Source organism: Pygocentrus nattereri, chromosome 17 (assembly GCF_015220715.1).
Source record: "Pygocentrus nattereri isolate fPygNat1 chromosome 17, fPygNat1.pri, whole genome shotgun sequence".
In the NCBI taxonomy this organism is placed as follows: Eukaryota; Metazoa; Chordata; class Actinopteri; order Characiformes; family Serrasalmidae; genus Pygocentrus; species Pygocentrus nattereri.
In genome coordinates this window covers 2,548,895-2,600,543 of record NC_051227.1, presented here as the reverse complement: position 1 = coordinate 2,600,543, position 51,649 = coordinate 2,548,895, and the positions used below count along the sequence as shown (strand labels likewise).

At 38.2% G+C, this 51,649-nt stretch overlaps 2 protein-coding genes and 1 long non-coding RNA gene across 5 annotated transcripts; 2 read left to right on the top strand and 1 right to left on the bottom strand.

Annotated features, from left to right (window-relative positions):
* Positions 1 to 3,492: 3,492 nt before the first annotated feature.
* Positions 3,493 to 9,224, top strand: il10ra (interleukin 10 receptor, alpha). Its single transcript, XM_017708893.2, has 7 exons — positions 3,493 to 3,851; positions 4,561 to 4,678; positions 4,793 to 4,968; positions 5,133 to 5,278; positions 5,383 to 5,530; positions 5,672 to 5,784; positions 6,207 to 9,224. The coding sequence occupies exons 1-7, from the start codon at positions 3,788 to 3,790 to the stop codon at positions 7,119 to 7,121; spliced, it is 1,680 nt and encodes a 559-aa protein (XP_017564382.1). The 5' UTR covers positions 3,493 to 3,787; the 3' UTR covers positions 7,122 to 9,224.
* Positions 9,225 to 14,132: 4,908 nt separating this feature from the next.
* Positions 14,133 to 18,977, bottom strand: LOC108433967. Its single transcript, XR_005131695.1, has 4 exons — positions 18,689 to 18,977; positions 18,206 to 18,328; positions 18,091 to 18,118; positions 14,133 to 14,489 (listed from the first exon to the last, which is right to left on the bottom strand). It is a non-coding gene; the product is annotated as an uncharacterized LOC108433967 (long non-coding RNA).
* A 3,521-nt stretch (positions 18,978 to 22,498) lies between these two features.
* Positions 22,499 to 50,722, top strand: tmprss4a (transmembrane serine protease 4a). 3 transcript variants are annotated; one of them, XM_017708889.2, is made up of 14 exons: positions 22,499 to 22,651; positions 30,911 to 31,142; positions 38,222 to 38,276; positions 38,437 to 38,577; positions 41,340 to 41,492; positions 42,201 to 42,330; positions 42,983 to 43,096; positions 43,360 to 43,403; positions 45,512 to 45,674; positions 45,974 to 46,137; positions 47,676 to 47,771; positions 47,989 to 48,131; positions 48,399 to 48,548; positions 49,512 to 50,722. In XM_017708889.2, the coding sequence occupies exons 2-14, from the start codon at positions 31,137 to 31,139 to the stop codon at positions 49,521 to 49,523; spliced, it is 1,371 nt and encodes a 456-aa protein (XP_017564378.1). In that variant the 5' UTR covers positions 22,499 to 22,651; positions 30,911 to 31,136; the 3' UTR covers positions 49,524 to 50,722. The 3 variants fall into 3 exon arrangements, with proteins under 3 accessions (XP_017564378.1, XP_017564379.1, XP_017564377.1); XM_017708890.2 differs by having other exon boundaries at positions 22,503 to 22,651; positions 30,656 to 31,142; positions 49,515 to 50,722; XM_017708888.2 differs by having other exon boundaries at positions 22,505 to 22,651; positions 30,656 to 31,142.
* The last annotated feature ends 927 nt before the right edge of the window (positions 50,723 to 51,649 follow it).

Genomic DNA, 51,649 nt, shown 5'->3' with positions numbered 1-51,649 from the left:
GTCAGAAGCAGGAAAATGCTGCCCCTTTGTGGCTAAGGACTTGTTCAAACTTTGAGGCTCTCTGGGCGGGCGGCTTGTGTCACCGTAGTTGTAGAGTGACTTTTCCCACAGTTAAAGACTAGTTTTGCTGCTGCAAAGCTAACCAGTTGCTATCACAAATATTAGCAAATGGGACAAAACAATATTGACCTAATGGTTCAGTGAAACAGCAGAAATGAGTAAATGTTATCCACCTGTTAAGCAAAAACAGAGCAAACTCCTCATCCCTTTTCGTGCCATTCAACTCTCAATGAAACAGATTTTTCCCATTACACTTGCAATAAAGCAGCTGGTGCCTCGACTTCTTGTTCATATTTTCTGGTTCCCTCTTAAATGGCAGACCAGTTACATTCTGGAGTCAAAAGCCTTTCAGAGGTCTCTCCACTGTTGAAATGCCCTTTCCTGATCCAAGACCTTCTTTTTCAGGCTTTGTTCTTCAGCCCTTCTTCTCTTTGGCTGTTTCTTGACCATCTCATCTTCTTGACAATGCATGGAGTTCAGCACATGGCCTGTCCTGTACATAAGCATGAGCACCCCTTATTGCCAGTGCTTAAAGCAAAGACAATTTGTGTGTCTGAAATTGTGCAAATTAGTCCAAAAGAATGCAGTGCTTAGGTCTACTATATTAATACAAAATATAGGGCTCTTCATGACTGTATTCATACATATACAGCTTTATTCTTGCTACAAGACAGTTAAAAAATATGCAATCATTTTTTTCCATATTAAGCCACAAGAGGCCATGTAACAGGTTTTATTACAGGGAAGGGGGTTCATGGTGATTTCATGAACTTTTTAACTTATTAAGCCTAATATTGAACCTATATCAAAGTCTTGTTTAATGCCCACATCATCACTCTATAAGTGCTTTTTGGTCACCAATTTACCAATGTGAGTTTTATTTAAAACCAAGCTAACAGTGTCCCTCTTCTCACGTCAGTGCTGAATCTCAAATGACTCTCTGCTCCCTACATAGAGCTCAACGTAGGAATTTAAATATTGGCTCCTGCACCCCAACAGCGAATAATACAGCTAAAAAATATTAATTCAAGCTCCAAACAGCCTCGATCCACAGTACTTATCTCTTATTATGAATCACAAGTAATCTAAGTAAGTGTGTTGTGTGCTGGAGTTTAGGGAACCAGTCTTGCGACCGGAAGGTTGCTGGTTAGATCCCCTTAGCGGACAGTACATGACAGCACCTCAGTATTTGAGCAAGGCACCTAACCCCCAACTGCTCCCTGGGCACTACAGATAGGGCTACTCCATGCAAGTGTGCTCACTATGTGTGTCTTCATTAGTGTGTATGATGTGTTTTACTGCATAGATTGCAGAGGTGAAATTTCCCCACTGTGAGACTAATAATGGTCACTTAATCTGAAAAGTTGCTGGCTCAATTTTAGTTCCTAGAATTCATAAACTTACAACGGGGACCTTTGGAACAAGCTTGTAGTTAGTGTGACTCAGACACAGCCTCAGTTTTTTATCCCTTTAATGTCCCCAGGCTTATTACAAGCTAAGGTTTTTTGTTCAGTAACTACAGGGACTTCAATGCAAACTGGTTGAGCCATTCTTAGGTTATTAAGTGTGTATTTAAACTTTGGGCCTGGGCCTATTTAACTTTAAAATGTGCATTTATCTTTGTAATGTGGGATTACATTGCAACCTTTCCCCCTCTCATTTTAATTATGGATGGACTGTTCTTGCTAACTCAGTCTGATCACATCTTACATTGACATTCTCAGTCATCTGAGAAACAGCTACTCTTCTGCTTTTCCTTACATACCGCAATAATTCACGTGCATTACTGTCACTGAATGTGCGCTTTTAACCACAAGTCCAATTTCCCTTTATCATCTTGATCCAAAATCTAGGTCAACCAGACCTGGTAAGGTTTTTATACATGCCACAGAGCTTTAAAAATTAATAAATCAAATTAATAAAGCTAAATTGGCTAAATTGTATTATTCAGCACACTTGTCTAAAAGCATCTGCACTCATTATGTCTCCCCACTCATTTATTTTCTTATATTTGCTACAAGTTTGTACGCCAAATAGATTTTGTTGCTAAGTACTTCAGGAGGAGGCAGTAAGGATGTAATGGTACACTTTTTACATTTAACTGTTTCCAGATTTGATTCTCAAAACTAGACAATTTGCAATTCTTATGATACTTTGAACAAAATTTGAAAGAAAAAAACCTCTGACTGTATCCATGTTACACAGATAATGAATATGCAGCTGTTGGTTGTTTATTGGTAGCGTTCGTTTGCAAACCCAATGTCATAATGCATAGAATGACCATTCTCCACCATGCACTGTCACATTTTTACATCATGATATCACAATTTTTTAGTATTTACCTCACTGAATAGCTAGAGTTTGTTCTATTCATCTTTACTAAGAACAACAATAATTCTAAATGCATTGTGCTCAAAGTTTTGAATAAAATTGACTTTATGATTCTGGCACACACAGGTCCTTAATCATCAAAGTTGCATATGGTCAAATCTGATCATAAAAGCATCTCTGGTTTCCTTAGGGACTGTTCTGCTTCACAAAATAGTCTTTTTCACCACTATTTTAACATTATCAATATTACATATAAAAACCATAAAAACTTTTTTTTTTACACAATTAACCATTTTATATCAGACTAATACAAATGACTTTGTTTACTTCTGTATAATTGAATAATGCAGAAACTTTTAATTAAATTCTTTGCATTTAAGAGTAGGGGTTTTAAATTAGCATGTATCGATATGGCCTTAGAAGTTGACCGTTAACCCATTATGGATCAAAAAAGAACAAACATTTGGAGAAGTGAAGTGAAAATGCACACACAAACATATATGTGCACAGTGCTGCATTTATATTACACAGGAAATCCTTAAACAAAACACTAAGACACAAACAGATACACATTTAATGAGCAAGCCTTTGACTTTGACTTTTTTACCACCTTTTAACATTTTTTAGCATATTGCAACTTATAGAAATCAGAAAGTAGGAATTGTGGAGAGCTTCTGTGTTTGCCAGACACTGCTTCGTTAGAAGATCATTGATTTCACAGTGAATCATTGAATGTTTAGGTGATGGCTTTTTATGTAAAATACCCTTAATTAATCAAATAAATAAAACAATGACTGTATTCAATAATACAACCACAATGACGTATGTTCATCACATATACAACTAAAGCAAAATATTGCAGTCAAGGATCATGAATAACTTTAAAGTAATTACATATATAAAATCTAATTATTGAGAAAATGCAAACGATATATGTTTGCACCTACAGTAATGCAGTGTGTTCAAGTAGGGGCTTGTACTTGTGTTCACACTTATGCAAAAAAAAAAAAAAAGGTTTGCGGAAGAGTGAAGCAAAACAGGAACAGACAGCGTATGAGTGTAGGCGAGCAAAAGAGAGAGAGATAGAGAGAGATAGGGTGAGTAAGTGTGTGGAGGGGGAGTTCACAGTGTGAATAAACAGTCATTTGTCATCACACACTCATATGCGCATCAGCCTGAGAACAAGCAGAGACTCTGCTTGTGGCAGATTGAGAGACAAGTAGAATCTTTCAAAGAATTAATTTGACTCCTGTGAACTTGATTTACCGAGTACAGTAAATGTTTGGGATTATCTTATAAATAATTCAGCCAATTTCTTTTGTGGACTGGGATCCTGGAATCTTGGACAAGACAGTGGTCGTGTTGTTGGATATGATGCTCTTACATTAATGCAACCATGGACAGTAACCGCTGGGTTTCAGCTCTCATCGTCTTACTCAACTTGATGCATTACATATCAGGTACGACCGCTTTTTAGAATTAATTTCTCAGAGAATCAATGATACATTTTTATGGTCAGTCATAAACATTGTGTTCAACAGAATGTCTATATAACTGCATATGTATATGAATTCCACAGAAGCAGGTTTTATTATTGTCGCATGAAATTATTATCTGCTATTTAGTTGTTCCTAAATATAAATCTTGAGTCTAAGCCATGTAGACGACGTGTTAATCTGGAATTACAGTGACGTAACAATGGCAGTTCCCTCTTTTAAAGGATTCTAACGTCATTTTCCACTATGTTCACATGATATAGAATGCATGGAAACAACCAAAAAGCTGTCCTAGTTTAAAAAATATTATTTTCACGCATTTCATAGTGAGACAAAAAGAAATTGTACACAGCAGTCTTACATGGGGCAACTGTTCAAGGTTTACTTTCCCAAAAACCTCATTGGCAAGATTATGTTAACTCTTGTTATCAAGAAAATCATTCAGTGATACTAGCTCAACAATCTTACACTTTGTGATTGCTCTAACTCAACTATGTATAGTCATTCTCACTTGTTAATTATGACTAAGCTTGAGGTGATTTCGTGTTTGAAGCTCACTTCAGAAACTTCACTTGTTGATTTGTTCACAGTTTTGGGAACTGAAAGTCCTGGAAAGTTTTGAAAAAAATCCTCTGTTTTTTCTGTACATGTAAACAATTTCTCTATTTGTCAGGTGTGATGATGAAACCAGAAAATGTCACAGTACACATATGGGAGGGCAATGTGACTGTGACCTGGGATCCCCCTGAGAAAAATCCAGTTGGTTGCTTCTATCAAGTTAAGATACTTGAGTAAGAAGACAATTCATTTTGCTCTTCACTCAAACCATTTTAATCACCCATTTTTAATCATTCTATTAAATCATATTAAATGCATATTTATAAAAAGCTTATTTTTTCCCATAGACTCGCAGAAACCTATGAATACTGGAAAAATGTGACAAATTGCAGTCTACTTAAAGCTACTGTATGCAATATTGGACAACTACCAAGTGACTCAATGTTTCGTGTTCGAGTTGGAGTTCTATTGCCTCAAGGCAACATTTCCTGGAGTGCCAGAAAGTACATTAATGTTAAAAACAGTAAGTGTTTATATCTTTAAAGTAATAATTCACCACACTGATTATTATTTTTTTCTTTATAAAAAGTGTGTAGACTCAGCTTGCATTCATTTCTTAGTTTATAGTTGTAATTCTTTATCATCTACTACTACTTACTGACTTAAAACCTCTGTTCTTTGTCTTAGGTCAACTACTCCCACCATCTTTTAATCTGTTGTCCACCCCATTCTCTGTGCAAGTCAAGGTTCACAGGAAAGCTGAGCTGGAAAACATATTTCTTTTTGGTTTGAAATACACTGCCTATCTGTGGCCAGCTGGGCAAGAAAACCAGGTGCACTATAAAAATTAAGCCAATGCACTTGACCCTCAATCATTATAAGTCTCACAGAATTCTAACTGGGAAATATTAACTGTTGTATTTGTTGTGTTATTTAGACACAGACTGATGATGACTCTGATGATGATGGTGAGATGAAGTTCAACCTCTTGCAACCATGGCAGGTGTACTGTGTGCGTGTGGGTGTGAAAGCTGAAAGTGGTCCCAGTAGCATGTCTTCAGAACAATGCACACAGCTTCCACATGGTAACTTTAATGCCATTTGTTTTCCGTTTACATGTTCTGAGAAAAGGCTGAAATGTATTTGTCATATCTGCTATTTATATTTTGAACATGAAATATAAACACAGTCACAGATTTCTTAATTTTATTGTTTCTTCCTATTAGATATGACGTTGATTATCTGCTTTGTCTTCTCTGGACTTCTGGGCTTTGTGGCTGTCCTAATGCTCTTTGTCTATTGTTTCCTGAGACGTCCTAGAAAAATGCCTGGTGCTTTGGTGAGTCACATTTGTCTTTATTTGGTTTCGTCAAAACTAAAAGCTGAAGAGCAAGCTAGTTTCATTGCAAAAAAAAGGAACAGAGACTCATCTAAGACGAAGTGAACTTCATCTGTAAGCAGTAAACTTCGCTTTTCTTAGAAGTGTAACCTACATGGCCACCCAGGAAAGCAGGGGATTTTGTATACTCAAATTTGATAAGATATGCCCCTGTTAGTTACTGCTGTCAGCTGACAACTTCTTGGTGGTGAATATTTATATGCATGGGCTATATGTAAAATAGAGAAGATCTTTAGATCTTCTGCCACTGCCTTGTACAACATACTTGTCAATGCCCCCCCCCCCCCCCCAATACAAAATGTCATTGAGTTTATGAAAGGTGCTAAGTAAACAAAACATATTGCATGTATATCCCCTTGCAGAAACCTGCTGTGAACAGATGGCAGCCCATGACTGTAGGACCTATAGAAGTGGAAACAGTCACAGACAAAGGATGGCTACTCATCACCGAGAAGAAAGGAAAGATGCAAATATCAGAGAAGATTGAATTTACTGAAGAGGAGAAAGATCGGAGAGAAAGCCTAGACAGCGGAGTGAGCATGGAACAACTGCACCCGTCTGTTAGTAACACAAGGACAGAAAGACAGACAGAAGACATACAAGAGGACAGTGGTTGTGGAAGCCTGAAAGGAGCTGAGGGCAGTGGAAGTGTTAGGAAAGCCTCAGAAGAGCTCCTTTCTCTAGATGAGATAAGTCATGATGGCAGAAGTGAGGGAAGGGAGGACAGTGGTTTGGGACTGAGCCACCGGGAGGTGTCTAGTTCTCTAGAGGGGGAAGACAGTGGACTGTTGTCTGAGGTAATAGTTGGGGATGGATATCGAAGTCAGAGTCCCTCTAGTGTGGACATGAAAAATGAGACTCCTGAGCCTTGTGACATGGACACAAACGTGACTGCCCCATCAGGTGGATACAGGTCTGGTCAAGTGACGTGTATGTGTTCAGACCATGAGTACTGTGTTTGGTGTAAATTTAAGAAACCTTTGACTGAGGACTGTCAGTCAGTGACTCCAATGCAAACAGACTTTAGTCAAACTATTTGTCACACTGACGATGCGAACTCTGCTATGACTAGTTACCGGAAAAAGGATCTTATTCAGACAGTAAATCTTTTAGGAATGGAGGATACACAGTCAGTGTACCCGCAGTCAGATATGAGCACAGAGACTTCTCCGCTTCTGTTGTCCTGTCCTCTGCTTCTGCAAAGTGACGAGAATCAAGACTGCATAACAGACCCACATTCTTTCTCACTGGATGATGTGAAACTAACTTTTTTCTAAGCTGCTTGTAGGTGACCCATGTAAATAACATATACTAATGGATTCCATGAGCAAAGCTGGAAACTTGGAAATGTTCAGAAAAAACTCTCAAAAATGATAGTTTGAATAAGCATGATTGTAAGAATCAGATACTCTGACTTTTTTAACCTTTCACACAACCTTATTCATGGCACTGGTACAAATTTGAGACACTGAGGAATCTCATAATCATGGGGTGCTGCATTGCTAAACTCTACTAATATGCCCCTCATAAACGTGAGAGCAAACATTGATCAAACAGAAGCAGAAAAAATAACTACTGGACAAGAGACCCCAGAATAGATCTTTGCCACAACGTCCTGATGTGACATTTCAATACACATATGCGTAGAGAACACAATTGTAAAATTATCACACTGAATGTATTATGTTCTTGTTTGTAGTTATACTCCTTTGGCGTGGGCACTAGCTAGCAAACTGAACTTTGTAGGTTTACAGTACTGCCAAAAGTTACACCTCCTTAAATACTTGATTTAAATACTTGATTTAATTTGTATGCTAATTTTTCATTTTTGGTCATGTTAATCAGGTGTGATAGAGCAAGGAGAACACTAAACTCTGTGGTTTCATTGCTCTTCAGCATTTGAGATAGGCCCCCTTTGAGCCAGATCATGCTAGAGGATGCCATTTTAGGTTTCCATTTTTGAGAAATGGTTATGCAGAGGACGGAGTTATTGAAAGCTTGCATGGACGTCAGTACTCTAAAGGCCATGTCAAACTCTATCTAGAGGCATGCTCTAAACTACTTGACTAAGTCTGGTGAAACTTTGCACATGCATGTTGTATATAAATGAACATGATGTATATTACCTTCTATTTATTTATGGACATTTTGAAGATGCATTTTGTCTGAATGTAAATATACACACAAATAAAATTAGTTTTTTAGGTTATTGACTTTTCACTTTAGATACGTTTATTCATTTTTTTTTCCTGCAATCCAGGGAGAAGATGGAAGCTTAGAAAATGGATGGATGGATGAATGGATTTTATTATTGGTCTTTTGTAATGGATATCTTAGTTTACTAGAATCAAATAATGCTCCTCCTTTTAAAAGCAAGCTTAGATTCTACTGCTGACCAGTGGAGGCTTTTTTATTATTATAACAATTCTATCAAGTGTAATAACGAAGAAACAGGCAGTGAAAGCTTTAAGTAAGCAGACTAAACTAGTATTAAAAAAAGATGTGACCAGAGATGTGATCACAGCAATTAAGTCCCAGATACGTTTAGATTTCTATAACCAGTACAATTTTAATATGACACCGAGTAGAATCTGATACAATGTAAAATTGTTTCAGTAACACATTAATTTCTACTTTCAAGCAAATGAACAAATACCAAGATTATAGAGAAATGTAGAGGGGCGGGGGGATTCCTATGGTCCTGTGTTTTTCCTCATTACAGACACCATGTTTGGAGAAAGATGACTGATTTAAGAACTTATGTGCAACTCTATACTATTCTGGGACACAAGGTCATGGAAATAGGCAAACAGACTTCCCCTGTGATGTCATATTTACTGATGGAACTCAGACATTGTTCCTACTTTCAGGAATTCATCTTTGTTATACCTATACCTTGTTATACCTGTTATAGTCCTAGTCACCATCAGAGCTTTTACTCTGTAACAACAAATTTTATAGTGTGAAAGTATACTTTGTTTAATTGACATATCATTTGCATAAAAGTATAACTATAACTACTTTGACATGTTGCAGATATTTATGATTATTTTCCCCTTTTTGAAAACCAACTTGTTGTCATCTGTGGTTTGGGTCCATTATTTACAGTTAGGTTTTCTCATTTTCCATATGGAAAATGATTTTTGATATGTCTTAAGCAAGCTGTTAGAAAATGGGGAATGAAAAAAAAAATACCACTAACAGTTTTGTTACTAGTTTTGGTGGCGGGGGAGATGTAATCAACACTATCATATGGAAATCATGGGTAAATCAGGTGGCGCCAAAGGAGTTCACCACTTCCTATTGTAGAAACCACTTTCTATGGAGCAAGCCACATTCTGTAGATCGTAGATGCAATAAAATGATAGGCTGACTGACGACTAATGGCTCTTGAGGTTTCCTTCATTCTTTGAAAAATGTGAGTGGAAATGCATGAATGAATTACACCCATGCAAAAAAACTTTTCTACATTTGTCAGCAATACAACCCCAATTCCAATGAAGTTGGGACGTTAAAAAACAGAATACGATGATTTGCAAATCCTTTTCAACCTCTATTCAATTGAATACACTACAAAGACAAGATATTTAATGTTCAAACGGATAAACTTTATTGTTTTTTGCAATTATTCACTCATTTTGAATTTGATGCCTGCAACACGTTCCAAAGAAGTTGGGACAGTTTACCACTGTGTTACATCACCTGTCCTTTTAACAACACTCAATAAGCGTTTGGGAATTGAGGACACTAATTGTTGAAGCTTTGTAGGTGGAATTATTTCCCATTCTTGCTTGATGTACAACTTCAGTTGCTCAACAGTCCGGGGTCTCTGTTGTAGTATTTTGTGCTTCATAATGCGCCACACATTTTCAATGGGAGACAGGTCTGGACTGCAGGCAGGTCAGTCTAGTACCCGCACTCTTTTACTACGCAGCCACGCTGTTGTAACACATGCAGAATGTGGACTTGTCAGACCACAGGACACTTTTCTACTTTGCATCAGTCCATCTCAGATGAGCTCGGGCCCAGAGAACCCGGCAGTGTTTTTGGGTGTTGTTGATATGTGACTTTCGCTTTGCATGGCAGAGTTTTAACTTGCACTTGTAGATTTCTCCAGATTCTCTGAATCTTTTGATGATATTATGGACTGTAGATGATGAAATCACTAAATTCCTTGCAATTGCACATTGAGAAACGTTGTTCTTAAACTGTTGGACTATTTGCTCACGCAGTTGTTCACAAAGTGGTGAACCTCGCCCCGTCCTTGCTTGTGAGCGACTGAGCCTTTCAGGGATGCTCCCTTTACACCCAATCATGACACTGACCTGTGTCCAATTAACCTGTCCACCTGTGGAATGTTCCAAACAGGTGTTTTTTGAGCATTCCTCAACTTTCCCAGTCTTTTGTTGGCCCTGTCCCAACTTCTTTGGAACGTGTTGCAGGCATCAAATTCAAAATGAGTGAATATTTGCAAAAAACAATAACGTTTATCCGATTGAACATTAAATATCTTGTCTTTGTAGTGTATTCAATTGAATATAGGTTGAAAACGATTTGCAAATCATCGTATTCTGTTTTTATTTATGTTTTACACAACGTCCCAACTTCATTGGAATTGGGGTTGTACTTAAAAACAAAATGTAAACAAATAATCACACTGAACAAAGATTCGGTACAGTCTTTAATTCTAAAAAGAGCGTCTGTACAACACTGTACAAACCTTACAGGGATCTCTGTTATCTCTGACCTTCATGTAAAGATAAGTATGATGCAGAAAGGATTTTGCTTACTAAGTCAAACACAAACAAAATCCAGTGCATCCCACTGTATGACACACACATTGCCTGACATATACTACATGATTGTTATCGCAACAAAATATCCCCACTTTCTGTTCTTTTCTTAGCATAATTCTGCGAACCATTTTCGGGAAGGTCCGTAAGTCAGTTTAGTGTCCTTTCTTTGAACCTGCCCCTACATTTCTCAGCTAAAGGATTTTTTGGTATGTGGAATTTATGTCACAGTTGCAAGAGAACTTTCCTTATGGTGACACAGTATGGCTCAAAGGTGGTAAGAAACTTAAGCATAAAGGATGCCTAATCTTGAACACTACCAAAATGAAAAAGAATCTGTCTATGTAAGTGGTATGCTAGTGCATATAGGCATTTTGGTCTGTGCTACGTATGCTCGTCATTGAATCTGTCTAAAATCAATGTATTAATTAGTACCGAATTGGAATTTTATAAACATTCACAAATATTCAGGTAACATTTTAAATGAAAACAAATAATAGAACTTAGGGTTGGAGTGGAACTCAATTTCAGACTTTGAGTTGTATGATAGAGAGAGCAACAGTTTAGAAAAAAAACCCATTGTTGCCCAATGCATACCAATTTGTTGTGCATGTTTTTTCTGTTGTACAGAGGATTGATGTAGGCCTAGTCTTGTTATATCTTTGGGAACATGCCCGATTCATATTTCCTGTGCTGAATCTGATGGTTAATCGTTACATACCACTTAAAGAAAGGGCCTGTAATTTAACACCCACAATTATTACAAATATAGCCTTAGTAGTGAAATTTACCATTTATATAACCTGCCCCACAGTAACCAGGCCACGACAGTTAATTTGCTATGGCAAAGTAACACGTCCCTTTACGTATTGTGTGTTTTACTTGAGACTGACTATAGTCAGTAAGCCTACCCAGCCTTAATCAATTGTACCAATACCAAAGTTCAATTTGGCACCATTTCCTTGTATCAGACAAAAATGTCTACTAATATTTACAATTTCAATTAGTGATAAAAAACGTTTAACTGAGGTGAAGACTATTGTGAAAATATTGTGCAGAACATTGGTCTGCACTATTCTCACTTATTTCCAACCAAGACAATTTGCTATATGTAGGTCGAGGAATTCCTATGAGATTTGCACTACTAAATAATCAATAGTACAAACAATAACAACAATCAAAAAGCAATGAGTAGATGAGTACTGTATGAGTGTGGAACAGAAACAGAAATGAATCTAAATGATCTTCTAAAGAGAAAAATCCCACAGTTAGTCATTCTCAGAAGAGGCTATATGTGCATTTGAAATGTCAATAACAAATAAACACAACACTCAAAATAAACCATATCTAAATACACATTTGTCCCCAAGTGTGAGAATTCACAAAACCTGCTTGAAATTCATCAACTTTCCTAAATCCATCAAATTGAAATTATACAGTTGCAGCCAGTATCAGTCCATTGAGAGGCATGGGTCATTTATTTTAGATGGTGTTTAAAAGAATGTTACCCACAGTTTAAAAGAAAAGGCATCTGTGGAGTTTCTGTGGCTTAGAAAAAGTATATCTTCAGTGTGCACTAACATTTATAAGCTTAGTCATGCAAGGTTGGGGTTGGTTTCCAAACACCACCCACATGTTTTCACACATTACTTTTGTCATTAGCCACACAGTTTGAGTCACACAGCTATTGAAATGTAACTCAGTGTAAATGTTTTAAAAATTTGGGCTACATGTATCGATCATTCCACCAAAACGTTCAAAAGTTACAGTTGAAAAATCAATTTTGAACCTTATGTTTATTTTATTAAAACAAATGATTGAACCTTCCATTTTGTCACTACGAAGTCTATTCATAACACTACCAGAACTTTACCAAATCTTTCAGTAGTGACAATTATAGCTAATTTTGAATGTAACTCAAAAACACTAGCCAGAATCTAACTAGCAAACCCAGCCTTACATAAACAGATTTACACAAATAAGATCAGAATATTTTTCATTAAAACAGACAAGGAAATATGTGTGCTTTGATGCTGTTACAGTACCCTGTTATTGCTCATTTTGCACATATTCAGCTTATTATTCAATCAATTAGTCTGTTTAAAGGGTAAAGTGGTGCTACAGAGCAAAATCCCTAAGCATATACAGGCTCAAAAATAGGAGGATGACTGTACTTGAAACCACCTGCCGTCTTTCCTTCCCATTTCCTTTTCCCATTGCTTAGGGCTGAAAGGGGTTGCTAGGCCAACTTTAAGAACACCAAATCACATGTATTTAAACTTTATTTTGTTATTTATTGAGGGTGAAGTCCATGCTAAGGAAATACATACATCTCACTGTTGTCAGGACAAATCCTTGTATCTCCATTTTTGTCATTTTTTCAGTTTTTGACATAATTTGTAAATGCCTTTTACCCTTTACACTGACTTACATTAAAAGTTTTTCTTTTTCCGGTAAAGTTGTCATTTTGGAGATACAAGGATTTGTTCCGACAACAGTGATATATATGTGGAAACAATAGTATATATAATGTACATGGCCATCTAACAGCAGACAAAATGCAGATAGGTGGGGTTAACAGGAACTAAAGTTTGCTATTTTACAGCCATGAAAGTAGCAATTGAGTTATAATGTTAACAAGTCCAGTACCTCCAAATTACAGCGCAAGTAAAATCTCAAAAATAGCAAGACTTCCTTCTTTTCAGTTAGCATGTATTTTGCAATTAACTAATTATAAACAGAATTAGAGCACATAAATATCTGACAGATATTAATCAAAAAATAGAAATAATTATCTGTGCAATTTCTCTAAAAACAATAAAGCAACAATTCACACATTTTAATGTAACTTGTATGTTTTAATGTTGAAAAGAAGTCGTGGGGTGACACCTTTGACGCATTAACGTGTGACGTTTCCATCCTCTGTGGTTTTGAGCTGACTTTTTTGTTATCCTCCTCATGCTGCCTGTCTAGCACTGGTATGAAACTAGAGAGAGAGAAAAAAATAGAGGGGCCTTAGTGGCTCAGACTCCCCGAAGTAGGCTCTAGATTAGGCTTGATTTACCTCTGCTGCTATTTGCAGCTTAATGCTACTAAAAGGAAACCACAGGCCTAACACAGAGCACAACAACTCATAAACCAACGGTCCTGGTGTCCCACATCCTGTAACAGCAGCAAATCACCTTTATAGTCTACTCTGGAGATGCAAACTATGAGCATGTATAGAATCTTTAACCCCCTTAAAATCCCAGCCATATTATGTACTAAGGTTTATTATTCAGTAACTTCAGGGACTTCCGTGCAAAATAGTTGAGCTTCTCTTAGGTTACTGAAGCGTGTATGAAAAGTTTATGCCACCCTGGTGGGCAATGGCCATTTAAGGGGCTAACCTTATGGCGACTGGATATTTTTCTTACAAGGACCACCTAAAGAACACAAGCGCACACACACACTCAAATACTAAAATGTAATAAATGCAACAAGAAGTGACAAGAGTTCAGCTCTTATTTTATGGCAAAAGAATGTGAAAAACATCTAAAGATTTCAAATGAATCAGAATACCATCACATTTAGCTGTAATTTGACCTTTTGGGTTTTGGTTTGAGAGTTATAAATATTACATTGCACTTCCACCTAAGTTATGAATCATAAACCATCCCCATCTATTAGGTGTGATGTAATAGAGAACTAAAAGAAGAATTAATCATTTTACAAATATATAAATACAACTTTTCACATATCAGAGAAAATGAGTGAAGTCCATATTCTGATGTCTTGACTGTGTGCCGTCATTTCTTGTCTATAATCCCACTGATGGAGAAAGGAGGCGATGTTTTCTTAGTACCTAATTTCCTGTAAAGGGACAGAGAATAAAAAGATGTACAAATGTATGAATAATATGTACATTAGGGAAAAAATATGTACAACAGGAATTCACTGTGCAATTTTATCCAGTTTTAAAGACAATCACAACCACTTTGCCAATACGTGTGAAGATACAGAGATACTGTCTTTGTAAAATAGTGGTATATAATGCAAAGTTCAGCAATGTTTTAATGATTTTAGCTTTATTCTAAGTAGGTTCCTCAGTATGGTATCATAATGGGTATTGACAAGTAATAAAAACATGTACTCATACTTGGTAGTGATGTAATAGTGATGTATCTCTAATTTCAACCACACCACAGTCTCCGAACCATACATCATACCAGGATGCACTACTGTCTTGTAAACCTTCCCTTTCACTCTTGCTGCTATCCTTCTGTCACACATCAGCCCTGACATCTGTCTCCACCCACTCAATCCTGCCTGCACCCTCTTCCTCACCTCTTTTTTGCCCTGTCCATTGCTCTGGATGGTTGACCCAAGATATTTGAAGTCATCCACCTTTACGACCTCTACTCCTTGCATCTTCACCTTTCCACCTGCCTACCTCTCATTCACACACATGTATTCCGTCTTATCTCAACTGACCTTCATTCCTCTCCTCTCCAGTGCAAACCTCCACCTCTCCAGATTCTCTTCCACCTGCTCTCTACTCTCACCACAGATTACAATGTCATCTGCAAACATCATGGTCCATGGAGCCTCCTGCCTGACCTCATCTGTCAACCTGTCCATCACCATTGCAAACAAGAAGGGGCTCAAAGCTGATCCCTGATGTAACCCTACCTTCACCTTGAAACCATTTGTCACTCCAACTGCAGACCTCACCACTGTCTCACTATCCTCATACAGTAACATACTTTTCAGCTACCTAACATACTTTTCAGCTACACCTGACTTCCTCATACAGTACCACAGTTCCTCTCTTGGCACCCTATCATATGCCTTCTCTAGATCCACAAAGACACAATGTAGCTCCTTCTGACCTTCTCTGTACTTCTCTACCAACACTCTCAAAGCAAAAATTGCATCTGTGTTTCTCTTTCTGGGCATGAAACCAAAGCCTTGCTTAGCCTTGCTTCAACAACTCTCCCATACCTTCATGGTGTGGCTCATCAACTTTATACCTCTGTAGCTCTGCACATCACCCTTGTTCTTAAAAATGGGGACCAGTACGCTGCTTCTTCACTCATCAGGCATCCTCTCACTCTCCAGGATTTTGTTAAACAACCTGGTTAAAAAGTCCACTGCCTTCTCTCCTAAACATCTCCATACCTCCACAGGTATGTCATCTGGACCAACTGCCTTTCCATTCTTCATCCTTTTTAAAGCTGCCCTCACTTCCACCTTACTAATTCTCTGCACTTCCTGATCCACTACCCCCCCCCCATTGTCCTTCTCTCTCTCTCTCGTTTTCCTCATTCATTAGTTCTTCAAAGTATTCCTTCCATCTATTCAACACTCTCTGTTCACTCACTAGTACATTTCCCTTTCTATCCTTTATCAGCCTAACCTGCTGTACATCCTTTCCAGCTCTATGTCTCTGTTTAGCCAAACGATACAAGTCCTTTACTGCTTCTTTACTGTCCAGCCTCTCATACAGCTCATCATATGCCTGAGCCTTTGCCACCATTCTTTTCGCTATGCGAATAGCCTCACGGTACTCCTGCCTACTTCCTTCATCTCTCTGGTTATCCCACTTTTTCTTAGCTGCCTTCTTCTTCTGAATACTCTCCTGGACTTCCTCATTCCACCACCAACTTTCCTTGTCTTCTTTCCTCTGACCAGACGAAACACCCAACACATTCTTGCCAGTTTCTCTCACCACCTTAGCTGTATTTTCCCAGTCCTCGGGTAGCTCCTCACTGCCCCCAAGGGCCTGTGCCAATTTTTCCCTGAACTGCCTGCAACCATCCTCCTCCTTCAGCTTCCACCATCTAATCTTTGGCTCTGTCTTCACTCTCTTCCTCTTCTTTGTTTCTAATCTCATTCTACAGACAACCACCCTATGCTGCCTTGCTACACTTTCCCCTGGCACCACTTTACAATCTCTGGTGGTTGGTTGGTGTAGTGGTTAACAACTTTGCCTTCTGCACTGTAGACTGTGGTTCAATCCCCGACCAGGGCAAGCACCCTACATTATGCCAATAAGGGTCCTTGGGCAAGACTCCTAACACCACCTTGGCCTACCTGTGTAAAATGATCAAATTGTAAGTCGCTCTGGATAAGAGCGTCAGCCAAATGCCATAAATGTAAATCTCCTTTAGGTGGCATCTCCTGCTAAGGATATAATCCACCTGTATGCACCTCCCTCCACTCTTGTATGTCACCCTGTGTTCTTCCCTCTTCTGAAAATACATGTTCACCACAGCCATTTCCATTCTCTTTGCAAAATCTACAACCCTCTGACCTTCCGCATTTCTGTGTTTAACACCATACATACCCAGCACCTCTTCATCCCCTCTGTTCCCTTCACCAACATGTCCATTGAAGTCTGCACCAATCACCAATCTCTCCTCTCTAGGGACACCATCTACCACTTCATCCATCTTACTCCAAAATTCCTCTTTCTCCTCTAACTGACAACCAACCTGTGGTGCATATGAACTGACCACATTCAAAATCACATCATCAACCTCCAACTTCAGGCTCATGATCCTGTCTGACACTCTCTTTACATCCAGAACACTTTTCCCAAGCTGTTCCTATAGGATTATCCCTACTCCATTTCTCTTCCTCTCTACACCATGATAGAACAGTTTGAATCCACCTCCAATGTTCCTGGCCTTGCTTCCTTTCCTTCTGGTCTCCTGGACACACAGAATATCTACCTTCCTTCTCTCCATCATGTCTGCAAGCTCTCTGCCTTTACCAGTCATTGTCCCTATGTTCAGAGTCCCTACTCTAACCTCCGCACTCCTGCCTTTCCTTCTCTCTCGCTGCCTTCTAACCCGCCTTCCTCCTCTCCTCTTTGATGGTCTTCGACCTACAGTAGTCCAATTTCCACCGGCACCCTGCTGGTCAACAGCACTGGAGGTGGTCGTTGTTAACCCGGGCCTCAAGCGATCCGGTATGGCAATCATATTTGTGATCCGCATGATAGTTTTGGCATAAATTTTACGCCGGATGCCCTTCCTGATGCAACCCTCACCCTTTATCCGGGCTTGGGACCGGCACCAGAAGTACAAAAAGTACACCCCTAATGGCTGGTTTGTTTACATTCTACATCAAACTTGTTATTTCAAAAAAGTGAGAAGGATTATGCTTTCCAAGATATGGGCTTTATAAAATTCCAGTAACATTGTTTGATCCACTTGTACCAGCACAAGCTAACATACCACAACCATATCTGCCCTGTGGTTATCCTGTGAAGATCCACTGATAAACAGAGTAAAGATCGCTAACAAATTATGCAGAGAAAAAGTGGACTACAATTTGCAATTATAGAAAGTAGATAGCTGTACTTTGTAGTGACCAGTGAGAGTAGGGAGGTAGTGTAGGTAGATCATATACATGTATGACCCATATGACCTGTGTGTGCATGTGTGTGTTTTTCAGTTTTACTCACTTCAGGATTTTATCTTTTGCTGAAGGCCCTTTAAAAGGAGGGACAAAAGGAGACTTATTTCTCACACCTCACTAAGATCACTGAATAATGGTTTGACAGTAAGAAAAACACGTACGCTTCTTCTTGCAGCGCCTCTTGAGATTCTTCCAGCAAATCTGTAACACACAGACCAGCACAAACACCCCAAGGATGCAGAATGCTATTGCTATTCCAACAGCCACTGACTGTGATCTGGCATCTGAAAGACACAACTACCTAATCATGCTGAGGTCAATCTGAACTACAGTACAATCATAGCAATACCAGAGCAATGACTATATGACTTCATAACATCAAAAGCAATTATATGGTCTAAGAGGACATACTGTTTCACTTTGGGTATTATAAGACACATGCAAATGGTTTACTTTGTAAATGCAACCTCCTCAAGTCCCTGTCTCTGGTTTGCAATATCATGGCTTGAAAGTAACAAATACTTTCCCCCTAAAAAATGAACTCAGACTGAAAATGTTGTAGTCTTAACACCATTCCATATAGATAGCTTAGCATTAGCTTTTGTCTATGAGTTAATTCATATGTCCTGCTTTTTTGTTCTTACCCATCTGACGTTTTCCTGCTGAGCGAATAGTTATTCCCTTTCACCCAGTTTACAGGAGGAACAGATTAAAATCCGTTTTCTAAAAATAAAGAAAAAAGATCACTTCTACGATATTCTTTCTAGATATCCTTCGCTTCTCTCTGTGGCCAGTGACTCTGACTGGAGATAACTTTTTATTTTCCAAACTGGTTTGTCCTCATTTTTAACATTTTCCACTTTGGCAGGTACACCCTGCATTCTTTCCTTTATTATCAGTACCTTATTCCTTAATATAGAAACCATTCAACTGATAACTTACAGAAACTCTAGCTCCTTTGCAGGTTTTAGAGATTATGGCTCCTTTTATTATGCTTCATTAGCATTCATTTGGCATCTGATCCTATCGCTTGGAATTCGCACAGCAATTATGTCCTGTTGTTGTACACACCTGCACTTCATTGCTTCACCTTAGATAATGGAAAAATGGCTTGACATAACAGCTACATGTAAACCTGTTGAGCTTGTTCTCTTGTCATGAAACAAAGCAGGTTTTCCTTTGATGCAAAACTAGAACAATTCTGCCCTCTACTGTTTGCTATGCACATTACAAGTGGCACAATAACTGTTGATTCCTTGCATAATTTTCCTCTCCCAGGTAAAATGTGATATATGAAAAATGTACAGGAAATTCTCACATGACAGTTAGCAATTATAAAAGGAGACATAACATAAAAACGTAAACACAATATTAATGACAGAGGCCTAGGCCAATTGCTGTGCATAGCACAACTGTGGCATGCAAGTTCAGAGCACTAAAACAGCAGCAGTTCTCTCGCACTTCCTGTGTTTCCACACCCTGAAACTCTCATGGTTCTAAGTGAAAGCACCTTTTGTGCGGAAAGTGTCCCAGTTGAACAGCTACTATAATGTACTCTTAGGATTAGGGCTTTACCAACAACACACACATGGTTCAAAATAAGATGTTTTGATTTGATGAAGTTTCCAGAATGGCCAGAAATACTGAAATCAAAACATTCACTTTTTTACACGTGAGGGTATTTCATAGGCTGTTTAATATAAAGATTTTTTCTTTTTTTGGAGAGGTGGATGATTGTAGATATTAACATGGTTGTTGCTCCCAATAGGAGAATGCTGCTCCCAAAATCTCTTTCAAGTGGTGTAGATCACACAAGATTATCAGAAATTTCTGCAATCTTCCTAGTGTGACCATGTTAGCCAATCAAAACCAATGCTTCTAGTAAGAAATAAGGCCAACATTCCCACATTTCCCACCTTTTGTCCATTCTAAACAGCTACTACACCCTTTGATTATTGCAAAAAATATCAAACATACAAGACAACATGGAAACACAGTAGGTGAGCACATATCTGGAGACAGATCCAAGTTAAAACTGAGGAAAAAGAAATGACAAGTGATGAAATGCCACCAAGATAAACATCTGCTCTGAAGAGGAAGAAATGATTAACATTTTAGGTGTTTTCCCGTTCCTCTTTTTCTTCCTTTCCAGGTAGAGTATGCATGTTTGAAGAGAACAGCCTTTTCTTTTTTCTTCCACTCCTTCTCACATATGCACAAAGAGGAACAGGAGGCGTAGTAGGAAAAGAAAGCTCATCATATTGCTACAGGGAAAGAAGGAAGAATAGGTCATGACTGGTCTTCACTTTGATGAAGCAATTTGATACGTATTTAGCTAATATTTCCAGGTAAGCTGGAATTGTGACATTAATCTCTTTAATGACTGACTCAAGACACAGGATGTATGCGGTGAGGTAATATATGACACAGTCCCAGTTAAAATGGTTGACTCTTCAAAAAAAGAGGGGGAGATTCAAAGAACAGGCCACAATCTCCCAGAAGATAAAATTAAAAGCAACATACAACAATGTTTTTGTCACTTCTTTGACGAGGTTATTGCTGTAAACACAAAAAGGCCTGTTATTTTACAGTGGAACACATACTAACATGCCACAATCATATCATTCAATCATATCAGACAGGATATTTTGGAGAAACACTGTCCATATGGTCTCCAGGATTCAAAATCAACCTGAGGGCAGTTAATAATAACAATGATTTTTTAACCTATGATTGGTTAGCTTGTATCACTTGGATAGGCTCCAGCACCCCTGTGACCCAGAAGAATAAGTGGCTTAGATAAAGTGTGTGGGTGTGTGTGTGGTTAGGTTGTGATTGGTAGTCACCACTATGTTCCAGATTGCTATCAGATGAATTTGGCAAACCTAGTTAAAATCCACAGAGATGGACCCATTACCCAGTAAACAGCCTATACATACACAGTTAACGGCCTATAAGAGAACACATCATACATGTAGATCAGAATAAAAATGTACACACATACTCAAGTACTGGAGGTAAACTGTTTGAGGTACCAGTATTTCAAAGTGAGATAACTATTTGGGTATTCATTACATTACATCAAGGGTACACCAAAAAATACAGAGGCTAACAAATTAGTGAAGCTGTACTATAGTTTTGATCAAATTTGTGATTAGGTATTTTATGTTTTACTTTACTACACTGGATGTGTTGCTAATGATGTAGTTAAGAAGGCAGAAATAGCGTGGCTGTCATGAAAAATGAGTCCTCATCAGCATCCAATGTGGCACTTAGCTAATAAGCTATCTAAAGAGTCAGTCTCTATTATTCAACCTACCAGTGTTCCTTGGCAGTTTTTGAATGATAAAAGAAGCCTATAGCCCCTACATTCTTTTCTGTCAAAGTTCTGATATTATTCCTAAAATAGTCAATATTCCTAAATCAGAAGTCATCACATACATTTGACTTGGAGCCAAATTTTCAAAGAGTAAATAGTCTTCAAGCTAGACCCTTGAACCAACACCTACCAACAGACACTGCTGATGTTCAACACAACTGCCTACTAATGTGGTTTTGTTACAATTCAGAATAATACATGGTCATCAGCTTATCACAGATTTATCCTTTATCTAGTTACTTTATGTAATTTGGTAATTTGAATGCAGTCATAAGAAGACATTAATATTTACTCAATATAAATACACAGCACTGTCTGTACTCTGACATCCCTGTAGAATTAGTGTGTAACTTTTCATACACTATAAATATATAAAGCACTGTCTGCACTGTAAAAGAGTGGAACTGCATTCTCTAGAGTGATGAAGCACCTTTGGTGTTGGAGTTTTATATGTGAAAACTTTATATGACACTGACCCACCCGCCACCAGATACTGTCCATTTGCATATTTTCATAAATGCCAGTGGAAAAGTCAATCATTTTTATATGTGTTGTTCATCTAGACACAACAAATGATCCTAGTTACATGACCTTGATAGCTGCTCCTCAACTTTATAGCTTGTCACTGGTACTGATTAATCTTGTAATTGATGTGATATTGAAAAAGACTCAAAGTACAAGTTATAGACCATGCTACGTCAGCACTGGGGCGTTGTTTTTGGTATTCCTATTGCGCTTGTCCCTCTCTCTCTCATATATATATATATATATATATATACACACACACACACACACACACACACACACACACACACACACACACACACACACACACACACACGGAACTCCAAGCTTGTAATGTAATACCGTTTTCTGACCGCTATTTCCTCTTCAGCTTTTCCTTGTATCCAATTTCACTGTCAAAGGGACAATATGACTACTGAGATAAAAAACGAATCCACAACGCTAGGTTTTGTATCAGAAACAGAGGCTAGCAAATGCGGAACAAATATGAAGCAAATGTGTGTGTGCTGGGGGGAGGGTACTTATTTAAATAGCAAGGCTAGGTTAAAGCCAAGGCAAACAGATTAGAACAGAGAACTCGCTTCCACAAAGACTACAGAGCAAAGGTAAAGGAGTAGGAGGGTGGAAAAGGGAAAGAGCTATAACTACTTACTCTTCACTGAGACAAGACACCTGTGAAACAGGGCATCAAGCCTTTAAACAAGTAAGTAAAACATCTAATGAATTTGCATTAACTCACAAAAAATGCATAGTGATCTACTGGTCAATAGCAAGACATGTAAAAAAATAAAGTTTTTACATAACAAAGTCTTATGTAAGACACAAACTCTTTAAGAGTCATGGTTAGGGCTGATTGGTGTGGGGAAAATTCATCAAAATCATTGTGATATTTTATAGTAGTTTTTTCTAATAGTTGTTATTCACAAAGCACTTAATTGTTGTTGCATTTTGCCTGCAGTTCTGCACCAAAAAACAGAGCCAGCTAATTCTAGTGCAAAAAAGTAAAAATATATAAATGGGTATAAATAATACTAATACCAATAATAATATTGACACTACATAAATGTACATACACTGTTTGATTCATATAATAACAAAAACTATTTATTTACTGGAATTTAATCCTTTTTGTAATTTGGTTATTTGTCTTTGTTTTTTTCATAGATTATTAATTAAATTTACATAGATTAATACAGGCCTGTTTTAATTTTATACTTGTGTTGTATTGTTGTACTTGGTACCATGGATATGGTTTCATTTTAAAGTAACTGGGCTTTGTATACTCATTCTCTAAATTCTGGATTAACACTCACAGATTTTTTTAGTCACATCCTTTACTGTTTTTTTCTCACATCCTTTGTGAATTTGTTCACTATTCGCAAAGATTCTTATTTTCATCCGAGCCAGCAAGTTTGTACTCTTAACCGTGCACGTTTTTTTTTTCAAATCTTCAAATCTAAGGACACAAACTAATGTTCTTTTGCATTCTACATGCAAAAAAATAATAATCTGGTAAATTCCTTATTAAAACTTATTAAGCAGATACAACAATCTCTTGTGTGACCATGTTCTTTCCCTACTGAGTCAGCACAGGCAAAGAACCAAACAGTATCAGTGGGATTCATTAAGTCTCTGACTTGATGGGATGCAAGTACAGCCTTCTTTTGCTAATTAACCTCTCCTATAAGTGAATAGCTAAATACAAAATTACAAATGTACCTGTGGTAATGTTGGAGTGTTGAGAATGTAGGACTGCACTAGTTTACTGTAGCATGACAGAGTAGAGACTGGTTTCCCCTTGAAAAGATCAGACTGAGCTCCAATTTTGACTTGCACACACGCGATGTTTTTATTACATACTAAAACACACAAAGTGAAAGAAACCACCAGACAGAAAAAGGTAAAATAAATGGATCGTAGCACAACTGAAAGGACTGGGATTAATGGATTACTTCCAAGCATCTAAGCAGGCCCCCTTGGATGTTTCTGGCTAAGCCTCAGCCAGCTTGTGCCAGAGGCCACAAGGCCACATGGACACATCCTCCCGCTCCTGAATGAATACACCCCCCAACCCCCCCCCCCCCCCCCACACCCCCCCCCCCCACTGCTTTTTAACTCTCTAGCCCCACCCCATCGGGTTAACCCATACCACGGGCTAGTGAGGGGTTACACAAAACAAACGATGACAAAACAGCTTTAGGACAACACAGTACAAATAACACATAAGAAGCTTCTTTTTACCAGTATCTTATTCATCAATATTAATCTACCCCCAAACCCTTTTTCTGACCCCATCACAGTACCATTCACTATTGTGGAAATAATAAAAAAAGAATACCAACAGCTACAGAGATTTCTGTTACTGTGAATAGTTAAATATGTAGAAGATGAACTGATCTCTGATCTGAAGATTAGAGTATTATTTTTGTTTTTTAATTACATATTTGGGCATCCCGAGAGATCTGAGCTTTTAGCTAACTTTTAACAAGGTCTCATACCTTAATTAGCTTGCAAATTCAAAGCTTTGCCATGGGCTCCTCTATGCAGCTGCCCCATACTCTGAAAATTTTACGAAATGACAGTTAACTGGAACAGTGGAGATCAAGTTGAGGTCTAGAAGACCAAGAAACTTTCAGAGGGAACTGCTTGTAGGATTGCTGGAGTGGTAGTGCTCTGTTCTACTGTGCAGCGACACATGCACTAATATGACCTTCATGGTAGAGTCATCTTCATCCTAAAATTTGGTGTCAGTAAGTTTGCAAAGGCACATCTAAACAATGCCTGACTTGCATTTGCATATAAGTTAAAGTAGAACAGTTTTACTGCAATAGGCAAAGGTATTTTGGGCAAAATGGTGTAAAATAAAATTCTGAAAAAGAAAAGATAACTGCTTCTACCACAGAATAACAATCATAAACACACACAAAAATCCATGATGGACTGCCTCATGAGGCCCAACCTGAAGGTTTAGCCATGGTCCTCATGGTTTCCTGACCTAAAGATCATTGAAAATCGGAGGAAAGTACTCAAAGGTGCAGTGCATGCAAAACGGATTAGCCACCTACATAAAAAGTGAAATGCTTAAAATATTAAAGAAATGTGTAATCTTTATGCCTTTTGGAAATCAGGTCATCTTTTACTCAAGTAGCTATTTATAGCAACAGAAATATTGACCAGGGGTGCCCAAATTTTGCATGCAACTTACACCAGATTTTTATGCACTGAAAGGTACAGCAAGCAGTCAGCATTATCTCCGCAACTCAATGTGTTTCTTGTGACAGTAGCCAGTATTGCCTCACACACTTAAAAGAGTATAACTGGAGTGGGAACAATAGGTGACAATTGCAGTGGGCGTGAGGAGTGGAGGGTCATTGTGTTGTTCACCGCCTTAAAGGGCAAAAAAAAAAAAAAAAACAAAGCAGTGAAACTCCTTAGAACAGTCTGGAAACATCTGCTATAGTGAGACTGCACTACACAGTAGTCGATATGGGAACCAGGAGAACTGTTGTTTGCCATGTGCTTCACTCAAGATTTGCGATTTTCCCAACAAATCCGGCTAATTTGAAAGTGCATCGTGGGTGGATATTATTCAGTTGTGGGTGCGGTTCTAAACAGATGTGTTTTTAAGCATCAGTTACTGATGTACTGCAGTGGGAGGCTCGGTACACTTGCGTTAGGTTAGATTAGTAGGTTGTTGCGTCACAGTGATGCATAGTTGCGTTTCTGAGGAGGTGAACATCAGGCTATGGCATACAGCAATGAGTTGATGGAAGATGTGTTAGATGTACAGAGATGACAGCAGTTAAAGCCCCCAAACTGTATGACAATGAAAAGAAAATAAATAATTAATAATTTACATATTCATGATTTCTGCTTTTACATCAACGTCTGATTTATTATTACATATTCCAAGAGGATGCCTTTTCTCTGTGTGTCATCCAGCGAACTACCACACAACAGCAATGTGATAACAGCACAGTAGCAGCATGCTGAAAGAACCTAATTTCTTTAGCCCTAACTTGCAACCTCTCATATTTTACTGTAATCAGTAGCAAAATCAAAACTGCTCCTTGATTATACTTCCTCATTGCATGTCTATCTACAGTTATCTTTAGTCTGCCTGGAAAGTAACTGAACTTTGAACATAAATGACAGCTTTTTATTGACTCACTGTACATGATAACACTCAGTCAAGACATAAATTTCGGACAACATCTAAACCAAAATGTAGAGCTCTTGCTACTAGCATTGCAAAATCAGAACAGAGCTTGAGCATCAGCTGATATTTTCCACTAATATGCAATCAGCAGTTCTGTTTTGACATAACAGTGGTGTAATTACATGACGTCAATGTATGGTTATATGCTATAAGAACTATTTTGGTAGGTTACTTTGAGTCTTCTGTGAAAATATATGGTTGATCCAGCACCTTATCTGAAGCGCATGCATGTCTGTGCCTGTTTTCGGCCTATTCCCCAGCCTGTGTGTTTCATATGACTGCTTTCATTTAGCCTGCAAAATGGAAACTTTGGTTAAAAAGCAACAAAATGTAACATTACAAAATTGCAGCCACCCTCTTAAGTACTTTAACATCCAAGTAGATTTTGTCCCATCCATTTTAACCGTTTTTAAAAGATATTACCATAAATTACCAAGGGCACATTTTGCATGAGACAAAATATCACCTACTCAGTAAAACGTACATTAAAAAATGACAAGATATTACACAAGTAACCCATGAAAAACCCATTAAAAGCCAATAATTGGTATGTTGGGAAACTGACAGAGAACTAGATGGATTAACTTTTTCAAGAACTTAGGGTGTGGGTAGAAACAGGTTACAAAATTCGGTTTCAACCACCACCGCAGTGGTCAGGTAAGAAAGAGAGAGAGAGAAGTTCCTTAAGAAGCTGTTTGTTAGTTCTCTCTGCTATACAGCATAATGCTGGCTTCACATGCCTCATGTCTCTTCCCCTTTTAAGTTTACTTCATATTAAGTTTAGCTTGTCTGCATTGAACAGAAAATAAACATGCAACATGTAGTGTAATGTAGTGTAAATTAATGTAATGTAATGTATGTAGTGTAAATTAAAAGGCAACACCCCCACCAAACATCCACACACACATATCAGATATTCACCCAGGTGTATTGTAGAGCTGTGAGAAACACTGCAATGCCCTAATGGCACTACACAGAGGAACTAACAATGTATGTTATATGTATGTATGCAAGCTATAGCACTATGTACTTCCACTTTAGTTGTGTGGAAAACATATATATGTCATACCATCCTGGATGGTATGACATACCTGTATATTATGTTCAGTGTTTTGTCTGATTCTCTGTGCTGTGATTCCCATTTTTGTAAAGCTGCTTTGTGACAACATCAGTTGTAAAAAGCGCTATATAAATAAATTTGATTTGATTTGATTTGATTGCATTTAGTAATCGAACACTGGTGCTGTTGTGCTGAAATGCAAATTTAGGGTTTGCCACGTTAGGCCACGTTAAGTTTTGCTTTGCTCTTCCTCTTTTGTTATTGCTCAACTCTCAACGAATCTAAGAGAATAAAAAGGGAGGATTTCAAAGTCCTCATCATTCAATGAGCAAAGCAAGGCAAGAGAAAGAGTAGTAAGAAAATGCTCACTGAAATTTTATGAGGAATAAAACAAGAGCAATCAAGGCTTAAAAGGGGAACTCATACTTTTTAGGTCCACCTGATTATAACCTTAAATTATGATCATGAAATCAAACATAATTGCAACTTCCCTGAAGAATTCAGTGTCCATATTGTGCAAGATATGCACTGATATGGAAACTGTGTACCTGTTTTATATATATATATATATATATATATATATATATATATATATATATATATATATATATATATATATATATGGAACAGCATGATAGAGAAATTTAATGCTTATTTATAGAGTTACGAATACAGTAAAATGAATAAAAGATTTCAGACATTTCAGCATCCCTGTTGTCGAAAGGTTCTGCTCCTACCACGGACAATGAATACATCATCAAATATCAGTTTAAAATATAACTAAAATCTACTAATATCAATACGACTTCACAATCAATGTGCATCCATGATTGTGTGTATTAGGTCTTTTCCCTTGTGCTCACTTTCAGGTAGTTATGGAAGCCAATTATGCCATTAAAGGCATAATTAAAATGTAGCTCTTTGTTAACCAGACATAGTCTCATCTCTAGGGTTTTCATGCCCCAGAGGAGTGGCATGAGAAAGAAACAGGCCATTATCTCAGGGGGATCCATTAAACCTGTTCCTTACTCCCATGAATGAACATGCACAGTGTCATGCTTGTCATTGTTTAGGTAATTCGGAAAGCCACAGCACTACAATGACATGGTAATGTTGCTGATATGTGATGGTCAGTGCTTTGCCCTCACTTTCAGTGTCTCTCAGCCATGGTCATTCAGTCGTGATCCTACAGAAGTCCCAATGGAGTCAAGGGTCGCGTCATTTTTAGGTATGATTCCCTCAACTGATGACCGGCGCAGCCAACATTTGATTCCTACTTGGCAGGACGTCGAGGTCCTAGAACCAGTTAATGCAGCGCAGAAGAAAGTCGCGGATTTTACAGATGCACTGTCTTCAGAGAAGACGGTCACAGCGTCTTCTGTGAAACCGGTCTTACAGTTACTAAGTGAGGATCTTCTGCTCCCAACCAAGGAAGACACGGAGTTGACGCGCAACCTGAAAATAAAAATGACCGGAGTCTTGGAAGACATATACAATGCACCTGCAGCACAGCGACTGCTGGCGAAGGCCTCGTTCGTTGACCCAAGATACAAGGACATCAACCCTGTAGTTGATGTCAAAGACATGATGTCTCCGGTCATTGTTGTGGAGATGCTGGCAGTACCCGAAGAGCGCCACGATGACGGAGATGGTGCCATGCGTGCATCGACGGCTGGAGAAGGAGAAGGAGCAAGTGCACCAGCTCCAGCTCCTGAAAAAATGAATCTCGCAGACCTGCTTGGAAAAAGGAAAGACCTTCACTCCAGTCCCCAGGAGAATCCGTGCGGACACTGAACTCGCAAGGTATTTGCAGGAGGAAGTCCTTGATTCGCACTCGGACCCACTGGTGGCGGGAAAATCAAGCTCGATTCCCTCTTCTGTTGAAGGTTGCCAGAAAATATATGACCGTATGCACAACGAGCACTCCCTCGGAGCGTGTATTCAGTGCGGCAGGCAACATTGTCACTCCATTTAGATCCTCCCTTAAACCGGACAAAGTGAACATGTTGGTTTGTCTGGCAAGAAACATGAAGATGGAAAAATAAGCTAGAATATTTACTTTACCGGCTCAGTGGCTGTACAACTAGCACTTATTCTACTGACTACTTAATATGTTCCATAGCCTCATTATTAACAATATTATGGCCATAATTTTGCCTTCAGCATTTACTTTACGAAGAATACATTTTTTGTTCATTTACAAAGTGCATGTTTTTTTTTGTTTGTTTGTTTTTTGAGGGGGGGGGGGGGGGGGGGGGGGGGGGGGGCTATTGCGGAACCACTGCACACCGGTGATATGTTGCTTTCTCACCGCGGTAAGAAAAAATCCATACCGTCACAGCCCTAGTAATGACTATTTATATTGATTCAAGTAAAATTTACAACTTTACATTTTGATGAATGCATACTTAATAACACTGTCACTTCAACTCAAACATACTGGAGAGAAAAGAAGAAATCTACTTTTTACTTAATTTAGTCATTAACTTTTAGTCACGACTTTTTTGTTTGTTTAATTTCTGTATATTTTAAGATTACGTGACCCTTATTAGTCCCACAATGGGGATATTTCACCTCCGTATTTATCCTATCTGTGAAGTGAAACACCACATACATTCTAGTGAGCACACACACACTAGGGGGCAGTGAGCACACTTGCTCAGAGCGGTGGGCAGCCCAATCCGCAGCGCCCGGGGAGCAGTTGGGGGTTAGGTGTCTTGCTGAAGGACACCTCAGTCATGTGCTGTCGGCTCTGGGGATCGAACCGGCGACCTTCTGGTCACAAAGCTGATTCCCTAACCTCCAGCCTGCTGGTGGCAGCATCTGTACTGCTTTGTGGTTGGTCAACTTTTGAGATTTATTGTTTTATTTTACAGCAAACGTATCAAAAGAAGAAAAAAATAGAGTGAATACCCTCATCCTATTCTGATAGATGCTGGATGTACTAAAGCTCCACAGCAGTTCTATAATGTACTTAATACTGATTTGGTCCTGTTGGTATTTCTACTCAATTTCTTTTGGAAAAGGATTATTTTACTTTAAGAAGAGTCATTATTTCATAGTAGCGGCCTGCGATTGGATGAAGCCTACTCTACTTACCTCTACCTCCTTTACCTACTATCCGAACTTTTAGTTTGTTCCATATGTCATTGCAAATATAGCCAGAGTAAAATATGTCTGGGCCAATCTGGTTTTAAGATAAGACATAACATTTTCTTTAGTCAAGTGATTCACAAAAGGCTAATTAACTTAAGAAGCTTAGGGTATGGTTTAAGGCAAAGTTGAGATCACTTATGAAAACAAACAATATGAACAAAGAGGCTGAGATCTTTATGGCAAGCCATTTCTCAAAATCAAAAACAGAAACTCAACAAGTGACAAGACAGGATCAACAAGAACACTGAACTGTCTTTATGTATTCTCTCAAGCCAACAGCAGGTATCCACACCCAAGATCAGAGAGAGAAAGAGAGAGAGAGAGAGAGAGACACACACAGAGAGACAGAGAGAGAAGGAGGAGGGCATACAGGTGAAAAGGGCGTGCAAAGAGGTATCCTGTTGCATCGGTGGAGGTTTCACGTCGGGGGCTGGGCCAGTGAAAATAAATCTGAGCAAACACAGGCAGTTCCAAGCAAAGTGTTTAAGCTTCCGCAAATAATGCTTCCAAATGCCTTTGCGTATCAGATATCCTCAGTTGTGAAGACAAAGAAACAAAGGCAAGTGGTACACAGCAAGTGAAGACGACGAGTAAGAGAGCAAAGCTGGAAGAGAGGGAGGAAGAGTACATACATAAAAAAGAAAGGAAGTACAGAGGGGTGGAGAGTCGTACCTGAAAGGTCTCCAGTTTAGACCCTGCCTGAGGTCTTCTTTCTACTGGCAGAGTGCTGCCTCTCATCGCAGCTACAGAACCATGACGGTGAGTCTGTATTTTCTACATATGAACTGGGTTACCTGTTGGAGGGGTAGTAGAGAGAGAGAGGAAAAAAGAGTTATGGCTTACATTTAATAAATTCCTCGTTTTATTATGTTATGAGTCAGGTTGCAATTTGACTGTAAGAATTTGGGGATTTACAGTGAATGCGGTGTTCTACAGTGTATTTGCGTGCACTGGAATATATGCTTCCATGACCAAGCTTTGTACATCATTCCAAAAACAAAAAAACAAAGTTCCATCTAATGTAAGTTAATCTACATTAAAATACATTTAAATGAATGATACTTCTGATACCAGGCCTAAACACTTAAAAAAGACCTGGAGCAAGGCAAAAAAAAAACAAAAAAACAGTGCAGTGTAACAGGCTCAAAGACACACAAAGAAATATTCTTTAGAGATCAAATGACAAATATTTTACATAAACAAATAAGCCAAACTGGACATTCAAAACATGTATGTTCTTTTATTACTATTGATGATTCAATAGATTATCATTGACATTGACATTATCATCCCATCAAATGTGCCCATTGTTGCTGTCCTGTGAATAATACTTGGTGAACAGGTTCTCCATTATGATCTTCTTTGTGTGACGATCTCAACAATTCATGTGATCTGATTCCAAACCGGCTAAATCTTGTGTGGTGTCCAAGTGTGGTGAGCCAAGCTGGTCTTGTGTGGTTTTCCAGTAAACCAATCCCACAGTGACCTAATTTAAGTGAAAAACAATTGGCCTAAATTTAACCTCACCCTGAAGATTTCAAAACATGTCAGACAGACCACTGCCTCAATTCAAAAGTTATGAACATCTTTTGCTTTCTCATTTCGCAGTTTTTGTTTCTGCTAATTTCATGGTAAAAATACCCTACACCTCTTACAAACTATGACTCAGACTCATGCAAATGAATATACATTTATATTGTGTAAGGTACCAGTTGCAGTTACTGTGCACTTTTAAATGCAAAGTGCCAAACAGAACTAACAAACTAGAAACAAACTACTACAGTAGTTCTGTTTATGGACCTCATAAGAGAGTTGAGAAACAACTTTAAACCAGAATTTCAACTTATTAAAACTTAAATGAAACTGAATGTAAACCTTTAAAATTTCTTGTTCTTCACACGTTTGCAAGTCCATTTTTTATTTATTTTACTAAGGTTCTACCTTTGCACATGTACAATTTTATCAGAAACAAGAGCAACAGTTTAGACTATCCAGAAACTAAAAAACCTTCGTCAACACTAGAAGCCTAATTTCCAAGTAAAAATAACACCCAGCTATGCAGGCAACAAGCTCACTTCAAGTAGGAGAGTGTGCTTCAAATTCTGCCATTTGACGGGATGGGACGTTCGTCTTTTTGATTGTACAAATCTATCAAATCAAGACAATACTGGGAAACTCAGAATAGATATATACTCACTAAGCACTTTATTAGGAACACCTGTGTACCTTCTTAATTCACGCAATTATCTAGTTAGCCAAACATGTGACAGCATGTGCAAAAAATTATGCAGATACAGGCCAGCAGCTTCACGTAATGTTCAAAACTACCATCAAAACTGGGGGAAAAAATGAACACGGCATGATTGTTGCTGCCAGAGGGACTGGTTTGAGTATTTCTGTAACTGCTGATGTCCTGGGATTTTCATGCACAACAGTCTCTAGAGTTTACAGGGTACACATCCAGTAAACTTCAGATCTATGGAAGGAAACGCCTTGTTGATGGGAAAGATCAACAGAGAATGGCCAGACTGATTTGAGCTGACAGAAGGCCATGGTAACTCAGATAACCCCTCTGTACATTTGTGGTCAGCAGAAAAGCTAATCAGAATGCCCAACATGTCAGACATTGAGGTGGAAGAGTTACAACAGCAGAACACCACATCAAGTTCCAGTATAATTTGTATAAAGTGCTTACTGAGTGTAAATAAAAATGGCAAAGACATAAGAAATGAATTTTTGTTTTCAGCAAGGACTTTGTTATGGTAAAAAAAAATTAAACTGCATTTCTAATATGCATAGTCTACATTACAGTGGGTTTGTCAGAAATTCTTGTCAGTTCAGTGAACCGAGCCCTACTCTTAGAATGACAGTAGCGATGAGCTCCACGTGTTACCTCAGTAGATTTTTTTGTGTGTAGTTCTTACAAGTTTTTGTACTTCCCACACACACTTTAATCATTACATTTTAAATATGTTAACATACATCATGTACATCATCAGGTACTAGCACTACTTATTGAATTGTTATAATAATTATATAATATAAGTATATTATAATATAATTCTAATATTATAATTATTATTATAAGTTGCCCATTTAAAAGGTACACCTACCAACATTCACAGGTCATTTTATGAACCAAACATTAACCAAAGACATGCACTTCATAGGCCATCTGTTGCAGCACAATTTGTCAACCACTAACTAACCACTAACCAAACCATTAAAGAGAAGGGCCTACTACAGGATCACAACTGAGTGATCAAATCAGACTTTTTCCTAGGAACCAGGCCTAGTGGCTGTGTAATATCTGAAAATCAATAGGAATTCTGTACTAAGATCTGATGTTTCTCAGAAAATGTAGTAATTAATCTCGTGTCCACAGAGTATAGAACATCTATGCATACTCACACACACACAAAGGCATACAGTATGCCACATTTTTCTCATTAGCTTGAAGTCCTGGTTCATTTTAATCCCAGTTAGATGAATAGATGTCCTGCCAGAACTGTAAGTATTATAAGCTTCTGTGATATAAACAAACTATATAAAAGACTAATAACTAAGCATTACTGTTTACAATGCTTTACAAAACACAGATAGTTTTTGAAAATCAGCTCTGATATCTGGATAGTGGTCTGCTTAGAGTTCTACTGCTCTTTAAATGTAGTCTGACATTTTGTACAATACTGCTGAAAGTTGGATTTAACAACTGCAAATAACCAGAACCCGTGTACAGTATTATATGAGTGATTTGGAAATGTGGCACTGGAGAGGAATAAAATGGAACAGTACCTTAATACAAATAAGGACAGAAATGTATGCTGTTTTCTCTGCTGGCTCTGTATTGGCAAGTACATGTTCAATGTGTTAGGATCATATAATGTGGTTGGTATAGTGTAGTGGGTAACACCTCTGCATTCTACACTGTAGACTGGGGTTCGGTCCCCCACCAGAGCAAGCACCCTACACTATACCAATAAGAGTCCTTGGGCAAGACTCCGAACACCACCTTGGCCTACCTGTGTAAAATGATCAAGAATTTTACGTGGATAAGAGTGTCTACCAAATGCCATGAATGTAAATATAATCACAATATGGCAAAAAGGTTATGGATCCATTTGGCCTGTTTGTCCTTTTTGTTTTTAGTGTAGACATCGGCTTAGAGAGCACTGTTTTTAACTGGCAACATAGTTCAGCTAAGCATAGACATCTGATGAGGAAGCATATTAGTTCTTTAATCCTTCATACAGGCCTACAAACATTTTGAACTGCTCTCACATCTGGCTGGAAGTCTGTCATCCAGTATAGCTACTAATATGTGCACCTTCCAGCTCCTGTGCTGTCTTGTTGGATAATTTTACAATACTAAATTGGCTGGTGACATAAACTGATAGATTACCTGACAATGTGACTTCTGTGACAACCAGCATCCTATGGGCAGCGTCTTGTGATGAAGGTGATCACTGATGAAGGACACAACACACGCTAACAGACATCTTTTTTGTGGACAAATGCATAATTGTTTAGAAATTCCACCAATAAGGGTAAAACTAAGTGTGGACAGATTACTAACAGTGTAAACATAAGACATTTAGCCTGGTAGCATTATTAGATATAAATAAAGAATTTAAATCAACAGCATTTGAGCTCTACACTCTTAGCAAAAAGGATTCTACATAGAACCAAATACAACACATTCTCCTTCAGTCTGAAGAATGCTTTCACGATGTGAGGAACCATTTAATCATGTAAGGGGTTCTTTGAGTGTTTTTGAGTGTTTTTGTTTACTAAAGAACTCTTGAAAAAACATCTTTTTTTAAGAGTGTATTTGGTAATAAAAACAAGCAGTGTAATGGTAATTTTGCGTTGGCTTTCAGCTCTGTGACGCAAACTGATCTGACAACTTGTCAACTTAACGCTGTACAGAATGAGACAAAAACAATAAGGCCTATGTTTTTATTTGTGTGTCACGGCCGTGTGTTTTGACTGTTGTGTCAAAACTTGTTTTGAAATCTTACTGTAGTGAGTGGGTGATTTGAGTCAGAGCTGTCTGGAATGAAGAGTCCTTCTAAGATTCGAATGCTGTATTATTCAACCAACAGTTGACACTGAACTGACAGTGAACTGACAGTTCTCCAACAAACATGCCATTCACAGGTTTGAATGCATTTTATGTTGATGGTAAAATACAATGAAACTGGATGAAATGTCACGCAGCTTTTCTAACAACCCTTTTAAACAACTTTCTTTAATGGGGAGTTGCTTTGGAGCCATGATTTTTCACCAGATGTTTACCAGTTCTGCGTTTGGTGGTCTGGCTACATTTTACGAAACAATATTTAAATTGGGATAAGCATTTGACATGTAATGTATGACCTTTGCTTGACATGTGAGTATCAGGTTACACCCTTAACAAAGTGTGCCTTAATGAGATTTGACAGCAGACACCTGTTGGCCTAAAGCAATTTTAACTGCCATGAAATGGTCCATGAAAAAACAGGAACTAGAATAGCCAGAGCTTATATAACCAAAGGACTCAAACAGCAATTCAATTGTCAATTTCATGCCCTTACAGTCAAAGAAAAGGGAAAATAAGACAAAGGCAGTCAGAATGAGAGGTTTCGTGAGGTTAAAGAAGGGAAGATGAAATGACTCTTAATGCTGAAAAGGAGGGTAGCCTGCACACAAAACCACAGTCACCAGCTGTTATTGTTCATTTCTTGACAAACGTAGGATGTGGCTTACAGGTGTATGGCGAGGTTTCAGGGAAGTGTGCGGTTTCATGAGCACAGGTTTGGATGTCTCTGGAGACACGTCATTCTCTGAAAGTGATACTGATCTTGACTGCTGAGTCACCATTACCATATGACAGTAGACAAACCCACAAGCTATACGAGGTGTATATTACAGGGAAATTCCCAATGTATTACTTACTTCATTTAAACCAAACTTACTTTAGTGTTACTGTTGAAGAGCTTATAAGTCCCACCTGCTTAATTCATTAGCTATATGTTTTTCTGCAAAGTTGTAAACAAGATAATAACCAATAATGTTACTTAGTTACGCAGAGAACAGAAAAAAATGTTCCTTTTGAACCAGTTTAGTAATATTTCAGGCCACGACTGTCCTCAAAATCCCCAAAAATGAAAACCTGAATCTCACAATATTGCAAAATAAGGTCACCCAACCCCCTCAGGGTGTGGTAAGTTCAACCGGTCCGAACAAGCCGCCACACTAGCCACGTTTACATGCAACCTGATAACCCGTTAATAATCCGACTAATAGCTCAATCGGAATAGAATACGTCCATGTAAACACCTCGATCGGAATAGACTAATCCGATTGAGGCCAATCGGAATACAACTTCTATCCGATTGAACGAGGTGGTTAAAAACTAAATAACTCCCTGCTCTCCATGATCGAGATTTTAAGGCAACATTATGTAACAGTTTTACTTTAGAATCAGCTTCAAAATCATTTTGATAGCACAGTGACTTACAATAGTGATAAATAGGTCGCTATTATGTTATTAACGAAAGACCGCGAAGTAGTTAGGCTGTAACATTACCAGAGTCATCTTACTCCACAAAGTTTGGTAAGTCTCGTGCCAAGTAAGCCTTGAAAGTTTGCGACCTCCTGGAATAAAATCCTGGAATATTATCCTCATTTATTTTCTGATGTTCTTTACAGGTGTAGTGCCGATTTCCCTCTCGATTTCAGTGTTTTACACATAAAAAACTAGAAATCGCGAGTGTAGTATGTTAGTGTCCATATGCACGCGTGATTTCAGCTCCTCAACAAATGCACGTGTTCATGACGGGCGTGAGGCGCAGTTTGCATTTACAGTCGTCGTGTGAAAGTGACATACACTCTGCAATTGTAGGGGGAGCCCACGAGCCACAAACACCAGTTCTCGAATAATACTGCTTTGAAAACTCCGTTTATCATGTGAATGCACTTGGACTGCCGTGTAAGATTTGTTCTGCACCTTTCAATCAATCAAAGCAAAAGTGGGCTGTTTAACCAATTATGGAAACCATAGTTTGCAGCCATAGTGCATTTATAGTATACACAGAGAGTATACACTATACAGTATAGTGTATGTGATTTCTTTTAATATACTTATATATAGTTTTAAATGATGTAATGGCTTATTTGTTAAGCATAATTGTTCTAGAATGAGGCTAAAAAGCTCAAGCCCATAGCAGAGCTTTATTTAAAACTGACCAGGTTTCCAAAGTACAACAGAGAAAAATCCCTAATTTTTGATAGAATATTGATAGAATAGGGATTGTGAATCATCCAAACCTGGATGACAGTAGCTAACACTCACAAACTCACAAAATCTACCTGATCTGCTCCAGTGTTTGCATAACCTGTAGACATTAGCATCACATACTGGAACATGCAAAGAAAACCTCATTTACTATCTTGAGAGCTAAATACAGCCTGGCCTCAAATAGGAGCATGGAAATCAAAGTGTGCTCTGACACCACAATATTATATCCTGTGGTCAGCCAGATCAGATGTATTTTTATCTTATTATTTAACTAATGACCAACAATACAAACATTTTAATTCCTTTTAATGTAATCTTTTATGTTATGACTTTGTTTTTCCTCACGTGTGAGTTTCACTACTTAGCATGCACCCAGACCACGCTTCCCATGTTTTTTTCAATTGAACTGCTGCCATTACAATTATGACTTTTTTGAATCCCTGATTATAGCATCACTGAACTGAACTCACTTTGGCTCAGTTAGGCTGTGAGAGCTTTACTAGAAGTCTTATTTTACATAAAGGAATTAATTAAATTCCATTGTTCTCATATACAGACTGATACCCCGGTTGCTGAAGAGAGCCAAACACCTTTAAACCCAAAACCTCGAGGTAAAGTCTGACTCTTTATTTTAAGTGTTTCTCTCTCTACCTCTAGACTCTTTATCTTTCTGTATAAGCTGTGTATATAGAGAAAAGTTGATATGACTTGATTTGACTAACTCTCTCTCTCTCTCTCTCTCTCTTTCACTCCAACCCTCTCCCCCTTCAGTTGTGGTCAGGCCTGGCAGGCACAGAAAGCCCATGTCTGCCACAACACCACAGAGGAATACACGGGCAACATGGAAAAAGGTGATCACTGTCCTCTGTGTAGTGGTCATTCTGGCCTTCCTGGCTGTGGCTGCATACTTCAGTAAGTATTCTTAATCTTTAATTATACATTTTTTTCTTTAAAAAATTTTTAATTAAATTAAATAATTAAAATTAAATACAACCATAGCCTGACATCTTTCTGTAGAGAGTTTTTCCATAAGCATTAATCTTAAGACTAGGCTTAATTAAGAGGCTAAGTATCGACACAGTGCTAGAAAATTTGTTAAAACTTCAGAATTCTCAGACGTTCTACATTTGAGCTAAAATTTGATCAGATCTTCATCTACACCATAATAATAGATCAAGATAACCATAATAACGCAAACAGTTTCGTAGTGTGGTTCATTTATGGCAAAAATTGATCCAACATTAAATGCCTTTTTTGGCAAAAGTTTGTCAATCTCTAGAATTATCCATTCATTACAGAGGAAAATTGGGTTCAGAAAGTTGAGAATCAAGTGCAAACAAGGAGATCCTGTCCTTCTTAGAAAACATCACCTGAGTCTGCACCACACCAAGTCTTCACCACAGACATTTGTGGGTGCACACAGTGCCTTAGTCAAAGGAGATTTCTGAGGATCTAAGAAAATGGTTGTTGATGCTAACCAGGCAGGAGAGTTTACAAAACAGATTCTAAAGAATTTGGAGTCTGTCTATGAACTGAAGCTCAACAGAGGATGCAAACCATAATCCAATAATAATGTTGTGGTTGGACCTGAAAGCCCAGAAGCATCACGGAGTTGAAGCAGTTGGTATGGACCAAAATTCCAATTCCTTGTGCAGGACTGATCAACAGTGACAGGAAAAGTTGATTGAAGTAATTGCTGCTGACCAGGTTCACACCAGCTACTGAAAGAGTTTCCTATGCGGTTACATTCACTTAAAAAAAATTGAATAAAAACTATAGAATTGTTTTTGTTTTATTGGGTTCCCTTGATTTGTTATTATAATTCTGAGGTCAGATGTATGAATATTCATTTCAGATTTATGTAGAAATTCAGAAAAATTCACAAACGTTCTAACACAATTGTAAGTACTGTCACAACCCTTCTTGCATTTTCAGAAACATTTAAATATATTTTCCTTTGTATGCACATGATGCTTAGTTACACGTTAGCCCAATCAGATTTAGTGACACAATGTCTAGGAACAATTTCTATCTAAATTCTGAGATAAGAAATATATAAATAAGGGGACAGATTTTACCATTGTCCTTAATAGTTTTTCAGTGCAAAGATTACATTTAAAGACTTCAGGGTAACTCTAGATCAGTGCTGTTTGGAGACCAGTAGAGGGGCCTTAGCAACAACAAATATTCAGAAGGAACATAACATGGAATCTACATCACACTGTATTATATTGTAATTATATTGGCTTTTATTAAAACTTTATTATTATTATTTTTTTTTTAATAGTATCAGTCTACCTTGTAATAAACATTACTGTCAAAATGTATATCAAAAAATCTTCATAGTTTACAATGACAAACATTTAAAACTGAATTATTTACAAGAAAGTGTATTGTTCCGATTGGTTAACCTTGAATTCTCATGGCAGCTGGCAGCCAGCAATATGTAATTAATTAAACAAGCAAAAAACACAACAAACACAGGGGTTGACTGAGTTGTGGTGGTTGGTATAGTGTAGTGGGTAACACCTCTGCCTTCTATGCTGTAGGCTATAAGAGTCCAATAAGAGTCCTTGGGCAAGACCCCCAACACTATCTTCGCTCTACCTGTGTAAAAATGATCAAATTGTAAGTCGCTCTGGATGAGAGCGTCTGCCAAATGCCATGAATGTAAAGTTAAGCCTGCTACCACAGCAGTCTTGTCAGCAAGCATACTAGGATTTAGCTGGATCGGCTAACTTACTTCTTCTACTTAATAAAATAACTGCCAGTCAGCATGGTAAAGCCATTAACACACTACAGTAATAACAATTTCAAGTGAACGACAAATGGATTTCAGCATAGCAGCTAGAATTTGGGTTTTGAAAACTTTGACAGACTTTTTACAGGAGTATTTTTATACATATGGCTTTTTATTCAGTCAGTCTAGCTCATTTTGCCAACTAACCAGCAATTGAAACAACTTACCTTGGCCAACTGGTCTTCAGATTCAGCTGGTGGTGAGATTTTTTAAACATTTCTTTGTCTTTGGAAATGGGGGGAAAAAACCACATCCTCCTGTCTGACAAGCTATCCTGTACAGGCTAACTTTAGCACTATATCTGGAGTTTTACATTCAAAAGCTGGTGGACTGGCTGAGCTAAGACTTTGATTGGGGTAATGGTGCATAGACGCAGTTGCATGTTTGGACCATGTCACTTAAACAGGCTTACTGCAAACTCCCAGGATCATGCAGAGCTCCGCTGGTGGAAGATATTTTTATATAGCTTCTGAGCTCTGTAATAGCATTTCAGGGAACATTACAAATGCAAGCTTTATAAATGTTTTTAAATCTTGATTAAAACAGATATTTGTTTAATCTAGTATATGCTTAGAAATGTTGTCCTTTTCTCCTGTTTGTAACTGCTGTTGTTTTCATTTAGAGCATAGTTTTTGTTTAAAAGTGTTTTATTTATATTTCTGTGTGTTTCACTTTGATATTTTGTCACTAGAATTATTACTAAATTTAAAATTTGAGATTTATTAAATATCCTAAATTGTGGTATCGCCAAACATGTTAAGAGATAGCTGTGGAGATAAATGATTTGATTCTTTGATACTGATGAACACTTTTTTTTTTAATAACATTTACTTTGCTCTTTCTTCTCCTCTTCTCTTTCACCATCATGGCTTAGTTCAACAACTTATTCAGAGTAAGTACTTTTTCTGCTCCAAGTCAGTGAAGTTCATTCCACTGCAACAAGCCTGCGATGGCAAACAGGACTGCACAGACGGAGAAGATGAGTCTACATGTGTAACTCACTTCATGGACAACTCTTCTTTTCCTAGTAAGACATACTGCAACATACACTCACCGGCCACTTTATTAGGTACACCTTGCTAGTGAAAGGTTGGACCACCTTTTGTCTTCAGAACTGCCTTAATTCTTCATGGCATACTTTCAACAAGGTGTTAGAAACATTTCCTCAGAGATTTTCTTTGGTTATTTGAGTTCCTGTTGCCTTTCTATCACCTCGAACCAGTCTGGGCATTCACTCTGACCTTTCACATCAACAAGGCATTTTTTCGTCCATGCAGCTGACCGCTCACTGAATGTTTTCTCTTTTTCGGACCGTTCTCTGTAAACCCTAGAGATGGTTTGTGTGAAAATCCCAGTAGATCAGCAGTTTCTGAAATACTCAGACCAGCCCGTCTGTCACCAACAACCACGCCACGTTCAAAGTCACTTAAATCACCTTTCTTCCACGTTCTCATGCTCGGTTTGCACTTCAGCAAGTTGTTTTGACCACCTCTACATGCCTAAATGCATTAGGTTGTGGCAATGTGATTGGCTGATTAGCTATTACACATGCAAATAAGCCCACAAATACACCCTCAGCACAAAGAAAACCTGTAGGACTAGTTTTAGCGACTATCTTTCTCTTTACACACACAAGATAAATATTTACATATATTACTGTTGCTAAATATCTATTCATGTTCAAAATCATTACTCCCTGCAATGAAGTTTAAGTTATTTCCCTCTGTCTCTACAGTACGATTGTTCTCCAATCTCTCGGTACTTCAGATATACAGTGCCAGCGAAAACAAGTGGGGAAGTGTATGTGCAGAGGGCTGGACCCAGCAACATACTCAGGCAGCATGTCAGCAGCTAGGATACACAGTGTAAGTATGAACTGTAAACTGCAGAAATATTAAAAGGTGAAAAAAATGTGTGAAACATATTATATGAAAATGTAAAATAAGTAAAACAATTGTTAAAATCATTACAGATTGTGTGAAAGTGATTGGGAATTAGCTTTACTCCAGTTTATTCCAGCTCAGAGATATATAATAAAATAAAATCAGTTATTATAAGTTCTGTAAATGGTTGAGGTCCTTAAAATGTAATCCACTCAACTGAGAGTTTGGGATATTATTCATGGTCATAGATTCATAGTCAGAGATATGATCCAGAAACCTAAGCGTATTAAATTGTAGACCCTCCTACTGTGTTCTGTGTTAATAAATTCACTCCTCAAACCATACAGTGTATATGGATACAAAGCTGCAAAAACCGTCTGCTTTAAAGATCTGCAGCAGAGTTCCCAGAGTGAGGATTTTATTTCATTTGTTTGAGGGGTTAGTCAGTTAGAACAGAGGCTATTGGCATATCAGTCACTATACAATAAAAAGCAGCCTTAAAAACAAAAGAGGATGGAAATTATTATGTAAAAATGTGCATCAGCCCTCTTAAAGATATGTGAAAGAAGCAATACGGACTGAAGCCATTTATTTATATTTTTTTCTGTCTCATTGTATTGGTCTTTCTCTCTAGCAATCCTTCCTACACTACAGTCCAATTGGATGATGTGTCATCTGAGCTGAAGATGGTTTTCTATGCTGTGGGACCATACAGCATGCAGTCAATTCAATCCCAGATCTCAAACAAGTTAGTAATTATGTAATCATTAAATGAATTTTCCTGCTGTCTGAACAATACACCGTTTACATTATTTTATATATTCTTTCACTATTGGTGCAATTTTACTCTGTTATGACATTGTAGTGTTGGCTTTGAATCTTGAGATTCGTCCATACCGCTGTGGCCTTTATTATTTTATGCATTAAGCTTTTGAATATGAGATGAGCCCACCACGTACCATACATATGCAACACAGTATATGACTCCACATTGCTCTTTCTCTCCTGTAGGAAGACGTGCAGCTCAGGTTCAGTAGTCACCCTGTCCTGCTCAGGTAAAATTTAAAGATAAAAACACTTAACATTTACTGCCCATCAAAGGCTTGGGGACACTTAAAAATCAAGTCATTTTTTTGGACAGAATATGTGATATTTTTTTCTGTAATTTAATGTATAAAACCTTAGTATTGCTTTCTGTTCATAACAATTAATATTTCATGTCATATGGATAATATGTACATGCAACATGGATAGAGGTGATCTCAACTTCAACTAGATTTCGATATGTTCTCTGCATTATGATGGAAACTGAACTGTAAAATAAAGTATAATTTTGTATGTACTACTTACATAGGAACTACCTGTTAACCTGAAGTGAAGTGGTGTGTCTAGATGAATATGGATGAATGAGGCTAAAACACCACACAGGGTTAAGGCAAAAGTGGAAGTATATTGTAGCAACGCAAGCTATCCAGTGCAACAAGACATTTAATATGCAGTTCAGTAACGATTCAAACACAGAGTTCAGAACAGAAACTACCGCAAGAACTACTGCTCCCATCTATCCCACCGCGCTGACGTCACACGCAGCGACATGCTTGAAAACCTAGAAGAAGTGGCACTCGGGCACTGGACTGAACTGTAATCGGACAGATCTCAGTAAGACCCGAAACATTCTTCACGCACGGACGCACATTCAGACGCTTCGAGCTACGCAGACGGGGTTTCACGCGTAGTTATAGTAAGGAGCGCTCAACGACAGCCAAGCCTGTCCCAGCGCTCTTGTACCGCCAGCATGCTTTCTCAACTGCCATAGCAGACGAGCAGTGGAGTCTCAGTCATAGATGATATCACAGATACAGAAACATAAAGATACATTATTGTATTTCCATTCAAACAGAAGATGTAAAGCAGCTCCCTCTCTTCTAACATTACTTGCCCACGTTTAGCTCACCGCGCGTTCTTACGTTGCTTTGGAGGTTAAAGCATGCAGTACCGAAGGGGGCGATAGAGTGCAGATCAGAGAGGGATCTACTGTTATTCCAGCAGCCCGAACGGCTAAACGTGGACAGTAGAGGCGAGTGAGCTGCTTTACCTCTTCTCTTGGATCCGAAATGCGATAATCATATTTTTAAGCCATCTTCGCGTGAGACTGAGGCAGCTGAGAAAGATCGCTGGCGGCACAAGACCGTTTGGTCAGACTTGGCTGTCGTTGTAGCGCCCCTTGCTGTTACGCTGAGAACGCAGCTCGCGCTTGCGTCGTGACACATTTTTGAACGCAACTACGCGTGAAACCCCGTCTGCGTAGCTTGAAGCGTCTGCGCCTACGTCCGCGTCCTTGCGTGGAGTGTGTTTTGATCCCTCTGTGGTTTGTTCTCTGTCGCCCCCGTTCTGTACGGAGTGTTTTAACCGCCTCAGTGACGTTAGACCGCGGTGAGTTTGTGTAGAAGGGCCGGGCGTTTGCATTGCGCAGGCTGGGCGCCGTCCCTGCGTGTGCGTGACTGCAGCCAGGACCCTGGTTTCGATGCTTTTGGGTTTTTCAGTGGTTCGTTGATATTCTGTGTATAACGTGTCTGTTTTTCTGAGTGTGACTGTGGTTATAGGGGTGTGTTTGGTTTTGAGACAGGGAAATGTTTGTGCCTTTTCTTTGCCGGTTTCTGTAGGTAAGTTAGTTAACCTAAGTTAGCCACGGTTATCTTCAGGTAGACTGGAGTGTTACCTGAGGGGAAAACCTGAATTCTGACATCCACTGAGTTGCATATTGTAGTTCATTGCTTTAGTACAGTGCATTTTTGCTTTAATCTTGTGTATTGTTTTTGATTGATTCATTCATTCATTCATTCATATATAAGACCCCACTTACAATTGCTGTGCGTTAACTTAACATTGTGTGGTTATACTCTGCATACCTCAAAGGAAACTGTTGAATGAATATGTACAGAGCTGCACTTTATTTCATATATTTTATGTATTTTTTTCACTCATATTACAGAGAACATACCACTAGGGACCATTATGGCATTCTGCTTTTATTTACATTTTATACAGTGTCCCAACTGTTTTGGAAACGGGGTTGTAAAGTGCTACCAGTGTTGTAGCTGATTGCTAAAAATCAGTGGGTGTTTTTGGATAAAGCTTGGATTGTCTTTTTTCTGGTTTGTAGACTGTGGTCCGGAGGCCCCCGAGAGTCGCATAGTGGGAGGGCAGAGTGCACTTATTGAGAACTGGCCATGGCAGGTCAGCCTTCAGCAGAATGGGCAGCACACATGTGGAGGCAGCCTGGTATCTCCAAACTGGGTCGTCACAGCAGCCCACTGCTTCAACAGGTGATTGCTTCAAATTTGTCCTTGCGCACACTTGTATGCCTATATGGGAACACTGGCCTCTGCCATGTGCAATGTGTTGTGCATGGAGAATGCCAGGGGTACCAAAGCTTCTGTATACTTGGATCAATGCTGAACCGTTTTTCCTTTAGCATGTAGCCTATTGCCATCAATGGTCCGTGTGTGTTCATAGGTGCCATTTTAATACATGATATTTATTAGTATTCATTTGTTGCTGAGTAATTTAGCATGGCTGATAAAGTTATTCAAAAGTACTAACGTAGTCTACTTTTCCGGAGCAGTATGGGTGAGGTGAGCAGATGGCGGGTGATGGCAGGCAAGACATACTTCAGCAGCCTGGGAGGTTCCAGTGTGGACAAAATTATTGTGAATAAGAACTACAATGCACCACGCAATGACTACGACATTGCCATGATGAAACTCAGCAAACCACTTACTATTGGAGGTAAGGTAGTCAGAATGAAAAAGTTGTATAAGCCATAAAATTATATATAAAAGATTTTTTTTCTGTTTACTGTTAAATCTTACATAAAATTACATAAAAATAGTTTCATCAATAGACACAAATACTTCAATGGTATTTTGCATATGTATTCCATAATTCTCTTATTGTACATTATACACCAGAAAACAATATACTGCATTTCATAGCCATCATAAATCATGGTTGTGAAATGGTTTCATTGATTTTACAATACTCATTTCCAGTTGGGGCATTTTGTAAAACACAAAAACAAAAATCTGTGATTTTTGAAAAATTCTCTGTAATCTGTATTTAACTGACTAAAGCACAAAGAAACGACTTGTAATGTTTTGTCTGACTTGATTATATTTTGTAATTACAAAGACATTTTTAATTTGATGTTTGCAACACACTCCGAAAAAGTTGGGGAAGTGCAGAACAAGAGAGCATAGTTTATAAAACATTAATGCTTCAACTTTTTTGATTCCACAATAAGCAGGTGAATTGGTAACAGGTAAGGGTATCACAATGTTAAAAGGATGATCCACCAAAGGCCCAGTCTTTTACAAGCAAAGATGGGTTGTGCCTCACCAATTTGTGCCAAAGTTTGTGAGAGAGTTGTCAGAAGTTCAAAAAGAACATTTCTCAAGGCAAGATTGTGAAGAATTTAGGTCTTTCACCAACTACTGAACATGGTGCTAAAGATTCAGGAAATCCAGAGATATCTCAGTCTGTGTAGGGTAAGGCTGGACACCACTGTTGAATGTACATGATCTTCGAGCTCTCAGATGGCATTCCATAAGAAACCATCATTCCACTATGTTAAATATAGCCACGTAGGCTCAGAAGTACTTTGGAAAACCATTGGAACTTAACAGAGTCCGCCGCTGCAATTTGAAACTTCCAATTTCAAAAGGAGAAAGAATCCAGACATCAATTCTGTGCAGAAAGGCCACTGAGTTTTCTGGGCCCGAGCTCATCTCAGATGGTCCAGTTGACAGTGGAAATGTGTGCAGTGGGCAGATGAGTCCACCTTTCAGCTTGTTTTTGAAAAAACGGACATTGATTTCTCCATGCCAAAGGATTAAGGGGACATCCAGACTTTTAAGAACGAACGGCACAAAAGCCAACCTCTATCATGATATGGGAGTGCATCAGTGCCCACTGCGTGGGGGACCTGCATGTAGCTGAACATACCGTTGAAGCAGAGGTGTATATTGGGCTTTTAGAAAGACATATGCTGCCATTAAAACTTAAATTTAAGTGTTAAGTGTAATTAAAAGTAAAGGTAATGTAACACAGTGGTAAACATGCCTCGTCCCATCTTTTTGAGTGAAAACAAGGTAAATCTTTTTTCATACTTTTTTAATTAGTTAAAGGTTCAAGTGAATTAACAAATGAGATTCTTGTTTTCATTGCATTTTGAAAACTGTCTCAACTTTTCTTGAAATGGGATTTGTATGATGACCGTTGTTTTGCACTTAAGAATTAATTTTGATCTTTCTGTTAATTCTCATTAGGCTCAGTGAAGCCAGTTTGTCTGCCACCTCATAACCTTGGCCTTACAGGAGGAGCTCCTCTGGTAGTGACTGGTTGGGGCAATCTGCAGGAGGATGGTATCACATTTACATTTATTATTGTGTTATTTACATTTACATTTCCTACTGTGTTTCGCTTATATTTGACTTATCTTCTCCTTACTATTCACTGTTGTTATTTTTGTTTATGCCAACTTGTCCCTGTTCCATGCATTGCTTATTTTCAGTATGTCTCTCCTGTAGCTGTTACCAAGTTTTTCATTTTTTTGCTTTGTTATCTCTCTCTCTCATGCAGGCAAGCTGTCGTCAGATCTACAAAAAGCCAATATACCTCTCATAAGCCAGGCTCAGTGTGCTAGTCCTGTAGTTTATGGTAATAGCATCACTTCCAGAATGCTTTGTGCTGGCTACCTGAATGGCAAAGTGGATGCATGCCAGGTATACAATTCAATTTGTCATCACACATACTGCATTACACATTTTTATGATTGCATACATAATGGGTTGATTGTAGCAAATTGATAAATGGAATATACAGTTTTATTTGTTTTCGGTATGCAAGGTTGATATTATCAATCTAATTGTTCTGACTCTAAATCAGCATTTTTCAATCCCATACATATATTTTCTGTTTTATCTGCTGCAGAAAAATATTAAATATGAAACACTTTGATTAATCTGTCTCTCACTCTCTCACTCACACAGGGGGACAGTGGTGGTCCTTTGGTATATTTTGGTAGGCAGTGGATGCTGGTTGGGGTAGTGAGCTGGGGTGTAGGCTGTGCCAGACAGGGCCGGCCCGGAGTTTACACTAACGTGGATCAGATGCTGAACTGGGTATACTCAGTCATGGAGGTCAGTGAAAAATTTAAATATATTTTTTTTGTTCTTGTGTCTTTAGAAGTGTTAATGGGGTCCAAATGTCTAAGCCCACATTAAAAATCTGAGATTTTGTTTTTTTATTTAAACCTGGAAATGAATAACAGAAGGTTTTAGAATGTTGAACAAACTAAAATATGGGAATAATATAATGTAATATAATAATATAAAGTAAAATAAAGATGTATTCAAGTTCTACATTTCTAGGGCACTACTTAAATTTTAGCAGATCAATAATGCTGGTCATGTTAAGGCCTTTATACAAAATGATTATTTATTTATTTATTTATTGGAAAGTTTAGTTGTATTCCTTCTATTGATGCTCGGGTTCAGACAACTCTCAGGAAGATATGAAGTGACGTGTAAATATTTCTGAGAATCTACTCTTTACTCAAGTTGCAATGCTGATACTGTAATTTGGATGCAACTGTACCTCAGAGCAACCATTTTGCAACAAACAAATAATAAGCTATATAGTTATGTAAAAAAGCAATACACAAAGAATTCATTTGCATTCAATATATGGATACAGAGAGCAAACTATTCATTGTCAGCCAATATTCGTATCATAGCAAAATTTACATGCTCATACAAGTGCACATCAAAAGACCAAAAATATTTGAGATTTTTTTGTTTTGTGCTAGAATATTCACTCTTTAAAGCCATAGTGAAATTTGAATGCATTTGGCCACGGGCATTAATGAGTTCAGGTACTAATGTTGGATGATAAGTTCTGGATCAAAAATGGCACTTCAGCTCATCCTGAATATCCGTGTAGCATTAGGCATGGTGACCTAAGGCTCATGTGCAGCCTTAAAACCAGATTGGGGCTTAAACTGTTTCTGGGAAACTGGATTTAAAACATGCAAACTTCTAACAGTTACACAGTGTGACTGAAGCATGAAATCAGTCTGATTGTTTCGGGTGTGTTCTTTTCAGCAGACATCTTGAGCCAAAGTAGCAGAAATGCATTCTTCAAGAGGACATTGAGTGAGTCACAGGACAAGCTTGCACATACATCATAAATGCCCTGGATTGTGTGCAGTCTGGTTTCCAGTATTCAGGACTGTTCTCAGTTCATAATAAGGACACAACGATCTACCTGAATGGTTATACATGTGACTCAATGTATTATTCATAACTGAATTTGTCCATGGTAAGTGTTGCATTTAATTATGTATCTCAGGGATCCATTTAAGTAAATAGACTGCCTTGGCCTTTTTTAATCTGAAGAAGTGTACGATTGGAGTCTTTAGTGCCATTTTATGTTCTGCTTTACAGGTGTCACACTGGGTTTCTTTCAAGCCAGAGCGCTGTAGACGTCATCATCCTTCCTCATTAAACATACCTGATTTAACTCATCAGCTAATTAGCAAAGCCTTCTTGAGTTGAATTAATATTGTGAGAAGACAAAAAATCACTAATCTCTGCAGAGCTTTGATCCAGAAAGAGCCCAGTTTGATACACCTGCTATTCAGTGGTTTTGCACATTCATTGTACCAAAGAATATGTGAGCCATGGATGTTCATTGCAGCATCTCTGGTATTATGTCCCTAATTTTACTGGGGTTTTTCATTTGCATGTCTGTGAATTAGAAATGTGTATTATTCACTGGGATTTGGTTAAAAAAATGCAATCTGTTATTTGTGTATTTGGAGTCAGGGGGCCTAAATGACATTCTGAGTGATTAAAGGTTATGCAAAACTCTTACTAAACTCAGTTTATAGTCAAAATGATAAAAATTGATATCTTGACCAACACCAAGAAATGGAAGGGGGGCCTCAGCAATGTGTACTGGGCAAAGCACTGTATGTTCATTGTATGTTCATTGTATGCTTTGTCACAGATGTATTTTTGAAGGTTCTGTTGGGTTAACAGCTGAAAGTTGACTTACTCTTGTAAGAGTACTGATTGTGTACTTTTTCATTTGTGTGTGAGGATGGTCATAACTTTGTTACACTAAAAAAGCACAGCTGATCACACTGTGTTATGACTTTCCTTTAAGGTTTGTTGAAAATCATGAGCCGTAAACTCAGTTTGTATGTGACATTAGTGATTCTGTATTCGTTTGCTTTTTACTGTAAACCTGAGCTTTGTGATATAATTTATTGATGTAAATACTACACAAATAAATCATAACATTTGTGGGAGCAATGTTTAATATTTTCTTCCTCGAGAAACTCTTGGAACAGTGTAATAAGTGCAGTAGCATAGTGAGATTACAAAAGACAACAACTTTCGCTTTTATGCAAACATTTATTTCTTAGAATATTCCTTTTAGGTTTTTTTGTACAGTCTACTACTGAGGTGCATAGTCATGAAGGTCAAGGAAGATGGTTACAGGACATTGATGGACACTGTTACAGAGAAAGGTTTGAGTAAGTAAGAGTTGCACTTTCACTTTCTGGAGTATGTGTTTGTAAGTGAGGGTTGTAAGCATTTTCAGAGGGCTCAAAGACGGGGAAGACAGGATTGAGCCGTTACTTCATGCAGAAACTTCACGGCTCTGTTAGAGGAGCAGCGCAAACAAATATGCTAACATGGCTAACGGCGACAGAAAAAAAGTGGCCACCAATTAGCTTAGCATGATCCAATTTGCATCACACCAATTGGTGGATATTCGCTTTCTTTCACCGCTAGCAATGTAAGCATTTCTGACCAAAACATTCCTTAAAGAAGGCTGGATCCCTTTTTTTGGAACAGTTTACAGGTCTGTGTAATATGGGGATAGTTATAGCTCCAGGCTCCAATTTCGAAGTCACTAACTGCGTGTAAAATGTATACATGTAAATACTCTGTGTTAAAATCTTTAAAATCGTAAAACGCTTCATGGCGTAATCAGCTAGATTTTATGTGATGCTCCTGTAAATTCGAGCTTTAGACTGGAGCTGCAGTCCAGCTAGAGAGACGGCAGGGGGCGACAATGCGCTCTGTAGTGGAATGTGTGGAGCACAGAGCGGATCTCACATACTCGTGGCTTGGCAGTGAGAGACGGAGCCGCTCAGGCAGTAAAATCCAGTTTCACTAATCTCATCATTTTGTCGGCTGAGGTTTGAAAACACTAAAGGATCGCATCA

Excerpts from the sequence above, each read along its gene's own strand:
- il10ra (XM_017708893.2), top strand. The coding sequence starts at position 3,788 with ATGGACAGTAACCGCTGGGTTTCAGCTCTCATCGTCTTACTCAACTTG. Across the intron at positions 4,969-5,132 it reads GTACATTAATGTTAAAAACA|GTCAACTACTCCCACCATCT; the intron begins GTAAGTGTTTAT and ends TCTTTGTCTTAG. Across the intron at positions 5,279-5,382 it reads CAGCTGGGCAAGAAAACCAG|ACACAGACTGATGATGACTC; the intron begins GTGCACTATAAA and ends TGTGTTATTTAG.
- tmprss4a (XM_017708889.2), top strand. Across the intron at positions 41,493-42,200 it reads GGACAACTCTTCTTTTCCTA|TACGATTGTTCTCCAATCTC; the intron begins GTAAGACATACT and ends CTGTCTCTACAG. Across the intron at positions 47,772-47,988 it reads GGGCAATCTGCAGGAGGATG|GCAAGCTGTCGTCAGATCTA; the intron begins GTATCACATTTA and ends TCTCTCATGCAG.